This window comes from Benincasa hispida, chromosome 5 (assembly GCF_009727055.1).
Source record: "Benincasa hispida cultivar B227 chromosome 5, ASM972705v1, whole genome shotgun sequence".
Taxonomy (NCBI): domain Eukaryota; kingdom Viridiplantae; phylum Streptophyta; class Magnoliopsida; order Cucurbitales; family Cucurbitaceae; genus Benincasa; species Benincasa hispida.
In genome coordinates, this window is record NC_052353.1 from 25351619 (window position 1) to 25423707 (window position 72089).

A 72089-nucleotide genomic window follows, 5' to 3' on the forward strand; every position below is an offset into this window, starting at 1 on the left:
CCAAAATGGTAGGTTTGAATCGGCGACCTGGCCACTCGCACCCATACGAATCAAAGGACTGTCCTCAATGGCAGGAGTTCCCAACTCACTCAGGATTAAGGTCATGTTACCTATGGTTATCCTAGTGAATTGAAGTCTCTATCATGAACAGTGTTATATAACGAGACGTTAACACTTCGTGATCAGGTCTTATACAAACTCTTTATATAGGACACCCCCGCTAGCATATTCCCTACATGAATTATCAGGATCAGACCATCTATGACAAGTCACAACACTTGTGACCATTCCACAAAGCGAGCCGCACCCGTAGCGTTACTAGGATAAGGTCTCCCTCCTATATCCATATACTACAGACCATTTTAGTTATCACTCAAGACATGATCCACTTGTATGTCACCACATACATGCTTGAGTTACATACAGATAACCAGTGATTTTATGTTTATTGGTTTGTGGTAAAGCAAATAAAATATACAATTGAGCAAAATAAAGATGTGAAATAAATATCATATATTATACAACACAAGCGTTTGTACAGACAGCTTCCTACTTGTTCCAAAAGCAAAGTGGGGTGTACATAAAACTAGTACAAAACAATAAACTAGGGCATAAAAGCCCAGTACAAGAAAATATCCCACTTGCCCTAATCTAGCCGCGGGCGATCCTATAGACCCATTCTCCGTAGATGAGCCTCAAACACTGTAACCGTGAGAGCCTTCGTAAACGAGTCAGAAACATTGTACTCTGAAGCGATCTTCATGACGATCATGTCTTCTCGATGCACAATCTCGCGGATCACATGATACTTTCGTTCTATGTGTTTGTCGTGCCTGTAACTCCTCGTCTACTTCGAATTTTCCACTGCACCACTATTATCACAATATAGGGTAATGGCCCTAGACATATCTGGAACAACTTCCAGTTCTGTCAAGAACTTCCTGATCCAGATGGCCTTCTTAGCAGGTTCGGAAGCTGCTACGTACTTCGCCTCCATAGTGGAGTCAACGATGTACCTCTACTTAGTGGTTCACCAAAATACAGCTCCTTCATTAAGCATAAAGACTGACCCTGATGTGGACTTGCGAGAGTCCTTATCAGTCTGAAAGTTAAAATTCGTGTATCCAGTAAGGATCAAATCCCTAGATCCATACAAGAGCATGTAGTCCCCCATCCTCCAAAGATACTTGAGGATGTTCTTTACTGCGGTCCAGTGACCCTGCTGGGTTAGACTGATACCTACTGACCATGCCCACAGCGTAATAGATGTCTAGACGAGTACAAAGCATCACATACATCAAACTTCCAACGGCAGACACCCGTCTCATCTCCTCAACCTCTTGAGGTGTCTTAGGACACATATCCTTAGACAAAGTGACTTCATGTCTGAACGGTAGTAGGCCTCTTTTGAAGTCCTACATCGAGTACTTGAGTAACATCTTGTCAATTTACGATGCTTGAGATAGTGCTAGCACTTTGTTCTTATGATCCAAAAAGATCTGTATACCTAGAACAAACTGAGCCTCTCCCAAATCTTTCATTTGGAATTGGGTCGCTAGCCAATTCTTAACTGCAGTCAGTAGACCTACATCATTCCCAATGAGTAGTATATCGTCTATGTATAACACTAAGAAGACTACTGAAGCATTGATGATCTTCTTGTAGACACAAGGTTCATCAACGTTTTGGTCAAAGCTATATGACTTGATCGCAGTATCAAACCATATGTTCCAAGATCTAGACGCTTATTTCAGCCCATAAATGACTTGATCAATTCAGCTTCCAAACCTTTTGCTCTTGACCTTGGGCTATGAATCCCTCGGGTTGCACCATGTAAATGGTCTCCTCAAGATTTCCATTCAGAAAGGCCGTCTTGACGTCCATTTACCAGATCTCATAATTATAAAAATCTATAATGGACAGAAAATGCAGATCGACTTTAACATGGCAATAGGCGAGAAAGTCTCCTCATAGTCTACTCCCTCTACCTGGCCACAAGTCGAGCCTTGAAGGTCTGTACCTTCCCATTAGCACCCCATTTGCACTTGTAGGTCCATTTACAACCTATAGGTCTTACCTCATCATGTTGATCTATAAGATCCCATACTGAGTTAAAGTACATCGACTCTATCTCAAGATCCATGGCCTTGACCCATTCATTCTGATCAACAACCTCCATTGCCTTCTGATAAGACAACGGATCCTCAATGTCACCATCTGCTACCATAGCAAGGATTTCCGTGAAACCCAGATTGCAAACAGGTGGGTTCATAACCCTCCCACTACATCGAGGTTCCCTGCACTCTTGAGGTGGAACCGACCTACTACATGAACTCCCATCAACAACTCTTGTTGATGTAGCAGGCTCTTCAACAACTCTTGTTGAAGTTTCAGTAGTTTCATTGGAAAGCTCACGTAACACGACTTTACTTCGTGAGCTGTGCTTCTTTATATGATCCTCCTCTAGGAAAGTAGTGTTCGTTGAAATGAACACTCTATTTTCCATCGGATCATAAAAATAACCCCCTTGTGTACCTTTGGGGTAGCCTACAAAGAAGCATAACCTCAACCGTGGTTCCAACTTCTTGGGATTAGCCTCAAGCACATGTGCAGGGCAACCCCAAACAAGCTTTACGCCCATTCCACAACTCCAGAGGTGTTCTCGCAACACTCTTGGAGGGAACACTTTGAGTAAATATACAGCAGTCTCCACTACGAAACCCTAAAACGAGTCCGATAAGGAAACCTAACTCATCATCGAACGAACAGAGTCCAACAAGGTCCTATTTCTCTTCTCTACTACACAATTTTGCTAAGGTGTACCCGACACTGAGAGTTAGGAAATGATTCCATGTTCTATCAAATAGACCCAAAATACCGAGTCCAAAAACTCTCCACCTAGATCCGATCGAATTGTTTTAATCTGTCTATCCAATACTTTTTCAACTTCAGCCTTTAACTCTTTGAACTTTTCAAAGGATTCAGACTTCTGTTGCATAAGATAAACATACCCGTACCTGGAGTAATCATCAGTAAAACTGATAAAATACTCATATCCATCTCGGGCTCGCACATTAATAGGACCACAAAGGTCAGAATGTACTAGGCTCCTTGGCACTATAACCTTTTCTAGTAAAAGGTCGTTTAGTCATCTTACCTTCAAGGCAAGACTCGCACACTGGTAAAGAATTTTCTTCTAACTCACTTAGAAGTCCATTCTTCACCAATCTCTCAATCCTATTGAGATTGACGTTCCCTAAACGAAGATGCCAAAAGAATGGCATTTTCTTTTGGAGAAATATGTCGACGTTTTGTTTGGGTTACGACAGTTTTAAATAATTTTGTGTAATGGAGAGAATTAATGGCTAACGGCCTTAGCACATATAAATTATATTCCATATTTGTTGTACAAATAATAAAACCATCTTTATGAATAAACGCTTTATCCACATTGAAAGAAATAGTGTATTTACATTACAATAAACAGTTTACAGAAATGAAGTTCTCCTTAAGTTCAAGAACAATATATACATCATTCAAAACTAGAAACCTATTCTATAAAACTAACTGGAGCCCTCCCACTACCACAGCTGAGACGACGTGCCCGATACCTACTCGCATCATCATCTCACTAGCCTTCAACTGTCGCTAGGATCTAATCCCCTGAAAATAAGAACAAACGTGGTTAGTCTCGCCCGAATCAATTATCCAAGCAGAATCATCATTATCCACTAAACAAGTTTCAAGTACAAATAAATCATATTTAACTTTATCTGCCTTGGCCTTAGCCTTGGTGGCCTTCCTCTCTTTCAGCCAGCGAGGAAAATTCCTCTTCCAATGTCCATCCTGATTGCAGTGGAAACACTTTCCCTTTTTAACCGGTGGACACCTCCTTAGGGTGACAGACGGTGGGTTAGCAGGTGCCTTCTCTTTTCCTTTACCACCCTTCTTCTTCTTCCCCTTTGCAGAGTTAGGAGTAGAAGGTGCAGACTTAGTCCCTAAGGTCGAACCTCTATGGAACGTCCTAGAGAATGAAGCAACATTTGCCTCACCCTTCTTCCTCTCCTTACTTTTCAATAAAGATTGGTAGGTCTGCAACTCGTTGAGGAGAGTTGTAAGGTTATATTTCACTTTATTAAGAATCACATTGCTAACAAAGTGCAGGAAGCTCTACGAAAATGAATGCAGAATTATGCTAACCTGGCTACCCTCATCGATTGTAGACCCATTCAACTCTTGCCACATTGATTGGACCATCATATTAAGCACATGTTCACGAATAGAGGTGTCTTCTTCCATTTTGGAGTTGAATATATATTTAAGAGCATCATGCATAAGCTGTACAAATGGTTGTCCAAACATCCCCCGCAGGGACACCATGATCTCATGTGTTGAGACCATAGGCTCAAGTTTCTTGGCCAAAACTTCAAAAAAACTTGTCAAGTTGTAGGCTCGGGCCTTCTCACTCACCCGTGTCTATCGCTCGTATGCCTCCCGAACATTTTGAGCGACATTTGGAGCTGGAATATGAGAAAAAACCTCTGTAAGAGTGAAATGAGATCCTCAATGATTAGGATCGTCGTGATCATGTGTTTTCATGTCGAAAAATTATCGCCAGTTAATTTTTCGGCGCCAAGCAAAGCTAACGTGGTTGTTCCCATTTTGAAAAAGTTGTTGCTGAAAATATGAACATAACATTATTAGATTTTGCTAAACCACATTCAACCAATTAGTTTTGCAAAACAGTTTCAAGTACCCTAAGTTAAAGACTTCTATTTTCCAATGATGCCCCACGAGGCAGGACATACGTCACCGTGGGGTGCCAATCCCGCCGTAATGAGCCCACCGTAGGGAAGAAGAATATTAGGACAAGATACTAAGTTACCTCATCCTCTTACAGGAGATCAAATAAAGAAACGCGCAAAACTGCCATCCTTTAGGGGGACACTCCCAGGGTGCCTCGAGGTGATACGCAGTAACTTTATTCAATCCAACGAGGCAGATCGAGGGATATGTTATCGCACTTCCCACTCCCACTTACTATGGACACTCTCTCCATCCACCTTGATATTGACCTACCCAAACACCATCCATTAGGGGGACACACCTGATAACTTGTAGAAATAAAAGTTATTTATGCTGCCTTATTCAGATATTGATGCCGAAAGAGAGAAAATATGTGTTGATTGTATGAAAATTTGCTCAAAAATACAATAAATATAAATTATCGCAATTACACCCACTAACATCATTAAGATGGTAGAAGAAGATATTTCTACTCTGTTTTGCAAGAAACCAAGTCATCGCCTGCGATCAAGGCTCAATGAGAGACTGAATAATGCATCTTTGTCACATTGCTCTCATAAAACCACAATGAAGAGACGACTAACGCAATGACGATGCAATGCGATAGTCGATCTCGAGTTGAATTTCAACTACATGCGGTAATAAAATCAACACCGCATACGAGCAATCGATCGAAAGATGAAAATGAGCAACACAAAGGCGAAGGATTGCGACACGTGTACAACTAACCGTTGTGCAGATTTGAAGGTCTAATTACATAACAAAAGGAATATTTATTCCTCCATCTTCCGAATTTCCATAACAAGAAGTGGGGTCCACCAGCCAAGAGTCAAAGCTTTTCACCTATAAATACCCCCATAGAATTCAGTGAAAAATATACTTGATATGGGAATAATTTATACGAGGGCTAATTGTTGCTGGATTATTGAGAGAGAGGCTGAGCTGAGTACTGATCAAAAGAAATCCCGGAAGAAAAGAGATAAGGCAGAGAGATGAGTCTCCGTGCGATTCTGCCAGATCCCAGCTTATTTCTGTTCCTCCGTTTATCGTTTTCTTCATAAAGTTTTCTTAATACCTTGGTGATTAATATGAATTAAACAAGTACTTAATTTGTGTTAAAGAAATAAAAACGTTTAGCTAAGGCATGCTAGACGACATCTTCACCTATGAGAGCAGAAGTAAAGATGTCATTCTGATCTGTCGAGAGAAGGTTAGAAGAATGCGTTAACTAAAGTAAGAAGTACTACCAGAGATGGAAGCAACCTTGCGTTCATTACGTTTGTCCCTGTTTCACCACAGAGATGTGGGAACGCGACCGATCACCGAGAGGTATACGCCAAGGGAAACGTGGAACCGTATTTATGCCTTTAATGCAATTAAGGAACTTACGATGTTTGTAATAATTATCTTCTCTTTCTATTTCACACATAAGACTTGCCACCGCATAACACGATCTTTGTATATTCTTCACAGTCAGCCTTGACCTCAGTATCTTGTATCATGAAACCTGTATCTTGTATCATCTTAGATTAGATTTACTTTATCACAATTTATTTTATTATCGCAACTTTACTGCTTTACTTTACTTTATTGCATGTTTATATTTTTGTACATAACAACTTTTTATAATTGAGAAACCCCTGGTCGCATGTAACACAAATATAACGCAATAACCTCAAACAGTCCCTGTGTTCGACCTTGGATCATACCGAGAAACTTGTGGTGGAATTATATTTGGTTCCAACGCAAGGAAACTTGTGACAAGGCATAGTATTCTACTAGATTCTCATAAATAATGCATATCTAGAAGTAGTATCATATATCATCGCATAAAATCTGTGTCAACAAGTTTATGGCATGAACTTGCATTATATGCATTCATGTGTTGTGTGACATAAGATCAATTTTTGCATTACAAGTTTATGGAACCGTTGCTGGGGAATTGGTTACGAGGACATGGACTTTTCTCATACATCATATATCGCTATGCATATGCCTAGGATAGAAACATTCATCAAATCTGCGTTACAAGTTTATGGCGCCATTACCGGGGATTGGTAAACGGTTTAATGCTTGAGTTTGTTTGTGGTATTTGCAGGACAGATCTCATTGTACTGGTTGTTCAACGCGGAGAGTAGCTTGACGGTTTATGGGTACTGGTGTTGAACCAGAATTCGAAGATAGCCCTGAGATCGAGCGTACCTTTCGCGCACGGGCACGTCAGAATCGAATAAGGCGAAAGAAACAGCGAGTATGGCAAATAATAATTACAATGCGGTTCCCGTAGTAAATCAAGAGGTTGTTAGGCCAGCGCAGGATCCTGTGTACCTAGCTGCTGATCGCAACATCCCCATGAGGAATTATGCGGCACCCAACCTGTATGATTTTTCGCCTGGGATTTCGAGGCCTATTGTTGAGGAGAATGCAAGGTTCGAAATAAAGTCGGTCATGCTGAATGATCCATAATGCAGTGTAATTTGAGGATCTGCAAGGTGAAGACCCGCATGCCCACTTGACCAGCTTTGTCGAAATGTGCGGTAACTTCTCATTACCTGGCGTAACCCTGGAGTGTATTAGACTGTATTTTTTCCCTTACACCTTGAGGGATGAAGCCAAGAAGTGGGCTCACTCACTAGAGCCGAATGAGATCACATCATGGGATCAACTGGTGGAGCGATTCATGAAGAAATTCTTCCCATCGGCCGTCAACGCAAGGCAACGAAAGGATGTACTAAATTTCAAGAAAATGGAGAATGAGACCCTGAGCATCGCCTGGGTGCAATTTAGAAGATTGGTGAAAAACTGCCCGTATATCGGGATCCCCGATTGCATGTTGAAGGAGACCTTTTATAACGGCCTGAATAGATCGATGCAGACTGTTGCTGACGCCTCCACGACAGGCGGTTTTATGGACAAAACGTATACTGAGGCTAAAGTCATCCTTGACCGCATATCGCGGAACATGGATGATTGGATTGATGATGGCTATGGAGGCCGAGGCCCCAAAAGAAGGAAGAATGAAACGGTCATTGTACTTGCGGAGACAATGACCACGTTGGCCGCTCAGATGGCTGCGGTGACCTCCATCCTTCAATCGATGGAAATCAATTAAGAAGCCATCCCTTAACAATCAGTGCAACCCGCTGCATCGACTCAAGTGGCCGCAATAAGTTGTGTTAATTGTGGAGGGGCTCACGTAGCGAAAATGTGCCCATCAAACATCTAGCAAGTATGTGCCATCCAGAACAACTCCTTCAGCAACACCTATAATACTAGCTAGAGAAGCCATCCTATCTTCGGTTGGGGAGGTAATCCTAACCAAGGGGGGCCAATCAACCATTAGAGTGGCAGTCGAGGAAATCCTCCTTTTCACCATAACTCAAACCAGGGGCAACCAAGGCAATCACATAAGCAGCAACCCTCATCATCAAACACCTCTGGAAGCTCATTGGAGGGCAGCTTAAACAATATGGACAAAAATGACACAGTAATACAAGCACAGGCATCTTTAATTGGAGATCCAAGTGGGCAAGCTGGCATCTGAGCTGAGAAGTAGAGCACCAGGAACGTTGCCCAGCAACTCAGAAGCCCCGGGATCTAATGGAAAGGAGCAATGTCCCTAGGACATTGGGCAGGTAAGCCAGACCGCCTGCAGAGATGTGAATTACGCTCATTCGAAGAAACACATCTTTCGGTCCATATCTCACAACTATGTTTAATGCTTTCTTTAATTTTTGTCTTATTGAATTCTTGAATTTTGCCTTTACTTCTGCCTTTAATTCGTTTCATGAATTTATGAATTGATTCTTCATTTATTTCCTTTGCATTTATTTTTGTTCCGTCTTTACTTCTTTGAACTTTTCTGTAATTAATGTGTTAGTCTTTAAATGGTGAATGAATGAGAAATAAAGGGAAATTTACTACCGCAAGTCATAGCAACTTGCGTTGATGAAAAAAATAACAATAATAACAATAATTATAAAATCATATAATTAACAACAACTATGCAAGGCGATAATGGACGCATCTTAAATAAATGAGATGTGCTTTGCGTTCACCCAACTCAAATGTGTTGAAACTGAAGGGGTGTATTGCGTGCTATATGTCCTTTGCCTGTCCTTAGCTAAATGCACTATGTTGAGGTATCCTCTAGAAATGTGTTAGTTAAGGGGTGTGTTACGGGGGTGTATGCGTTGTTGCTCGTCCTCTGCAAAGATGCATTTGCGTTGGTGAACACAGTGCATTAATCTTTATATTGCGTCCATTCAAATAAAATATTAAAGAAAATTCTTTTGCATTTGAGAAGTTCAATCGTTTCGTATCCCAAAGACATGATGGTTTTGTAGATGAAAGGACGTTTTTCTAAAATTTCATAAATGAGGGAAGTTCAAACGATGGGCATTTTGAGCTTCTCGAGGCCTGTCGCCGCAAAAATCACGTTGGGCCCACTGCAGCCCAACCTATAAATAGGAACCCTTCCCCATCTGGGAGATTTTTACCTCATTTCTACTCTGAAAAAACCCTAGCGCCAGCATACGAAGCCTTCTTCTTCCCAAAACCCTAGCGAATTTTTCAGTCTTCCCTAGCTTACCAAGCTTCCCAACACTCTGCTTTACCTTCAACCTCTTCCTTTGACAAAATCACCATGCGAGAGGCAGCATTCTTTGCTGCCAGTCGCAGGCTTTCTGCCCAACCCCATATCGTCCCAAGAATCGCCAGTAGAACCCGGAGAAACCCACTATCCGTCTGGCCTCCCCGGTTCAAGAGGGGACACAGCACTGAAAATACCCTAGTTCCAACTTCTACCGTCTCAACTGAGAGTGAGAAGAAGAGGCGTGATGACAAGGAAGTGTTTGGCAACATTCTGAGTCATTTGGAGAAAGGAGAAGGATTACCCGAGGTAGGGGTTGTAAACCAACCACTGTCCACAGGGGAGGTGGCGGCGGTCGTGGCTGAAGAGGTGGCGATGGCTGAAGAAATGGTAGTGGCAGAGGCAGTGGTGATTGAAGAAGAGACAAGAAGAGGCACTTTGACCTTTAAGACTCTTGAGGTGACTGCCAACGCAGAAACCTATGGCAGAACCTCCAAAGTTGCGGTGGAGGAGGTTGTAGTGGCTGAAGTTGCGATGGATGAGGTTGCAGTGGAGACGCAACCGGAGGTAGTTGAAGAGGAAAAGAAGAAGAAGAAAAGCAAAGGGAGAAAGGCTGGAGAAGCTGAGTCATCTCATCATCGCAAGGAGAAAAAGAATAAAGAGAAGAAGAATGATGATGAAGATGAGGTAGCAAAGAAGGAAAGGAAGAAGAAAGAGAAAGAAGAAAGAAGAATGCGTCGGCATGAAGAAAGGCGCCTAAAAAAGGAAGAAGAAAAAAAGCAGAGCGCTCGAGCCCTGAAAAAAATGGAGAATCAACCTCTGTGAGGGAGAATAGGGGGGAAATGGCCCAATTGATGGAACTGACGCAACCTGAAACAATGCAAATGGTTACAATGGAGGAAGCCAAAGAAGGAGAAGATACTCCCCTGAGCGGCGTCGCAGGGAGAATGCGCCGCAAGGGTCTACTGTTGACCCTCAAAGATTAATCATCGCATTAGAAGAAAAACAAAGAAGAAGAAAAGAATACAAGGAGAAGCAGGAGAAAATGGAGCGTGCAAAGCTCATCATGGCAGAAGGAAATCACAAAAGAAGACTGCAAGATGAGGAAATGCGTAGTAATAATGAACTCGCAAGGCTTGAAGCAATAAGGCAGAGCGAAGAGGAACAACGTCTGTTGTTGGCCTCCGAGTAGTTTGTAGAAGAGTTCGAGAGAGAAGAAAGAGAGGAAGAAGAGGAAGAGAAAAAGAAGGAGGAAGAAGAGGAGAGATGATTAGAAGAAGAGAAGAAGAAGAAGCGCGAAGCTAATAGGAAGCGCTTAAAGAAGAAGAAGGGCAAGGAACTTACCGAGCGAGAGAAGAAGGAACAATGCAAGGAACGGGAAAGAAAACAAAGGCAACAAACCCGCCTTGTGTTGGCCAAAGGAAAGGACAAAGCGGTCACAAAAAGCAGCAAGCCTGCATTGGCAAAGGCACGTCCATCCAGAAAGAAAGAAAATGACAACTTGTTGATGGAGATGGGCTTTTACCCTGTGTCAATGCCACTACCTGATCTCATCACGAGTGTGATCGTGGAGCATAGCTGGGACACATTTTTTGCCCAGCCATTGTTGTTTCAAAGGTAGTGCGTGACTTTTACCATGGACGGCTACATGGCACAAGGAATGTGGTGACCATAAAAGGGCAAGTGGTGTCTTTCAGTGCAAAGGACATCAATGAACTATACCAAATGAAGGATAACTCGGATGCACCGGGTAACAAAATCATTGATGATCCCACGGAACAGTTGGAAGATGTGCTGCGAGTATTAACACAACCGGGCACGAAGTGGTCGGGTTCTTTAAAAGGCGTCAAGACTCTTGCATCCAAGACTCTGCTTCTAGAGGCAAGGCTTTGGGTTTATCTGGTTAAGAAGCAGCTGATCCCAACTTCCCATGACAAGACTATTTCAAAGGATTGAGTTATGGCTGCATACTGCATTTCACGCGGCATTCCAATCGATGTGAGTCGGTTGATCACAAGTCAAATTCGAGGCTTTGTGGGGCACATTAGAGGACAATACTTCTTTCCATGGACTATCTCAAGTCTGTGCCTGTCAGTGGGGGTAGGCATTGAGGAGGAACCCATGCAAGAAGTCCATGGCCTCATCAATATAAAAATCCTGAGGCTATTCCTCAAAGACTCCTCAAATTACCCAGAGTTAACTTTAAAGAGGCCTCCAATCGATCTTAATGTGCCGCAAGAACCCAGGCCAAAGAGACAGCGCAGAGATGATAAGGGAAAAGGGAAAATCCAAGAAGAAACAATGCAAGATCCAGAACTATTGGACCTTTTACCCTTAGTAATCCGCCCTCCAAGCCCTTCGAGCCCACCCGCACAACCTTCTTCTCCACTCTATGAGAACTTCACCAACCTTCTCCTCACTCCAAATTCTCCAACCCATACCCACTAGTCTACTCACCTGCAGCATCATCACCACATCATTCCATTCCACTGCTGCATATTGATGACCCACACGTTTTGGGTGAAGGCACCTCTGCCCAACACCAAAACGGTGCTAGCGAGACATCACAGGCGCAACCTTCCATCCCTTCCTTGGCTGCTGAGTTAGCTGAAATGCGGTCTCTTTTTTCCCAACAACAGCAACTCTTTGCTCAAGAGCAAGACTTCTTCAACCAAAGATTTGAGGTGGTAATGGAGCAAATTGATGATATACAGCGCAGTGCTGCCACATCAAGGGAGGCTTGATCAATATTCAGAGCAATATTTTTAAAGTCATCGCCATCAAAGATAGATTGCAGAGCGTAACCATGAATACCTCAATTTTCTCACAGCATATCTTTATGGTCCTATGGTGCCTCCGCATCTTAGGCAGCAACTGAATTTTGAAGAAGCTCCCTAAGTACCCCCTCAAAACCCTCCTCCAGATCCTTCTGCTTCTCAACAGAGATCTTTACATTTTTGCGGCCATTCATTATTTTGTTATTCAATTCATTATTTTTTTTTTTCTAAGTTAACAAAATACTTTGATTCTTTGTGTAGGCAACAATTTTGTATTGCGTCAATTTTTAATTCTTTGTATACTTTAATAATATTCAATACAAATGAGTACATATTCACTCCTTTTTGTCTGTGCCTTTTTCTTTATCATCCTTTGTCAATATTTGCAATGTTCTGAATCTTTTACTTTTGTGTTATTCATTGCGCTGCCATTATGTAATATATGTTTATACCTAGAAACATTTCTCATACTTTGTAAATTCTGACTAACAGTTAGTTAATTGTTAGCTTAGCAATATTTTACCTTTTATCTTTCGAAGTACTGCTCAAACCTTCTTTTTGAAATTTTATTCTAAGTGTTTGTCTAGTCTATCCAAACAACGCAATGAAAATCTTGTTCATCTTTAAATTTGGGGGTGGGGAAGGTCTAAGCAGATGAGATCAATAATATGCAGTATTTAAGAATATGCGTTCATTTTTTTCATAAAAAAAAATTTAAAAAAAAGTTCCATACAAAGCTCCAATGTCAGAGCAAGGGAAAACCTCAAAAGCATTCCTAACCTGATAAGAGTTAAGTTGTGAAAGAAGCCTACTCATAGTTGGATGTTCGCATGACACTCATGGGAGCAAGCCAAAACGAAGGTGAGTTCCTAAGAACAATGTAATATGAAAAAAAAATAAGAAAAATAAGAAAAATAAATGCAAGAGACAACTCCTCTGATTATCATGAGTTAAGTTGACATTGGCACACAATTATAGTTGGATGTTTGCATGACACCCATGGGAATAAACCAAAACGAAGAGTGTAACCATGGCCAACAGTCTCTAAATAAATGATGCAAAGTTTGACCACCACATATAGATACATCGAGTTGTTTGACAAAGAAGAGATAAATATTCTTTTTTTAAAAAAACTAGAAAAGCATTTTTGCGCAGAAATTTGTTATGTAGAAGAATAAAGTAGGGCTTTGTTAAGAATTAGCAAGGATAGGAAGAAATTGTGTTGACAAGAAATGTGCTTAAGTGTAACATTTGGAGCAACCAATCGACGCAAAAATATAGGATAGGAATTAAGCTTTATTACATTAGTAAAAGATATACTTGAGGACAAGCATATATCTAAATTTGGGGGTGTGATAACTTGTAGAAATACAAGTTATTTATTCTGCCTTACTCAGATATTGCGGCCGAAAGAGAGAAAATATGCATTGATTGTATAAAAATTAGCTCAGAAATACAATAAATATAAATTATCGCAATTACACCCACTAACTTCATTAAGATGGTAGAAGAAGATATTTCTACTCTGTTTTGCAGGAAACCAAGTCACTGCTTGCGATCAAGGCTCAACAAGAGACTGAACAACGCATATCTGTCACATTGTGCCCGTCAAACCACAATGAAGAGACGATTAACGCAATGATGGTGCAATGCGACAGTCGATCCCGAGCTGAATTTCAACCGCATGCGGTAATAAAATCAACACCGCATGCAAGCAACCGATCGAAAGATAAAAATGAGCAACACAAAGGCGAAGAATTATGACACGTGTACAACTAACCGTTGTGCAGATTTGACGGTCTAATTGCATAACAGAAGAAATATTTATTCCTCCATCTTCGGAATTTCCATAACAAGAAGTGGGGTCCACCAGCCAAGAGTCAAAGCTTTTCACCTATAAATACCCCCATAGAATTCAGTGAAAAATATACTTGATACGGGAATAATTGATACGAGGGCTAATTGCTACTGGATTATTGAGAGAGAGGCTGAGCTGAGTACTGATCAGAAGAAATCCAGGAAGAAAAGAGACAAGGCCGAGAGGTGAGTCTTAGTGTGATTCTACCAAATTCCCGTCGTGAAGCTCTATGCTTCGATCTTTGCTACCGGTTGAGCAAGCCTGAGAGGGAAGCTCATCCTTCTACATGATCCATCCACATTGGCAAGCAAATCTCCATCCAAATCAGCCCCAAGATGTTGGCGTTGATTTATATTTTCTTTTAACTCTATTCATCACTGTATTTCATCTTCTTAATCTCTTCATTCACAAATCATGTATCAGACGCTGAATAGAAATATTGAATGTCTCGATCGTTTTCATATCCCCTTCTCTGTCTATTTCCATTCCTCCATTTATCGAATTCTTCATAAAGTTTTCTTAATACCTTAGTGATTAATATGAATTCAACAAGTAACTTAATATGTGTTAAAGAAATAAAAATGTTTAGCTAAGGTATGCTAGACGGCATCTTCACCTGTGAGAGAAGAAGTGAAGATGCCATTTTGATCTGTCGAGAGAAGGTTAGAAGAATACGTTAACATAAGCAAGAAGTACTTCCATAGATGGAAGCAACCTTTCGTTCATTACGTTTGTCCCTGTTTCACCACAGAGATGTGAGAACACGGTCGATCACCAAGAGGTGTACACCAAGGAAAAAGCGGAACTGTATTTATGCCTTTAACGCAATTAAGGAACTTACGATGTTTGTAATAATTAACTTTTCTCTTTCTGTTTCACACATAAGACTTTCTACCGCATAACACGATCTTTGTATATTCTTCATAGTCAGCCTTGACCTCAGTATCTTGTATCATGAAACCTGTATCTTATATCATCTTAGATTAGATTTACTTTATTGCAATTTACTTTAATGCAATTTATTTTATTATCGCAACTTTACCACTTTACTTTACTTTATCGCATGTTTATATTCTTGTACACAACAACATTTTATAAATTGAAAAACCCCTGGTCGCATGTATCAATAACATAACGCAATAACCTCAAACAATCCTTGTGTTCGACCTCGGATCACACCAAGAAACTTGCGGTGGAATTATACTTGGTTCCAACGCAAGGAAACTGTGTCGGGGAACATAGTATACTACTAGATTCTCATAAATAACGCATATCTAGAAGTAGTATCACATATCATCGCATAAAATCTGTGTCAACAAGTTTAGGGCATGAACTGGCATTATATGCATCCATGTGTTGTGTGACATAAGATCAATTTTTGCATTACAAGTTTATGGCACCGTTGTCGGGGAACTGGTTCCAGGGACATGGACTTGTCTCATACATCATATATTGCTATGTGTATGCCTAGGATAGAAACATTCATCAAATCTGCATCACAATGCCAACAGTGCCTCGAGGCCGAGGGTAGATCCCACGGTGTAGAATTTTTAGGAGAAACATGAAAAGTTTAAGTGAAGCATCTTATGCCCCAAGCACCTCCCACTGAATGTTCTACCTAGGGATTCATTAACCTAGACAATCTGACTACTGATTTTAGTCTAAGTCATCTTTTTAATTCTCGCTCATAAACAATGTTTGTCTATGAAATATGAACAAGTTCACGTAGTCATATTTAAACACTTTAATGGACTATCCTTAACTTGCATGCATGCGTCAAATCTATCTAATTCATCTTTCCAGGTAAGTTCCCAAGTAGGGGTGTTACGTTTCCGTCAACTTAAATACCCTAGCCTAGACAAAACCCGCCTTAGACAAAAGGTCCCTTATAGATAGATTTGCTACACTTTAACCTTTTATTAGTCAATTTAATTCTATTAAACTGAGTAAAAGATTAAAGCTTTAGGGTTGCTAATCATATTAGAACCGTGATCTTAGGTCTCTGTGATCCAAGTTTTAAACATTTTAAAACAAGATTTAAACCTAAGTGAGCATACATGTCTTTCTTATTTCTTTTAATTCTAATTTCTTTTTAATTTTTAAAAAGAAACAACTAAAAAACCATTGCGCACAACAAGGTGTTTATAACATTTATAAAGTAACCTATATGTCATGCTTCATGCAATATCCGATCATTACTATACATAACTTTTATATATACGCGTAATAACCAAGCAAAACATGCTTACCATTCACCCTTATACTATAACAATTATAATATAAAGATGATGCATGTCAATGCTTCTTATGCATGCATAAATATAATTCTTATATTATATAATGCATGAGCATGCACTTACATAATTAAATCATGCTTCTCTAAATTATAACATTTACAATAAATAGATGATACCAATGCATAACCTAAGATGGGATTTACTATATGTATATACCATATGACATATAAAACCATACATCGCATGTATTAAACTAAGGATTAATGGACCGGGATGAGCCTTTACAAAAAACAGGAATGAAATAACCCTATCTATTACATTTTTCATCGAGCAAACTGATTCACAGGCTAACCAGGTCTTGAACCGCCAAGAGGACTCCATCGTATAGTAAACGCTGAAGGTAGAAGATCCCCCAGCACGCACTAGACGATAGGCGCAAAAGCTAAACAATTGCTTAGACAACAACGAGGTTATGAAGCCTGATCGTCTAGGCGATCGCTTAACGCAGCGAAAGGTAAATCATTTATCGTGCATTGCTAAGCGATCATTTAGTCAATTACTAAGCGATGAAGCTTGCTGAGCTAAACGATCGTCTAGTGTGCGTGCACGTTAAATGATACGTGAGCATCCCATCATCTACACAACTCGATATTTAATGATCACTTACCCCATCGTCTACACGACCCGATCAACCCTTGATCATCTCCTTCCACGAAGAACTGCAACTCTTGCTCCAAGCTTCGTCACAAATGACTCAAGACTCAAACTGACTTTGAATTACAAACTCGATAGCGATTATGAATGCCCAAAGATGCAGGGGCCTTTACAATCAACCAAAAATGTAAAAGAATTAAATCAAACTGAGGCTAACATCCATTCATCCGCACATCCACAGCAATTTAACGATTAAACAAAGTAGATATGCACCCACCAAGAACGTATATGTAATTCGTTGCAACAATGAAATTAGAATATCCTAACCTGGCTCTGATACCAATTGAAGGAACTCTTAATGAAGAGCATCTATGACCGCGTTTAGATCTTTCCGATTTCATTGTGACCGAAATATAACACATACATTCTAACAGACGTTACGTAAATTAACACTAATTAACGGCATGCTTCGAACAATAAAATACAAGGGAAAGAGTTCTCATACCAGTTGAAGACTCTCTTCAAACGTCGAACTCAAAGCAGCGGAAGAACCTCTCCTCGAACTCTATCGCCCAGCAAAACAGTCAGCTACGATAGAATGATCGTCTACACAAACAGAAGCAACACGAACAGTCACGAATAAGAAAGCAGCAGGGATGACACCACCAGTTGGAGCCCTTGGTATTCTTAGAGTGAGAATCCAAAGTCTGGTCTTTGGTGAATTTGGTAGAGATCGGAGAAAAGACAGATCGTGTAAACGATAAGCAAGTGGGAGAGAAAGACCTATCGTATAGCAGGGATGCTCATCGTTTAGATGAAGCTACACAATCGTGTAGGTTTTACTAAGCGATCGTTTAATAAAAGGTAAACAATCGTTTAGAAAATGTGGCACACTATGCGATCGTTTAGGGATAGGTGTGCGATCGTATAGGCACTAGTGTGCGATCGTTTAAACGATGAGCTACTATCGTATAGGCTCTCAAGCTAGGCGATCGTTACGTTTTCACACCGATTGCGAAATTTCAAACTTTTTGCCAAATGAAACAAATTTTAATTTTATTCATCAGTTACCATAACTGAATGCGGCTGCTCCTACTAACGCAAATTGAGGAGAATAATACGGCCAATTAACTTATAATTAACCAATTTAATAATAAATGAATATAATTATATAATATTCTTACCCTATAGTTTGATATCATATATCTACAATAATTATTTCTCCTCCATTTGATATAAATCATATTTTATATCTAATTTCCTCTAAAATGATGTATCTTATACATTTAGCCAATTATATCATATATAATTAACTTGTTCAATTATATCATATATAATCGAACTCCCTCTTGTCATTTGAACATTTCAAACTAACTCAAACACTGATTCTCGACTTTATCCAAGCTACCCAAGGGACCTAATGGACCTGTGGCTCGAAGCTTTAACGGTACGAGAATAGCTGACTAAACTCTTTAGCCACGAGATCCAATATCCGTTAACTGTCAGACATTTCACTAAAGACCAACAGCTGAACTCTTCTTACCACAAATATATTTCTATGTCCATCAGATATAACTAATCATCAGTACGATGACCCTTCACAGATGCTCGTAAGTACAGCTTGGCCAATTTACGGTTTTTCCCCTGTATTACATCTCACTCCTTATGTATCATTGATTCCTCTAATGAATAATACAACATAGTCCAACTATGTGTGAACATCTCTCAGGCCAAGAGAAGGTGTGTGGCGCCACATCGTTCAAGCCCTAGAATCAGCTCTTAAGGGAGTTATCTATCTACTTACCTTTGTCTCGGGGAAGGAGTGAATTCCATCTTGTGTAGCTGAGTTCCCAGCTCCCAAATCAGACGAATCCCCAAAATAGTAGGTTTGAATCGGCGACCTGGCCACTCGCACTCATACAAATCAAAGGACCGCCCTAAATGGTAAGAGTTCCCAACTCACTAAGGATTGATACAATAAAATACAATAGGTCAGCAATGGAGTATCCATATACCTATTACAATAAAATAGAGTATCCATATACAATAGGTCAGCAATCAAAGAATCCAAAAAGCAAGATCATTGTAAATAAATACAATAAAATAGAGTATCCATATACATATTACACATCTTCCACTTTCCCTAGATTATATATTATACACGTCTCGTAGATCTAGACTCTCTAGATTACCCTCAAACACTTTAGCCGAGAGAGAGCCTTTGTAAATAGGTCAGCAATGGTTACTACCCCACTGTTTTTCACAGTATAAGGTGACGAGCAGGTCCATATTTAGAACCACGTCCAAATCACTTAGGAACTTCCTGAGCCAAACTGCTTTCTTGCTACTTCACAAGCAGTTACATACTTAACTTCCATAGTGCAATTTGTAATACATCCTTGCTTGATACTATGCCACGTTACAACTCCCTGTTCAAAGTAAACACTGGTCCTAACATAGATTTCCTAGAATCCTTATCAGTTTGGAAATCAAAGTCGGTGTATCCTATAATGATCAAATCCTTTGCTCCATATACCAGCTTATAGTCCCTCGTTCTCCTAAGATACTTAAGGATGTTCTTACCTGTAGTTCAATGGTCTAACCCTAGATTGGACTAGTACTTGCTGACTATTAATGTCAGTAAGGTACCCTACATCATTCCCAATGAGTAGGATATCGTCTGCATAAAGTACTAGAAAAGCTACCTTATCATTTATGACTTTCTTGTAGATACAAAGTTCATCAACATTTGATCAAAACTAAAAGATTTGACCGTTGTATCAAATCTAATGTTACAAGATCTAGATGCCTGTTTCAACCCATAAATGGACCAATTCAGCTTGCAAACTTTTTACTCTTGACCTCGGGCTGAGACATAAAGATATTCCCTTCAAAATTGTCATTCAGAAAAGTAGTCTCGACATCTATTTGCCATATTCATGGCCATAATATGTGGCTATGGACAAGAGAATACTTATAGACTTAAGCATAGAAACAGGGAAAAAAGTTTCATGAGCGTGCATATACTACAATATTTATACTATATGATGCATGAGTATGCTATAAAAATAAAATCATGCAACTATATATTATAACATTTATAATATAAATGATGCATGAATTATGCATAACCTATGGTCAGATTTTTACTATATGGCATAGACTATGACATATAATAATAAATAAGAATCATACATCAAATGGCACAATTAAAAATAATAATTATTGACTAGGATTGAAAACCTAAATAATTAATTAAATTAATATAACACTAACGACTACATTAAATTAATATAACAATTATATTAATTTAGTTAATTAAAACAGCTAACTATTACAAATTAATATCCAAATCGGTTCGAAACAAGTGAACTAGGTCTCGAACCGCACGAACTGGATTGCCCAGCACCAGAATCGGCCACGAATTGGTCGAACTAACCGAACCAGATGCAAATCAAGTGAGCTACAAACCGAACCGGGCATGATCCATAAAAAATTTCCATCTTAGAGAGTTGCAACAATACGAAAATTTTCGTCCGCCCACCTATTCGCAACGCTACAACGCTACAGTACAGTAAACACTTTACAATTGCAAAATCCTTCAATTCTCCTCCGATTTTGGCCTTGTTTTCTCCAGAAATTCACCAAAACGATAAAAAATGACTCAAGACTAATGAATACAAACTCGACTACAAAAAATATGCCCAAAGCATTGGGCCATTACAAACCAATTTGTAAACTTAAAGTGATAATCTAAAATCTCTATCCCGAAAACATCCAATAATCGAAAGCATTCACCAAACATTCATCATATGAATAGAATTTTAATAGAATGCAAAATCCCATTAATTCTGTAAAATTAATTTTGGAAAAATAAAATTTGGGACTAAAAAGCTGGCTCTAATACCAATTGTAGAAAACTGTGAAGGCCCTAAGCGGAATCGTGGAGATCGTCCCAATTTTATTTTTACATAATACAATAAGATTGTGCATAACACAGAATTTGAGGCATGCAATTCTAAGAAAGGAAAAGGAAGAATAAGGTTTAGGAACCCTTACCTTTGACGAACCTTTCTTCACATATTCTCTTCTCCAAAATGTCACAAACAAAAAGAATCAAATGGCCACCATCACAAAAAAAAACCTCCTATATTCTCTATTGGGATGAGAATTAATAAGGAGTTTTGTGGGCTCTTAGAATTTTTGGAGAGGGAGAGATTGAGGGGAAAAGAGAGAGTGAGAATCTGTGTGAAATTTTCCCGAGAGATTTTTCAGCAGCGCTTCATCTCAAAAACTTAATGTTTCATGTAAAAGAACAAAAAATCATTCTGGAAAGAAAACCAATCACTCACCACGATTATTCAGGGAGAATTAAGAGGAGGGGGTGGAGGAGGAGTTAGAAATAACTCCCTCCTCCATTTTAAATTAAAAATAAATTAATTAAAAATAACTTTAATTTATTTAAAAAATATAATTATACATTAACTAACTTAACATATAATATATACTTACTATATATTATATCCAATATAACATATAACATATAGTTAATATTATATCAAATACAACATAACCTATAATTTTTAATTCTCTCTTCAATGCATGATATTTAATTAAATCTCATTTATACTAAACTTAATTATATGAATCCAATTCACATAATTAATATTTGAATCATATTCAAATATTTATTTCCTCTCAAATAATATATCAAATACATTATGTAATTATATCATATATAGATTAAATTAATTATATCATATAATTAATTTCCCTAATTAATTTGAACAATTCAAATTAATCCAAAATTGATTCTCATTAGATTCTTGTTGAGCTATAAAGAAGACCTCGTGGACCTGTAGATTGAAACTGCAATGGTATTTGAATAATTAATTAAACTCGTTTAATTAAATTACTCAACATCCATTAACTGTCGGGCACTCCATTAAAGACCAACAGTTTCATTCTTCCCACTACAAATATATTTCTATGTCCATTGGATATAACCAGACAGCAGCGCGATGACTCTTCACAAATTGCTCATAAGTACAACTAGGCCAAAATTACTGTTTTGCCCATGTAGTTACATCTAACTTCTTAAGTACCACTGATCCCTCTAATGAATAACAAGTTATAGTCCAACTATGACCAAACCCCTCTCTGACCAGGAAAAGGTGTGGTGCCACATTGTTCAAGCCTTGGAATCAGCCCTTAAGAGAACAATTTATCTACTTACCCCGATATTGGAGAAGGAATGAATTTTATCATGTGTGGTTGTGTTCCCAACTCCCCAATCAGACAAATCCTCAAAATAGTAGACTTATTGAGTCGGTGATCTAGACACTCTCACTCATACAAATCAAAGGACTGCCTTCATAAGCAGGAGGAGTTCATAACTCACTCAGGATTCAAGATGTCACTTATGGTCATCCTAGTGAAATGTAAGTCTCAATTATGAACAGCATTATATAATGAGACTAGTCATTTTGTGCTCTGATCTTATACAAACTCCTTTGTATAGAATACCCCGCTCACATGTCTCCACATGAATGATCAGGATCAGACCCTTTATAGCACTTTACAACAATTGCAACATCTACAAAGCGATTCGTATTTGTAGTGTCACTAGAACAAGGTATTTAGCCTTATCTATCTACTACAGACCAATTAGGTTATCAATTAAAGATGATCCACATATATGTCTCTACATACATGTTTAAGCTATAGATAATAACCTTGGATGTTAGTTTATTGGTTTGTGGGTTTAGTGCTACTAAATGTCAAATAAAACATCTCATATTTTATGAAATAAATAAAATGTTTGTACAATATAATTAAAAACTACAGAACCCTACGAGATTTAGGGCATCAACCCCAACACTCTCCACCCAGATCAAATTGAAGTGTTTTAATTGTTTAACCTAATAGGTTTTGAACTTCAGCCTTATACTCTTTGAACTTTTTAAAGGCTTCAAACTTATGTTCCATTAAGTATAAGTAACCATACCTTGAATAATAATCTATGAAAGAGATGAAGTATTTGTACCCTCCTCTAGCCTTTATATTCATTGGACCACAAAGATCCGAATGTATGAGCTTTAAGGGTTCTTTGGCTCTATAACCTTTTCCACTAAAAGGTCTATTAGTCATTTTACCTTCGAGACAAGATTCACATGGAGGTAATGAATCATCTTCTAACTTGCTTAAAAGTCCATTCTTTACCAATCTCCCAATCGTATCGAGATTTATGTGGCATAATCTCAACTGCCAAAGATACTATCATTGTTACATGGAGAAATTATTCGCCTTTTTGTTTAAGTATTAGCAGTTTTAAACATCTCATGATTTAAAAGTGCTTTTGATTCAGTTAGACTTAATACATATAAATTGTTTTCTAGTTTAGCTGAACAATTAGTCACACCATTTTTCATAATGAATGATTCATTTGAATTAAAAGAAATAGAGTGTGATTGTTCAATTAAACAGGAAATAAAAACAAGGTTTCTCCTCATTTTGGGAACAATGTACAGGTTTTCTAAGAACAGAAATCTACTTTCAAAAAAGTACTTGGCAGCTCCCACTGAACGAGCTAAAATGGCCTCTTCTGTTTCAACCTTGAGCGTCATTTCAACCTCTTCAAGCTGCTATTAGGAACTAATTCCCTGTAAAAAAGAATAAACGTGATTAGTGGCTTCTGAATCAAATATCCTGAAATCATGGTCATTTTCCACTAAACAGGTTTCCAGGACTAGTAAATCATATTTACCTTTCTTCTCTTTTTTCTTCTCAGCAGTGTACTTGGGGCAATTGCATTTCCAATGACCATCCACATTACAGTATAAGCATTTTTCCTTATAAACCTTAGCTTTGCCCTAGGCTTTTCAATAACAGAAGCCTTCCCCTTCCCTTCTTTCTTTCTTTTTTTTTTTTTTTGTTTAATCTTTTTAGAACCAGAGGTTGAAGGAACAGACTTAGTTCCAGAAGATGAAACGTTATGGAACTTTTGAAATTGGCAAAATTTTTCTCTTCTTCTACTAGTCTCTTATCTTTTATAAGTGACTCAAAAGTTTGTAACTTGTTTAGAAGGGTAGTCAGATTATACTGTATTTTGTTCATAACTGCATTGCTGTGGAATTGAAGAAAACTCTTTGGAAGAGATTCTAAAATAAAGGGCACCTGACTCTGCTTGTCAATGACCACATTGTTCATTTCGGTGACATTAAACTTGACCATCAGATCGCGAACATGTTCTCTCACTGATTGGATTTTTTTCATATGCACATTATAAATGTACTTGAGGGCCTTATGCCGGATCTGAATGGACAGTTGTTTAAACATCTCTTAGAGGGGTCCACGATCTAAGTGCAGACATCATGGTCTCATGCTTCTTGGTAAGAACGTCAAACAAACTTTTCAAGATGTAGACTCGAGCCATATCATTGACCTTTATCCAACAATCATAAACATCCTTCAACGCTTCGGATGCATTTCGAGTGGGGACTGGTCCATCAAGACAAATCGCAGATCATCAATAACCAAAATCGTAGTCATATTAGATTTCCATGTTGCGTAGTTTTTACTAGTTAAGTTTTCATTTTTAATCAAATATATGATTGTGGAAGACATGCTAAAATATATAACTATCAATTGACCATTTCAATTATATTTGTCATAACCCATTACTTAATAATCCAATCAATTTAGTAAAAACATATATAATCATGGAACCCTAATTAAACTATTAATTTTTATTTTTGCAACGATACTTCAAAGGTTTAGAGCAACAGCCACCTAAGGGTGATCAGATACTCTTCCCCTGAATTGAGACAATCTTAACCAATCAGTAATATCAAAATAAATCTTATTCCTATAATTTTTAGCTAACGAAGGGAAAACAACTGTTGTAAATTAATCTAAGAAACTTTATCTATTGTTGGAGTTTGCGTTATTCCAACCCCTATGATAAGGCCCTCCGGAGAGATGTTCGCTCTAAGACAACACACAGGCGGACCATAGAAATCTCACGGTGCAACCTAGTAGAGGAGACCATAGGATAGTTGGCACGTGTCCCTCTCCCACTTATTATAATCACTTTCCTTATTCACCTTGTTATTGACCCATGCAAACACTTTCCGAAGGAAGGCCGCACCCAGGGCGATGATGTGTTGTGAATGTGATGTAATAATGCTATGAAATTGCGGTGATTTGTTATGCATTGCATATACAAGTTTTCCTAATAAGATCCAAGTATAAATCTCACTAGGTTTCCTGGTAAGTCCAGGGTCGAACACAGAGACTACTGAGTTACTATGTGACAGTAAATTTAATTCCTTTGCGGTGGCAAGAACAAATAAGTTGGATGGTATTTTGTTTGAGTATATTTCCTATGCGATGGTTTCCAGTAAAGAGTTGATGAAATCGAGAATTACAATGAGTATGTGATAAACGGGTTGATAAGGGATTTAGCTAACACTTCCTAAGATTGCGTTCAAGTTATGCGATCATGCTACTCACATACAACAGCATGTCATCTCCCAATGCAAATGTCATAATTCCTATTTCTAGGACGCATGTGATGTATACGATAATGTCGATAGGACTTATGTCTAAGCCTCTGTTCTTGTCTATGTGATGATGAATGATGCACACATACACAAGGTGACCACATACTATCATATCCTATCTCTAGGATGCATGTGATGTGTTAATAGCAACAGAACTTATTTCAATGTTTCTATCTCTTGCTTATGCGGTTCTAATCTGACTCTCCCAAGCCTAGTTTCTATCTTTAGACCACTCTCCTGAGCATCTCTAAAGGGTGACTGACGCATACATAAGACAAGATGATCGCATAAAGTGAAGATCTTAGGTCATGCTAGCTAAGTACTTCTCAAACCATTCAGAAATTTAACTACTTATGTGAAGTAAGGAGAGATTGAACACAAGTTGAAATGAGATTTCCATTGTCTATAGATCAAATGCAGAATATAGAATAACAATAGAATGTAGAGATAAGAAGCCCAGTAGCAATGTCTTGCTTCCCGTGGCCTTTTACAATGTCTTTTCACTCCAACTCTACTTAGATGAATATCCTTGCTTCCGCAAGTGTTGGCCCTCTCTCCTTTTGTAGTGCTTCCCGATAGTCTTTCGAGCTCTTCAAGAATGATCTCTCGACGTCTTCTTCTCTTCACTCGTCTCCATCTTCTAAGTACTATGAACAGGCTAACAGCTAACTATCTTGTATATGATCTCTATTCTATCTATGGCAAACTTCTTTAACGATGGTGGTCTTCGGTATTTATAGAGCTCAAGGTGCAGAAGCTTTTCTCTCTAATGATTACAAGGATGGGCGGTCATTAAATCTCTTACTCTGATGCGCCGATTATCGGTCACTAAAAGTTGAGTGTACTTTCTACAGTGTGTCGTTAATGGCTTGTCAACTAAATTCGGATTCGACCGTCGTCAGCTTTCCGTCCCATCATGATTTATTATGCTTTCACCTTAATGCGTCGTCTTTATGTGGCCACCTTCTTGAACGACTTTTCGTGAATGCATACGATCACATGACTTTGCAATCGCAATCTTTCATTGCACGCGGACGCCTAATCCCTTGGATTGCAATTTAACTTGCGCCAACGTATTTTTCCTGCACAAAATAAGTAAATTAGCTACTTTTATGTGATGGGCGCATGCGATCGCAATTTTCTCAGTTTAACACTTTTGGAAATGATTTTGTATATTTTTACCATCATATTCCCTCATTGTTTTACTTATTTGCGTTGTAATAACGTGCATTTCTACACGTTATCAGGCGACATAAAGCTTAGCATGAATATAACGGTTTGAACTTTTAGGGACGTGAGAGCTTCCTTAGACAAAGGTTTCTTATGTGCAATTATCTTATAAATTTAATCTTTTAATTAAATTCATTTTATTCTTATTAAAACAAATTAACATATTCCTAATCTCATTAGAAAAAACATAGCTTGATTAATTTAAACTATTTAAAATTAATTTGGGCCTATGTTTGCATAACTCTTGGTTATAGATTTTAAACTATCTCATTGAAACTATAACTTTTTATATTTTAATGCTTTATTAAAACCTATAAAATTGCATCTAATGACATCGATTAAATAAAAATTATATTTATCTAAGTAATGTCATGCTCAATACAAATTCCATTTATATTTGTTAAATATAACACTTATATAAATCATTCATGAAAAACAAACATTCATATACATCCTTCCACTATTTATAACAATTTTAATATATAGTATGATGTATGGACATGTTTAGGTTAATCATACATCACTAACATAACACTTATATCATGATGCATGAGCATGCTAATTTAATCATACATAATTATGGTGCATATACATGTTTATCCTAAGGTGGGTATTTTTTAATCTATATGACATACAATATGTAATATGAATTCAAAGATTAATTTAAACATCCATCTGATGCATAATTAAATTAACTTAAACAACAAAAATTGGACTTATTTTGACACCCTAATGCAAAATTAATGATTAAATTAATATAACTATTAAATTAGTTTAATTAATGAATATTAATTAAATAATACAAAGAGAATTAGGTCAAAACAGCTTCAGCCGAACCGTCCTCGTGTGCGTCGTTAGCACTCTGTCAAAACTTGGAGCATTGCAACTTTGAGGGCAACGTTGCAACGCTACGACTGCTTTGTATTGCGTCTATCTTCCAGTGTTGCAACGCTACATAGCAGCGTCGCGACGCTGAATGGTAGAATGTTGTTGTTCTCATTGTTTTTGGCTCCGAACTTGCCACAAATACTTCCTTTCTTCTCGATCTCTTCAACAACCGTTGCTCTTTCGATCGACTCGGACTTATAGACTCAAAGCAAGAATTAAATTGTCCAACAAATACAATAGGCCCTTACAATTAATCAAATTAAAAGTAATCTAGTACCAAAATTGAAAACTTACAATCTTGCAAAGAGACATTCAAACATTTCAAATGCAATATTAAACCCACCTCTAAACTAATTTTCTTTCAAACGTTACGAAGAACAAAGATGCAAGAAATTGTCTCTGATACCAATTGAAGGGATCGAATCCCATAGTGGAAGCATTTATGTGAGAACGCCTTGCATCCCGCAATTTCATTTTTTACATAAAAAATTCATTATACTAAAACAAAATATAAACATGTAGATTAGCATGCTTTAGGAAAAAAGATTAGAACCATTCTTACATTTGTAGATTGACAAGTTGCACGAATAATCCTCTTTAAGTTCCAACGATTTCTTGAACAATCTCGAACACTACCACGAGAGTAACCTCATTATTCTCTAGGATTCCAATAGAGGGATAGGTATCCAACTATTGGGAGAGGGATAGGAGAAAAGAGTTTTGGAGAGTAGAGAGGATCCTTTTTGTGGCTTAGGAAAAATTTTGCACAATAACACTTGTGTGTTGTGTATTGTCAGTGTATGTATCTCTTAAAGGGGCCATATGGAGATCTTTATATAGAGAAGGGTCAAACTCTTTTCCTAATCTTTTTCCTATTTTCCTTTTCCTTAATTCATTAATTATGTAATACTTATTAATTAATTAGTCCAATTAATTAAATAACACTTATTTAATTAATTTAGCATAATTAAATAATACTTATTTGATTTAATTTGCACATTTATTAAATAACTATTGATACATTAAATCCAATTCAATGTATATATATTTAATTATCATAAACATCGTATGCATATGTGCACCTCTCTATTAATTAATTATTTGTGAATCTAATTCATTTGAATTAATTAATTGAATTTTATTCAAATATTACTTTCTAATTTAATTTGAATTATAGATCATATTCATAATCAATTTTATATTAATCACATTAATATATGGTTTCCTCAAATTAATTTGAACAATTCAAATCATTCCTCTTATATATCCTCTACTGAGCTAACAAGGGGATCTAAGGGACCTATAGATTAGAAGCACCAATGATATGAGATTAATTGGCTATGAAATCAATATTTGTTAATTGTGGATATACTCCACTAACGACCCACAGCTGAACTCTTCTCACTACAGATATATTTCTATGTCCACAGATATAGACCAATAACAGCAAGTGTTTGTAACTCCAACCGGGTCAAATTACCATTTTACCCTTGGATTACCTCTAACTTCTTAAGTACCAGTGCTCCTCTAATGAACACCTGTTTATGGTCCAACCAATAAACAGAAACCGCTCTTGGGCCAATGAGAGTGTAGGACCCCTTTACTCAAGTCCCGGAGACGCCACTTAAAGGAACACTCATCTATTTACCTTAAGACGGGATTGCGTGAATTCCATCTTGTATTATTATGTTCCAGCTTCCCACTCGGTCTTATCCCCAAAATAGTAAGCATATTGGGTCGTGAACTAGCCACCCTCACCCGTATAAATCAAAGGACAATTCCTCGTGAATAGGAATTCATAATAGACTCAGGATTAAGATTAAGTTGCCTAGGTCATCTTATTGAAATAGAAACCTAACTAGTTAACGGTATTACATATAGTAGTTAATATTTCGCGCTTCGGTCGTATGCAAACTCATTGCATAGGAAATCCCCACTTGTATATCAACTACACGAACGCGTTGGATCATTGCATTTGTATCAAATACAAAGTGGGTCGTATCTATAGTGTTACTAGGATAAAATACCCAGCCTTATCCCTATAGTATAGACCTTTCAGATTGTATCTTGAATATTGATTCCTATATATCTCCACATACAGTTCAAGACTCATAAAGCAGCCTTGAATGTTAATTTATTGGATTTAGGGTTATTAAGATAAAATAGACAAACAATAACATCTATTGAATTAACATTTATAATTCTTTATTGATGATGGTCAATTAATAACATTTACTATTTACGAGTTTTAGGGCATAAAACCCAACACCCTTCTACTTCATGAAACATTCCATTTGTTTTATCTGACTCATTTTGCTCATTTGATTCTTTTATAATTTCTTAAAAAATTGTCCCATGCAAATCATGAAACATTTCTAGCATTTCATCATCTACAATATCTTTAACTCTAATGTTTGCTCTAAGATTTCCACCATCTTCTCTATTTTCAATTGAATCTAAAAATATTAAACCTAGAAACCTTGAATTAGATCTTAAAAATGGAGAAAAATCAACATTATCTCCATAGAATATTCATCAGCTATAAATTGGAGACATGTCATATTTACATAAATTGCGTTCCACGATATCTAATTTATTCCAACTAAAATTCTCACCGTTTGAACAAAGACATCTTGTTTTTCCTTCTTCTGCTAAATAATTTTTCGCGACTTCGATAAAACAATCAATACCGTTAGAATATTGACTAGATATTCGATCTCTTAGATTTATCCAACTTTGATCCATAATAAATACAAAATAAAGTACCTAAGTTAGAAATCAAAGTGTTAGAATTTAAGTCATATATAAATTGCAAAATAGGCGATCAAAATAGTAAATTACTAGATAGTTCCAATACCACGTTAAATTACGAATAACATTCAATTTTAAATTGATAAGTTGAGATATATAGTAACTTTTCTAGTCAAAGCTAAAATCACTTGCTACAAATCATTAAAACCACCCTATACTATATTCAGAGTGAAGAAAAGAGATCTAAATTGAGTTGTTCTTGCACTACCAGTAAAAAAAATTACTTTACTAAATTTTTTATTTTCCATGAAACTAATATAAGAAAATACTGAAAATTATCCCTAAATTCTTAAACTTAACTTCAATTTTAGGGATTTTGTACAAAAGTTTTCAATTCTTTATCATTTTATCTTCAATATACAAGAAGCATGTAACACCCCGCACATTTTTTTAGTAATAATGTAATTTCAATAACTTTATTATTTGGAATTTCAGTAATTGTTATTAGTTGGAGGGCATTTTTGAAATTTTGAAATTCAAGTGTAAGTGCGGGAATTTAATTGTTGGCGTGAAATTATTCAATTTGAAATTCAAATTGAAAATTAATGGCAGGAATTAATTTTTTTTGAAACGAGAAGGAATTTAATAGTATAAAACGGAAAGGAATTAAATGTAATTATATTTACTTCCTTTTTTGTTTTATTATTATTGTTGTTGTTTTTTTTAAAAAGTCAAACCCCACCCCCCTTTTCTTCCTCACGTTTGTGACCTCGTCCGACGCCGCCCAAAGCCACCGCGTCAGTTCTTCTTTATGACCTCCGTCCACCACTGTTCAAGCGTCGTTCGCTTTTTCCGTCACTGGATCTATCGATTTGGGTAAGATTTTTGCTGTTTGGGTTGTTTTCGATTGATTCTTGCATACTCATTTACTTTTGGCATCAATTGGTTGATACCCATTGTGTTTCAACTTTGGATTCAAGCTTATGAAGGTATTGAGGTGTTGTTCAGTGAAGTTGGAGTTTGTTTTAGTGAGTTTTGGTAAGTTTTATGCTTTGATGACCCTCTTGTGGATTAATTTTGGTTGTTGAGAAATTTTGGTAAAGTCATTTGGAAATGATTTTTGACGAAGCTACATATGGATAATTTATTTGAGACATTAGTAGTGAAGTATGTATTTGATTCAAGCTTTAATATCATGTAAGCCTAATTTCAAATATGATTAGGGGGTTGATTCAAGAATTTCATTCAAGATGAAGAAGAGTTTGGTTTGCTAATTATTTGAACTTAAAATTAGAGGTTTGGAAGGTGAATTCGAATTGGAACACACCTTAGGTAAAGTTATCTGGAAATATTTTGTAATATTTGGGTGTTTGGAATTTGGCCTTAACTATTAATTTTAAAGCTTGGTTTATATTTAGGCTTGATTAAGGATTCAAGAATTTCACAAAGATTCAATTACTTTTTGGTTCGACCTAATATCAAGGTAAGTAATCTTACTACTGGAACTGCCCACGGGCTAGGCATTAGATGTATGCTAGCATGTTAAATGAAGGTTATGGCAGAATGACAGCATGAAAGATCGATAGTATAACATGATTAAAGTATGTTCTATTACGAGATCCGAATTATTTATTTATGAACATAGGCACTTGAATGCTAGCATGAGATGGTATGTGATTCTATATGGTTGTATTTAATCTGTTGATGTTGAGGATTGTAAGACTGGTTATAAGGATAATTTTGGCTATTTTGAGATTTAATAGACCGTTTAGATAAGATATATGAACATGCGATAATATGACTGAAGCATGTTAATGTATGAGCATGATTTAGAATTTTATGAAACATATTAAAAGGACGATTGGGCATGACCCTAAATTATGAGTTAAGCGGCACTACTACGGAAATGTCTTAAAGTTAGGTGAAAGTTGGAGCATTTTGTTGATGTGCTTATTGATGTGATTTATTATGAAGGTGTGCATGTTATATGATGTATTATGAAATTTTAAATGTTTGATTGTTACATGAGTTAGTGCATGAAAGTGATGTACTAGAGTGGATCCATTAATACTAGATTAATTAAGTATGTTGAGGTTAACTAGCCTAACCTTGATCAGGAGATTTTTTTAGAAGATTCATGATTAGGTGAATGTTATATGTAATATGAAGTTAGATGCAATCTCTTTTCCTTTCCAGACTATGTGACTGCATGAAAATGATGCACGTTCAAAAGCGCTAGTACATGAAAGAGATGTACTGCGGCTGGTGTGTATGAAAGTGTTACATACCTAGAGGGTACGTACTGAGGTGTACGAAAGAGGTACACACTCAGTAGATTATATGTATACGAAAGAGGTGTATGCCTAACCATGTGTATGAAAGAGGTACACATCCCTACATTTATAGAGAGGATCTGGGATGTACGAAAGAGGTACATACTCAGTGGGTTATGTGTATACGAAAGAGGTGTATACATAACTAGATGTAGGAAAGAAGTACATACTCAGTAGGTTAGGTGTATACAAAAGAGGCGTATACTTAACCAGGTGTACGAAAGAGGTACACATTCAGTGGGTTATGTATATACGAAAGAGATGTATACATAACTAGATGTACGAAAGAGGTACATACTCAGTAGGTTAGGTTTATAAGAAAGAGGTGTATACTTAACCATGTGTACGAAAGAGGTACACATTAAGTGGGTTATGTGTATACGAAAGAGGTGTATGCATAACCATGCGTATGTAACAGATTGTGTTTCCTTCTTGATTCACCAGAGGTTGTGGATCCTATGGGACTTACTAGAGATAGTGGACATACTTAACTACAGTATAATAGAACTCAGTTTTTCATATATGTATGTGTCCCATAGGGACTAGAGCAATTTATATGTTTCACCAGAGGTGGGTACCTAGAGGACATAGATGCCCAGCCTGACCCCAGTAGTGGGGTTACTTACTGAGTATTTTATACTCATTCTTCTCATGTTGTTGTTTCAGGTAATGGTAGAGATGCACCGGTGATGGACAAGCGGAATTCGTGATCGAGCCACTGGGACTAGTTTTTATGCTTCCGCTCATAAGATTTAAAGTCCTTTTCATGTTCCTCTTAACTTTTAGTTTTGATGCTTAAAACTTACTTTTAAGAATTGGTTTTCAGACTTATTTATTGTCCTTTATAATTTATGGGTACTCTATTATTGTTTTAGTATTTGAATTTAATGAAAGACTTTTGAACTTACCTTATTTAATTAGTATTTATTTCCCCATAACCGAGTATCGTTTTGAGTTCCATTCATGCATGTATTTAGTAACGGTCTAACTTAAGTCCTAGGGGGTCGGGTCGTTATAAAGTATTTCTCATCAAATAAAGAAACTAACAGGTATTAATCTAAATAACCAAACCCATATGTTCTTGAAATTAGAAATTAAAACTTGTTGAGTTCCTAAATTAAGTTCTTGATGGAAAATTGATTGGCTAAATATATTAACAAAATACGTACTAATTGATGGAAATTGCACACAAAAATAACCTAGAAATAAGTGGGTTATCTGAAAATAAGTCATTTCTTGTTTGTCGAAAAGTAGAAACCTATCGAAAAGATGCTTCTAGTGTACTAATTGATGGAAATTTCACATAATAGTACATGAAAATGAGTAACTAATTGGGAACTGAGATCATATCTATTGAAATAGTAAAAAGTCGTTGTTGGCCTTTCTTAATCATAGGGGACATGAAATGTTGAAAATTGTTGAATGATAAACTTCTTTTGATAGTATCGGAGAAAAATATTCTACATTTGAAATCTTATCAAAAGGTTACAAAGGTGGTAACGACAAGATAATATGTATTAGATGAAAAAATTAATTTGTCTAACTTAAGTTTTTTGATCGATTAGTGATTTAAGATGGTATCAAAGCAGGTTGCTTCAAGTGTCCTAGGTTCAAGCTCCTCCAATGTTGTTTCCACTCCATTTAATATTTATGAGATTTTTACATGCAAAATCCTCTTTAGGCCCTATATTTCATAAATTTGTTAAATTTGAACATTTTTAAAGAATACTTTATAGGCAATTTTACCCTTTGATCACCAAATTAGCATTTATTACTATTTATTAGATAAAAAAAATTCCATAATCTCCAAGCATTCTTAATGATGGAGAGAGAAATATATAAATTTTATATTAATTAATGTGTTGCAAAGAGAATATGCATTTATTATATAATATTAATTAGTTGAGATTTTTTCCCTATTTGCAATTAATATGCTTTTCAATTCTTTTTTTAATTAATATGATTTTCAATCTATTTTCACATAAGAAGCATTTTTTGCTTTTTTGTTTATATATATATATATATATATACGAGACTTATTTCAAATATATATGAGGTTATTTCAAATATATTTAGAAAAAGTACAAATTTCAATCAAAAGTAAGGCTTATTTAACCGATGTTAATTATTTCAAAAGATTCAGCTAGAACTTGATTTGTTGAGGTAGATTTTAGCTCATTTCTTTTACAGGCTTCAACCAAAAGGTCTCATATCATTGGACATATTTTTCCATCCTTATTTAACCATGGTGGGACTTTGATCTTATTCTCATCCAACATAGTCTTTCCTTTGTCTCTCCATCTCCATGTGACATACATCCAAGCTAGATAGTTACATGATAAGAGAGAGTTTTATGCTATAATAATAGAAACTTCAAAAAAGAAAAGGAGAGGGGAAAAAAACCCATAGAAAGAGAGAGAAATGGAGAGAGGAAAGAAACCTCATGTATTAGTAATTCCATACCCAACTCAAGGCCATTTAAACCCTTTAATCCAATTCTCCAAGTTCTTATCCTACAAAGGACTGCACATTACGGTGGCCATCACCAAGTTCATCTTCAAAACCTTCAAACCATCAACCGATACCTTATTCGATTGGGACACCATCTCCGATGGCTTCGACGACGGCGGGTTCGCTGCAGCAAGCAGCATCGACGAATATCTCATTCGAATCCAAACGATCGGGACAAAAACCTTGACAGACCTAATCCGCCGCCACGAAAGCTCGAGCCATCCAATCGACGGAGTCGTGTACGATGCCTTCATGCCTTGGGCTCTCGATGTCGCCAAGGGCTTCGGGCTTATGGTGGCACCATTTTTCACTCAGCCTTGCTCCGTCAACTTCATTTATTATTGTTTTCATAAGGGGTTTCTAGGTCTGCCCCGTTCGAAGGTGGCCTCGTTGCCGGAGCTTGAGCTGCAGGACATGCCGTCGTTCTTCTCTGCTCCAGAGTGTTACCCAAATTACTTCAAGTTGGTGTTGAATCAGTGGTCCAACACAGAGGGAGCTGATTGGATTCTTGTCAATTCTATCTATGAATTTGAGCCAAAGGTTCTTTTTCTCTCTCTCTCTATTTTTCTTCACCTAACCACATATGTCATTTTCTCTTTTGCATCATCCACTAAGCTGCCACCCATTGTTCATCGGGTTTGCATAAATTATCACATAAGTAACTAATTATGATGATTAAAAAATGTATTTGTTTTTTTTTTCTTTTGACAATACGTGGGATAGATTAGATTGATAGTAAAATATTATATCGGTGAGTTATGTCCTCTCGTACTAGCTTAATTTAACTAATATTAATTAACTAATCAAACATATTTAAGATATTATTGAGTTGTAAAATTGGATCAAATATAAATTTTTTAATGTAATATTATTGAGTTATTCTGGTTAAATAACTAATAAAATTATTTTGGTAAATTTAATATCAAATAGATGTAATTAATTAAACAATTATATTCAAAATAAAATGTAAATGGATGAGAAGGAAATGAGAAAGCTTGGCCCTACCTTCTTGTAAAGCTATGAAATACCCTTTATCCAATAGAATTTAAAAGTTGTGGAAGAGTATTAAAAAGTCTTTTAATGTATAACACGAGATAAATAACTGCAATCTCTTTTGAACCAACAATGTTACCTTTTAATTATGGGGTTGAATGAATAATGTTTATTAGTGTATTCACATGAAAATATTACAGGAAGGAGATGAACTATCAAAAATTGGTCCAACACTAACAATAGGACCAACTATTCCATCTTTCTACATAGACAACCATAATGAAAATGACAAGAAATATGAGTTGGATCTCTTCAAAATTGAGCCAGAGGAGGCATCTTTAGCAAGAATATGGCTTGATACCAAATCAAAAGGCTCAGTCGTTTACGTATCATTCGGCAGCATGAGCAACATTAGCATAACTCAAATGGGAGAATTCGCTAGTGGGTTAGTTGAAAGTAACTACTACTTCATCTGGGTGATTAGGGAATCGGAAAAAGCAAAACTTCCTACCGGCTTTGCACCAGAAAAGGGGCTAATATTGGAATGGAGCTCCCAACTAGAAGTGCTTTCGAACAAAGCCGTTGGGTGCTTCTTCACACATTGTGGGTGGAACTCGACGCTTGAAGCTCTGTGCTTGGGCGTGTCGATGGTGGGCATGCCACAATGGACAGATCAGCCTACCATCGCCAAGTATGTGGAGGATGTTTGGAAGGTGGGTGTGAGAGTGAAGGTGGGTGAAGATGGGATTGTGGGGAAGGAAGAGATCAAAGGTTGTATAAGAAAAGTGATGGAGGGAGATAAGGCCACAGAGTTCAAAGAAAATGCTTTGAAATGGAAGCAACTTGGGTTGAAAGCACTTCGAGAAGGTGGTAGTTCCATGAAGCACATTGATCAACTCATTTCAAGCATGAGGGAGAAGATATCAGCAGATTAACAATTTTATATATATATATATGTCTCTCGGTGTGCTTTAGAATCTTTCAATGTTATACTACATGTGATTTTGAATTATGTTTATCAATCATCTTTGTCATTGAACATTGGTGGTGTTAATAATGAACTTGTAAGCTTTATATCTTAAACGTATATATACAATTTTAAGGTTTAAATATTAATCTTAGAGTTCATTTGGTATAAGATTTTATAGATGCTTGAAAATAAAGGATGTCTGAAAATAAGATGTATCTGAAAATTAAAGATGATTATGTTTTGTTAATGCATGGGAATGTGTTATACTTTTTTATGTAATTATAAAGTATAAAATTAATCATAATTAATTTCAATAATTATTTTTTGTTTGTTGTTTTATTTTTATTACATTAAATTATTAGATCAATTTTAAGCCATTAAAATTTAATTAAATTTATACACTCAGTTTAATATATTTATTATCAATTAAATTTTTTATATTGCACATTTATATTATCAATTTTTATTAAAAAAAATATTGATAATTAATTTAAATATCAGTTTTCTTTATTTTTTCTATAGTTTTGTTAATTGAAGATCAGTTAATTAGTTAATTGTTTAATGTCAATAAGTTTTATATCTATACAAAAGAAGTTGATATAAACTAATTGATTTAAAATTATCAAACAATATTTTTAATTTAAAAAAATAACTATAATTTTAGATTAAAACTAGAAGCACAACTGTATGAGATTATTTAGTTAAAAAATTATCTTATTTTATTATTATTTATTTATTTAATAATCTTTGAAAATTAATTAATAATTTTAATAAATAATTTATGATGTTAATATATATTACCAATAAAAAGATATTTAAGCAAATATAGTTATGGTAATTATTCATATTTTTTCTTAAAAGATTATGATTTTTCATATTAATTCATAATAATAGAATAAATTATTATATTAGTATTATTATTAATAAAATTAATTATATATGTTAATTATAATTCAATTTAAACATATCTATCAAAATTAAATAAATTAACCAAAATCAACAAAGAAGAAAAACAAATAAAATGAAGAGAGAGAAAGTAAGAGAGAAAAAAAACCATTAGGAATAGAGAAAACCCACTTATTTGGTTGGTTATGAAAAACCTCCATGGATGAAAAAATGAAATGCTTAGAATAAGATATTCTCATTCCAAGGTTGAAAACTTATACAAACATGTGATAAAATATCATTTTTCATTTCCACCTCGTGAACCAAACGGGCCATTAAGGAAATTGATTATGTTAAATAATGTTTTCCTTTTTTTTAGTTTATGATTTTGTAAGAAATAGATTCATTTGATAATCATTTGCATTTCTTGATTTAAAAATTTAACTACTATTTGAAATAATTAAAAATATTACAAAAATTAAGCTAGTATCTCCAACTTTTCAAATTTGCAAAAATGGCAACAAAAATAAGCCCAGCCCAATTAGTAGATTTAGAAGAGTCTAAAAAGTCCTCAGGGCGTGGTTAAAATATGTACTTACCATTTTTGCAACTTTGATTGATATTCACTGTCAATACAATAGAAAATTATTTGATATCTGATATATTATTGATATACTTGAAACTTTATTGATATTTGATCTACTGTTGATATACTTCAATAATTGATATTTGATATATTATTTATTATAGCATATATACTTGAAATTCAATATTAGGTGTGTGAAACACAATTGATATATTGAAGCGTATGTTGGATACACTACTCATATATATTGAAAGTTGCTTTTGATAACGAACATATGATTGTATACTTGGTCTTTGTTTGAAATCAAGTTTAGATATACTCTTGATAGAATTTAGATATATTTGAAACTTGATTGATATCTGATGTGAAATACAATGGTAGATGTCAGATGTACTATATTAGGTTTATCAACCAATACAATATCTCTAAACAATATATATGATTTTTTTTTCATTACAAAACTAGTTTCGCTATAATTATTAACAAGGTTTGTTGCATAAATAAAAATTGGGCTCAAAATAATAAAGGTTGTAGCACAAGAATAAACATAATAGAGATATGGTACAAAATTGAGGCCAGATATCAATGATATCAACTATCAGTGATAGTCATATTGGTAAAAGACTAAAAATGTAACATCCCAAGTTTGTGGGTAATTTAAATTCAGTATTTTGTAAGATTTAAGAATATTTTGAATTTTGGAAGTTAAATTGAATTACTGTAAAAGGATAATTAAATTTTATTATTTGTTCAAAAGGAAATTTTGAAATTTATATTTGATTAAAGGAAAATTTGGGATTTATGTCACATTATCTCAATTTTATTTTAGTTCAGAGAAATTGAAATTAAAATTTAGAGAAGATATTTGGAATCAAGTTGGAATTAAAATTTGGAGAATATATTTGGAATCAAATTGATTCAAGTAATTGAGATAATTGGTTTAAATTACTTTCCCAAAAAGATTTGAATTTTTTTTTTAATCCAAAAGGATTAGGATTTTGAAGAGGAAAAGGAAAGGAAATACACATTTAAATACACATTTAATGACCCAACCTTTCGAGTACTCTGACAAAGGCTGTTACAACTATACACATTTAAAACCCAGATACTTTGACCAAAAAAAATCACTAAAACAATAAGGATAGTTTTTCCAAAATAAATTAGAAAACAAATAAATAATAAATAAATAAAACTTTTATTCGGGGTCCCCTAAAAATAATATTCATAAAAAAATATTGAAAACATTAAAATTTGTTGTCTCACATTAAATTCTAGTTTCAACATTCAAATGACAAAATCATAGATTGGGCGGAAGCAATTTCTCTTGTCCCCATATGGCTCTGTCATGAGTTCCATCGGTCACTCACCAACCTGTTCCTGTCATTCCCTAAAAAACATAAAGGAAGAAAGAATAAGTATAACAATATCCAGTAAGTGACCCGCTACTGGGTCCTCTAGGTTACTTATTAGCTAGTTTATCATATCAGTCATAGTGTGTACACCCATCATATCAGTCGTAGTGATCCCGAAGGAGCACGCATCAGTCTTAGTATGTAACCCGAAGGTCCACCAATCAGTCATAGACATGAATCCAAAGGAACATAAATCAGTCATAGACATGAACTCGAAGGAACTGAATCAGTCGTAATGTGTAACCCGAAGGTCTACAAATTAGTCGTAGTGTATAACTTGAAGGTCCACAAATCAGTCATAGACATGAACCTGAAGGTACATGAATCAGTCATAGACATGAACTCAAAGGAACATGAATCAGTCATAGTATTTAACCCGAAGGTCCACAAATCAATCATAGACATGAATCCGAAGGAACATGAATCAGTCATAGTGTCTACACCTGCCCAGATAAGAAAAACAATCAGGAACCCTATAACTTAGCATCCATCAATTTTCATATAACTCCTATGTTAAATTTTCCAGTCGTTTAACTTAGGGGTAAACTTTCATATAAATCCTCAGTCAATGGTACAATCATCATAGACAAAACAGTCCAATCCAGTCAGTCAATGTCATTGAGTCATATAGTTCAATCAATCATAAATTATCAGTCCCAATAGTCTAAAATAATCAGTCAAATCCATCTTAACAGTCTCAAGAAATAGTCCATGTAATCTTAAGTATCCAGTCCATGTATTCTTAAGTAAATAGTTCAAGTAATCTTAAATATGCAGTCCAAGTGGTAAGGATGACTGGTTTGAAGGCGAACCAGTAAAGGACACTTACCTCAACTTTTAGTTAATACAAGCTCAAACAATCTTAACTTTTATTTGCCCAAAAGATCACGAACCAAGTCCTAAATGATACACCAAAAATTAGGATCTCCAAAATAAGGCCAAAATTCTCAATCAACCAATTTACATCATCCATTAAGGCCAAATATTTACAGTCCCAAGGTCCAATTACTTACCCAAATTGTCTCAAAATTGATCTCAAATTTTGTGAACAACACTTCAAAATCCTTCAATTCTTAAGTCAAACCCTATACCAACAATCAAAATTAATTCCATCATTTAGGACATAATTCCAATCACAACTTTACCTGAATGTCTTCATACAACTTACCCAACACGTAGTTTGATTCCAAAACCACTTCGAAGCTCCAAAATCAACATAATCCAACAACTATATCACCAAAATCATCCTTTAACTTTAATGGACAGCAACTTTAGACCTTTTAATCCAACCTCCAAAAATCACAATTAAAACAAAAGTTAAGACGACACTTAGTGGTTATCTAAAAATTCTCAACAAAAACCCCAAACCTTACAAAAAAAAAAAGGATGCCTAACAATTTTAATCTTACCGAAAAGCACCTTGAGTGTCTGTAAAATCCAATTTCAATAACAAAACAATATGGGTAAGCCAAAACTTAAACTAAAATTTGATGGTATTCAAGATCTTCCAAGAAACCCCATAAAACACCAAATAACTTACCCAAGATATCAATTCTAGTGACAATGGCGCCAGCGACGATGGCAAACATAGATAGACGGTGGGTATTGCTGTCGGACGACATAAATTGTTTAGGCTAACAACTGGTAGTGAGGATCTTGCATTAGGAGGGTTTGCGAGAGTGAGAGAGAATGCGAATTTCTAGTTTTACAGGTTTTGTTCAGCAGCGATTACGAACAAACCAGAGACTCTATATGTCCTGAACAGACTGACCAAATTTGAGCATGATCCAACGGTTCAAACACCGGCAATCGACAATTTTGTAGAGGCTGTCGCTGAAAAACCGAATTGCTTTCTCCCCGATTTTCATCTTTTCACTCTCCTTTAATTTCGAAAATCTCAATTCTTTCATTTTTTTTCAAATTTTAAAAAAATAAATAAAATATTTTATCACAATATCTCCAAAATTCGAAAGATTCTATTAAATTAATAAATCAATTAACTTCTCAAATTACTTTAATTTAGAATTCAAAAACCAAAATTAAAGCATAAAATCCATCAATTTGATACAAATTAAATTCTTTCAAATATTTAAAACAATTTAAAACCACATAAAATTAATTATCTTCTTAATTGTTTTAAGTTGGCTCCAAAATCCAAAATCAAAGGGAGGCAACATTCAATATTTTCAAGATAATTAGTTCAAATAACTAATTAATTAAATTCAATTTAACCAAGAAAATATTTTCAATTATTTCAATTTAATTCCAATTTCAAAAAATGAAAGGGAAATTAAACTAAATAATTTTAGATAACTAACTTAAATTTTCCTGAAATTCGGGATTGTGTGTGTGAAGGAAAGGAAAAAATATAATAAAACTTTATTATCTCTCTCCCCCTCTTATTTTTGCATGCGACCCCCCCCCCCCTGTTTTCGATCTCTCTAGCACCTACACAAAGATCTAAAAGCCATTTGTGACCCATGTCGTCGCACCCCGTCTGTTCATCTGTCGTTAGGGTTTTTGACCGTCGTCAACTGCAAGCTGAATCACTCAGTCGTTGGCGATTCGTCGGAGCTGCGACGGATCGGAAGACTCCTGTCGTCGTAGATTTGATCTCGCCTTATCTCGCGCCATCAAAGAACGCCGCGCCCCAACCGCTCACGCCGTCTCCTTCGATCTTCGTTCGTCGCAACCGTCAGTTTGGGTCGAGCCTAGATGCACTACAAGAAATCGGACCTCTCCCGTCGCCACAATTTGCTGGGAAAGGGTGGAAAATGCATCGGGAGATCTTCTACCAGCGAAAGATGGATCGTGAGGAGTTTGGTCGAGAAAAATTTGTTAGAAGAGGAACTCCCGACGCATAAAACAAGGCGTCGGGAGTTGGTCGAAGAACTCCCGACGCATGTATAGGGGTCGAGAGTTCCTCAAACTCTGTCTCTTATACACATCTAGATGTGTATAAGAGACAGATATAGAACGTGAGGAGTTTGGTCGAGAAAAATTTGTTAGAAGAGGAACTCCCGACGCATAAAACAAGGCGTCGGGAGTTGGTCGAAGAACTCCCGACGCATGTATAGGGCGTCGGGAGTTCCTCAAACTGTCGACGCATCATATACCTGTCTCTTATACACATCTAGATGTGTATAAGAGACAGCCCACAACACATTCGAACTTCATAAACATATTAGAACTTCATAAACATTCATAAACACACAAAAACTCCAAGTTCAACAACAAAACGAGTATAATCAAACTCTACCCACCTCCCACGACAAACATGATACCTCCCAAATATCAAAAAACACACAAAAACCTAAAAATTAACAATAACATCCACAATCCACAATAACATCTAAAGTGTTTTTAGGGGTATAGAGTTTAGAGGTACAAACATCATAGTAAATTAACAATAACATCCATAATATTAATTACATGTAACATCCATATTCCACAATTCACAATAATATCCACAATTCATCAGATTACAGAAATTTAACATAAAAACAACAAATGAGATAGATGCTAAATGACAATAATCCACTAAATTGCATAAACTGTAACATCCATAATCCACAATTCACAATAATCCACCAAATTGCAGAATTTGTAACATCTATCATAGTAAATTAAGTAATCCCTAGCCTTAAGAATTAAAGGAGAAAAAAAAGACTCAATCCACAATAACATCCACAATCCATAATCCATTATCCACATTAGATTACCAACATGCAAGAAATGAGATTGATGCTAAATGACAATAAATGAGATAGATTCTAGAAATTGTAACGTAAAAACAACAAATGAGATAGATATTAAATGACAATAAATGAGATAAATGCTAGAAACATTACCAACATGCTAGAAATTAAACATTACAAACATTACCAACATTACCAACATTACCAACATGTTAGAAATTAAACAGTACCAATATTAATTACCAACATTACCAACATGCTAAAAATTAAACATTACCAACATTACTAACATTACCTGAAGGAAATCGGAATCGCGATTTCAGTGAGCAGCGGAACCAAGACTATTCCAAATTACAATCATGAATGAACATACCATTTACAGTCGACTTCAAAACAAGCGGTTATACAATGTACAGAAAAATTACAGCATGAACATCAAATGTACAGAAGGAAAAACTATACTATCAATGATAGAAGCGTCTCCATGCTCCAATGCACACTCTGATCGAACAACAGCAATCACGAGCGCTAGACAAGATGTATCTTTACAAAACAACGAGACTCCGGGAGAATTAGGACACCAATCCCAACAATCTCCCATTTGTCCTTATGATCGGGAGACTAATGTACAATACAATATAAAAAAGTACAATATACAATAAACTAGGTCATACCCCAGTATCATCTCTCACATGCCTTAGACAAGATGCCGCATGTCTCGCAGACCCAGACTCTCCAGGTGACCCTCGAACACTTTAGCCGTGAGGGCCTTTGTAAAGGGATCAGCAACGTTGTGCTCCGATGCGATCTGCTCGATTATCACATCATCGTGACGCACAATCTCCCTAATCAGATGATATTTTCGTTCTATGTGCTTACCTCGACGATGACTCCGAGGCTCCTTTGAATTTGCCACAGCCCCACTGTTATCACAATAAAGAGTGATAGAAAAATCCACATTTGGAACAACTTCCAAATCTGTAAGGAACTTCCTCAACCAAACAACCTCTTTAGCTGCTTCATAAGCCGCAACGTATTCGGCTTCCATAGTGGAGTCTGCAATGCATCCTTGCTTGATGCTTTGCCAAACTATAGGCCCTCTATTCAGAGTAAACACTAACCTCGATGTCGATTTGAGAGAATTTTGATCGGTCTGAAAGCTAGAGTCCGTGTATCCTGTAAGGAACATATCCTTATCTCCATACACAAGTATGTAGTCCCTCATTCTCTGAAGATACTTGAGGATCGTCTTGATCGCCGTCCAGTCATCAAATCCTGGATTGGACTGATATTGACTGATAATCTCTACTGCATAGTAAATGTGGGGTCTAGTACACAACATTGCATACATCAAGCTTCCTACAGCAGAAGCATAGGGAATCTGTCTCATCTCCTCAACCTCTGGAGGTGTCTTAAGACATTGATCCTTAGACAGAACGATTCCATGCCTAAAAGGTAACAAACCCCTCTTAGAATCCTGTATCCTGTACCTGATCAACATTTGATCAATGTACGATGTCTGAGACAGGGCTAACCGTTTGTTCTTGACATCCCGAATGATCTGGATCCCGAGAACATACAGTGCATCACCCAAATCTTTCATTTGGAACTAGGCAGCTAGCCAACTCTTAATGTTAGTCAGATATCCTACATCATTCCCAATGAGTAAGATATCATCCACATATAGTACCAGGAAAGCTACTGAGCTATTGACGATCTTCTTATAAACACAAGGCTCATCGACGTTCTGGTCAAAGCCAAACAACTTGACAGCAGTGTCAAATCTGATGTTTCAAATTTGAGATGCTTGTTTCAGTTCATAAATGGATCTATTAAGCTTGCAAACTTTTTTCTCTTGATCTGGAACTACGAACCTCTCTGGTTGAGTCATATAGATGGTCTTTTCAAGATTACCATTCAGAAAGGCAGTCTTGACATCCATTTTCCATATTTCATAATCATAAAATGTGGCTATGAACAGGAGAATCCTGATAGACTTTAGCATGACAACAGGTGAGAAAGTTTCCTCATAGTCAACTCCCTCAACCTGGGTATAACCCTTTGCCATGAGCCTAGCCTTAAAGGTTTGCACCTTTCCATCTACACCTCTCTTTCGCTTATAGATCCACATACACCCAATAGGTCCTACCCCATCAGGTGGATCAACGACCCTATCATTCATAATGACGTTTTGGGCTTCAGTCAAACCTATGTAGTGATCCGGTGGGTTCATAACCTTCCCACTAGGTTGAGGCAGTCTCAACTCTTGAGCTGGTTGACTAGACGTCCCGACCTCAACAACTCTTGTTGATATGTCGTCCTGTTCAACAACTCTTGTTGAACTCTCAGCAGTCTCAGTCTCACTTGAGATCTCATGTAAAACGAGCTTACTTCGTGGCTTATGATCCCTCATGTGATCTTCTTCTAAGAAGATAGCATTAGTGGAAACAAACACTTTGTTCTCACTTGGATCATAGAAGTATTCTCCTCTCGTTTCCTTAGGATAGCCCACAAAGAGGCAAACCTTAGAATACGGTTCCAACTTCTTTGGGTTAGTCACTAGCACATGTGCCGGACAGTCCCAAATCCTAAAGTGGCGTAAACTACCTTTACGGTCTCTCCATAACTCAATAGGTGTTTTAGAAACATTTTTCAAGGGAACGTTGTTCAGGATATAACATGCAGTCTGCACTGCATAACCCCAAAACGAGTCTGGAAGATGAGCATAACTCATCATAGACCGAATCATGTCCAACAAGGTCCTGTTTCTCCTTTCTGATACACCATTCTGCTGAGGTGTACCAGAGGCCGAGAGTTGGGACGCAATCCCATATTCTATCATATAGTTCTGGAATTGGAGGTCCATATACTCTCCACTACGATCAAATCGTAGTGCTGTTATCTTCTTACCTAACAAGTTTTCAACTTCAGCCTTATACTTCTTGAACTTGTCAAGAGTTTCAGACTTACGTTGCATTAGGAAGAGATACCCAAACCTTGAATAATCATCTATGAAAGAGATGAAATATTCATACCCACCTCGAGTTCTAACATTCATCGGACCACAGAGGTCTGAATGTACAAGCTCCAAGGCTTCTTTGGCTCTGTAACCTTTTCTAGTAAAAGGTCGTTTGGTCATCTTGCCTTCGAGGCATGATTCACATACCGGCAAGGAGTTTTCTTCTAAACTCTTTAGAAGTCCACTTTTCACCAACTTCTCAATCCTATTGAGGTTGATGTAACCTAACCTTGGATGCCAAAGATGAGCATTTTCCTTTGGAGAAACCTTTACTCATTTAGCTGTTGTTTCCGTACTGAACATTTCAGTGTTAAACAAGGCTTTTATGACTAATGGCCTTAGTACATATAAGTTATTTTCTATTGAACCATAACCAATCTCCATTCCATTCCTGAAAATAAACACTTTATTAAGGAGACGATATAGCCTTGTTCAATGAGACAAGAAACCGAGATTAAGTTCCTCTTAATATGAGGAACTACAAAAACATTATCCAGTAACAGAAAAAGTTTCTTGTCAACAAATAACTTCAGCCTGCCTACAGCAACAACTGAAACAACCTCATTATTACCGACTCAAAGAGTCATCTCTCCCTGTGGCAACGTTTGCCAGAAACTAAATCCTTGCTAAGAGGAACTGACATGATTGGTAGCACCTGAATCTAGGATCCAGCCAGAATCATCATTCTCTACCAGACAAGTCTCCAAGACCAATAAATCATATTTACTGTCTTGTCTCCTCTTTTGGAGAGTAGTGGGATGGAGGCCGTTTTCCACGAAATTCGTTTCACACGATTCTTTCCACCGTAATAAATCGGTCATTTTTAAAAGCTTTAAACATAAATACTAACGAGATGCTAAAAAGAAAAACACATTGACCTATGTTAGGTTTTAAGCAAATACCCGTTGTAAAACAAAACAACATCCAATAAGGTTTTAGCAAAACCAACATAAACCCCGTCTGACATCTAGTTTCGCAATGATACTTCAAAGGTTTAGGAAAAAACCTGTCGAAGGGAGGTCAGTTATCCCTCCTCTGAATTGAGAAGTTCTCAACCATTCATTAATACCAGAATAACTCTTACTCCTATAACGACTAGCCATCATTGATTTAGCCAAGAGATCATTAACTTACTTAACAATCTCCCGTAAGTGTGACTCACCATTTTAAGCCCTAGAGGTCCATCCCAAAAGGCCAATCCGAAGGGAAAAAATCCGATTGGGGCAAAACCTAAAGTGACTCTATCCATTTCTAGAGTTCACCTTGATATTGACTAATTGCACAAAACCCATCCGAAAGGAGCCGCATCGAAGGCGACACGAGGGCGTACCTGTCTCTTATACACATCTAGATGTGTATAAGAGACAGGATTTGGCCAAGAGAACATTAACTTACTTAACAATCTCCCGTAAGTGTGACTCACCATTTTAAGCCCTAGAGGTCCATCCCAAAAGGCCAATCCGAAGGGAAAAAATCCGATTGGGGCAAAACCTAAAGTGACTCTATCCATTTCTAGAGTTCACCTTGATATTGACTAATTGCACAAAACCCATCCGAAAGGAGCCGCATCGAAGGCGACACGAGGGCGTACAGAATGATCTCACGGTGTGAACCAATGACAGCTGTCTCTTATACACATCTAGATGTGTATAAGAGACAGGCTAACACATGCAAGGCATTCATAACGCTTATAAACAGCCTAAGTGTCATGCTCAATGCATTGTCTATTCATTGCTACTTCTTTTATATAACACTTATACAAAACCGTAATGAAACAAGCAAAACATGCTTCTATTCACCCTTAGACTATAACATTTATAATAAAAGGATGATGCATGATCATGCTCAATGCATGCAAAATATAACTCTTATATTTCATGATGCAGGCACATGCTTTCAAGTAATTTCTTCATGCTTGATTATAACATTTATAATACATGATGCATGAGTAATTGCACAACCTAAGGTGGGTTTTAAACTATATGATAGACACTTTGACATATATGAACCATACATCACATGTATAAGAAATAAAATTTGATGAATCGGGTAAAATTGCCTTAAAACATAAAAGGGAAAGCTAACTATTACAAAGACAAGGAGTCTTCAGTTCAATCAGACGAACCGGGTCTTGAACCCTCAGCAAAGCATCGCTTCTCCAACCATCCATCGTGTACTAAGCTCACCGTGATCGTCTAGACGATAAAACAAACTCTTTCTCTATCGCTTACCAACACTCCAGAGTTAAACGATCGTTTAGCATTACTATACGATCGTCTAGAAAAATCCAAACGATTGTGTAAAATAAACCGAGCTAGACGATAGAGCTAAACGCTCGTATAGTTTTTGCTAGACGATTGCATAGTTTTATCTAAACGATTAGGCATCAACCTATACGATAGGTTTCGACTTCTCCCACTTGCCCAGTCATGAACACGATCATTATTTCCTCCGTTCGTCTACCTCACACCAAGTCCGAACAGAGCCCACCCTCTAGATTCTCACTACCAAGGTTGCCTTCATGGTGGTGTCATACTCAACTCGACATTGTCAAGGTTTTTCGGAGGCAGTTCATGGTGCTGCAGAGGCAGTTCGTTGTTGAAAGGAGTTCGTGACCGAGGAGATCATTGAGGACGAGCGCGAAGTGTTCGTGCGGTGTTGCAATCATGTAGAACGAGCACTTGTGATTGCTATTGTTCGATCAAAGTGTGCATCGGAGCGTGGAGACGTTTCTGCCATTGATAGTATAGTTTTTCCTTTTGTACTTTTGATGTTCATGTTGTAATTTCTTTGTACATTGTATAACCGCTTGTTTTGAAGTCGACTGTAAATGTTATGTTTATTCATGATTGTAATTTGGAATATTCTTACTTCCGCTGCTCATGGAAATTGCGATTCCGATTCACAGAAATCTAATTTCTTTCATTCAACGGCCTCCGAAAAATCTCGAAGATGTCGAGTTAAGTCTGACACCACCAAGAAGGCGACCTTGGTATTCTCGGTGTAAGAATCCAGAGGGTGGGCTCTATTCAGACTTGGTGTGAGGCAGACGAACGAAGGAAACAATAATCGCGTACACAACTAGGCAAGTGGGAGAAGTCGGAGACCTATCGTATAGGTCGATGCCCAATCGTTTAGATAAAACTATGAGATCGTCTAGCAAAAGCTATGCGATCGTTTAGCTCTATTCGTCCTAGCTCGGTCGATCTACACGTCGTTTACCTTGGGCCACGCGATCGTCTAGCAAAACTATGTCGATCGTTTAGTAAACACTGCACGATCGTTTAGCTAGCACCATGCAACGATGTTTACCTAGCCTCCACCGTCGTTTAGTAAATCTATATATTACTTGACGACTTCTGTGAGTTTTCTTTTCGCTAGAGAAAAAAACTTAAAACTTTTTATACTCTTGTGAAAAACCCTTTTTTTAAAAATAGGAAACTGATTTCCTTTTAAACTCATGGTTACCATGATCAAATAACCACCCACTAGTTTTGGTTATTTAAAAAAATAGTAATTATCTAATAATTAATGATTATTATAAATATAAATGATAACCAACTTATCAATACTATAATTATAACTATAGTTTTAATATTTCATCTCATGAAACATATAAACCATAGTTCTTTTTTCTATTCCATGGTACTTAACTGTATAAATCTCATTTACATCACTCCTCCACTACATGTATCTCATACATCATACTGATTATAGATCATATATAATCAAAATACCTCTTGTCAATTTGAACATTTCAAATCAACACCAAGAACTTGATCCTTCAACATGAATCCAAGCTACCAAGGGGGACCTCATGGACCTGTTGATCCGAAACTCCAACGATACGTGAATTTGACTAACTCTTAGTCACGGGATTCACATCCGTTTAACTGCCAGACAGTACTACTAAAAAGACCCGACAGCTGAACTCTCCTCACGACAGATATGATTATGTGTCCATCTTAACCAATCAGTAGTGCAACAGACTCCTTCACAGATTGCTCGTAAGTACACTGGGCCTACAATAACCGTTTTGCCCGTAGTTGCATCATATCCTTAAGCTACCACTAATGCCCTCTAATGAACATAATCAATAGTCTTAACTATGACTGAGTCTTTCCTCCAAAGAGAAGTCTGGCACTTTTTTATGTTGCAGCCCTAGAATCAGCCCTTAAGGGAGCAATCGTCTCTACTTATCCCTGTTCGGGAAATGAGTGAATTCCATAGTTGTGGATTGAGTTTCCAGCTCTCAGATACAGACAACTCCCCAAAAAGGTAGGCATGTTGAGTTGGCAAATCTGGCCACTCTCACTCATACTAATAAAGGGTCACCCTCTAAAGACATGGAAGTTCACAAAAGCATCAGGAATTGAGGTCGTGTCAACCTATGGTCGTTTAGGTGAGATGCAAGTCTCTTATAATCAACGGCATTATATACAGAGTCTAGTCATCTCGTGGTCCAGGTCTTATACAAACTCTTTGTATAGGACACCCCCGCTCCACGTCTCCACACGAATGGTCAGGATATACCATCTATAGTAGTTTACAACCCTTGCATACCTCTACAAAGTGAGTCGTATCTGTAGTGTCACAAAGATCAGGTATCTCACCTTAATCCTTATACTACAGACCGATATAGGTTATCACTTAAGGCATGATCCACTTGTATATCACATATACATGCTTAAGTTCACATAACTTAACCAAGGAGTTTTGTTTATTGGATATGAGTAAATGCCAGAATTAAATAACATTTATTTTATTCATTGAACAACGTATATCTTTACAAAACAACGAGACTCCGAAAGAATTAGGATACCAACAACAATACCAACATGCTAGAAATTAAAATTACCAACATTACTAACATTACCAACATGCTAGAAATTAAAAAAAAATGGCTTAAATTAATTCACAAAATAAGAGAAATGAAATGAAAGGGATGTGAGCGAACCTTGTTGAAAGCTTGAAAAGAACAAAAAAATCGCAAGAAATGAAAGGGGAAGGTGGCGGGAAACAGTACGAAGGGGGAAGGGGCAAGCGATAAGCGATAGATGCAAGGGGAAGGGAAGGGGGAGCAGTAGTGGACAGGCACAAAGGGAAGGGAAGAGAGAGCGGCGGCGGGCGCAAGAGGAAGAGTAAAAGGAGGGCGGCTATGGTTGATAATGAGAAAAAGGGGAAAATGAAGAAGAAAGGATCTGATTTTTACCAAATCCAATCTCCCTGCGTCATCCAACAGGCGTCGGAAATCCCTCGGGAGTTCCTTAGGAACTTCCAATGCAGTTCTTTATGTGTCGAGAGTTCAAGGAACTTCTGACAGGCCTTTACGTTGTTGGGAGTTCATAAAGAACTCCCAATGGTCCATTATGGCATCGGGAGAGACCCTGTATCTCGACAACCGATTTAGGCGTTGAGGGAGCTTATTTTTCTTGTAGTGATGTCAACTTCAAAGCCTGCCACCATTCACTTTTGGGTGTCGTCGTTCACCGTCACCAACACAGAGGGTTGTCGAAATATTTGTAATTTTGGAGAGTTTTCTTAAGTAATTCAAGATTTGGGGTTGTTAAATTCATATTCTATCTAGTGGGGGTTGTAATATTCATATTCTATCTAGTGAGGGTTGTAATCTTGTTTTTTGGGATGTTAGATTGAAGTAATTTTGGAGTTTTGGAAGGTGCAAGGTGTTGTCCATTAAGTGTTGTGGTCATATGGCAATTTATTGGTAAATTTTGGTGAATTTTAACCCTTTGGGACCTTTTGGATTAAGGGAGATTGTTGAAATTTTAGTTATTAAACTTGGTTTTGATTTATGATCAAATTGGATAAATAAATTGAACTTTGGGACTAACTTCAAACCAAACCACGAGTTTGATATGTTAAATTGGAGACTTTTTTATTTAATTGGTTAATTGGATTTAGACCCCAAATGATAAGTTTTGAATGCATGATTTTAGGTCATGATTGTTAAATTAAATTTGGCAATTTACGTTTTAGGATTGATTCAAGTTTTTCAAATATTTTAAAGGAGAATAATTTTGTAGACTAATATTTGTGGTCAAATTTGAGGTAAGTAATCTAACTACTGGAACTGCCTATGTGTCAGACGATAAAATTTACAACTTCGAAGATTATGAGATTGTTTGCATCGAGATGCTTGAGGATTAAAAAGTTGATCTTGATTATATTTTGAAACATGTTATGAATGCTATCATGGACTAAATTATTCTTTGCTTATATGATTGGCTAAGATGAACAATGAGTAGGATGATATGTATTTGTATGTTTGTAGGACTATGTTTTATGTTGCTTGTTAGGTTTATGATAGTGATAGTTATCCTTACCTGTAATTAGAAACCCACTAAATGTGGTGATCTCCTTCAGGATTTCACCAAAGGTTTGTGTTTCCTTCGAGATTCACAAGAAGATTTTTATTCCTTCAGGATTCACCAGAGGTTTTTATATCCTTGGGGGTTCACCAGAGGTTTTTGTTTCCTTCGAGATTCACCAGGGGTTTGTGATTCCTTCAGGATTCACCAGAAGTGGTGACCTCCTTCAGGAAAATCACCAAAGGTTTGTGTTTCCTTCAGGATTCACCAGAGGTTTGTGGGTACACATAATCTTTGGTAGAGTGGGTTCAATTATTCACTAATTAGTCGTCTCATGGAAACTAGAGGGTTATGCACGCCCCACTAGAGAGTAGCATCTAGAGGACATAGATGTTTAGTCTGACCTTGGTAGTTGGGGTTACTTCTTGAGTATTTTATACTTATACTTTCTCATGTTTATTTTTCAAGTAAGGGTAAGAATACACCGGCGAATGACAAGCTGACTTCGTGATCGATCCACTGGGACCAGTCATATGCTTCCGTTCATGTTTTCATAATTTTATATTTTAGAACTTTAGTCTTGATGTTTGAACTTGAAGTTTCGAGTGTTTTTCTTTTTAAAATTTTTTTTTCTTTTTGAAAATTCTCTAGTTTTTTTATTTATGAATTTAAGGGTATTCTACTAAATGGGTTTCAATTAATTGGTTTTAATAAAGATAATTATTTTTATATTGTTTATTTGGTTTTATTAAATCATGAAAAGATGTCAATTTAATTCGTATGCATACATATCTATAGTAACTGCCTAGTTGAAGTCCTAGGGAGTCAGGTCATTACAAAAAAAATCCATGCGCAACCTATCATTAATTGTTATTTTCTTCTTCTGATTTTCTCAAATTGAAAGTTATCACTGATAACAGCTATCAGTGATAGCCATTGATAGTTACTATTAGTTGTTATCTTTGATAACTACAATCAATGATAGCTTTTAGTTTGAGAAATATTAATACAACTTATTAACACTTGAAATATTAGCTTTCAATTTGCTATCGTTTATCAGCAGCTAGCATTGATACACTTTCATGAATTGGATTCAACCTTGAAATGTTAACACTTAAGGCTATCATTGGATATCAATGATAAACTTTTATATGTAGTTATCAACTTTGAAAGGAAACTATCAACTTTAAAATATTAACATTTAAAGCTATAAGTGATAGAAGTCTATCAATGCGAAGTCTATAAGTGATAGAAGTCTATCAATGAGAGGTCTATAAGTGACTATCACTAATATCTACTTAAGTCATATCATCAATATTAATATTATTAATATCATTCATTTAATTGATATATACCTAAGTCATATTGTTGATATACATATATCACTGATAACTTCTATCAGTGGTTATCATTGATAGACTTTCATCAAATGGAATTGGCTTTGAAAGATTAACATTTAAAGCTATCAATGGCTATCACCGACAAACTTTTATCAATAGTAATCAACTTTAAAAAGATTGACATTTTAAGCTATCTGTGATATAAAATTATTAGTGGCTATCACTAATAGTTTTTAAAAGCTATTTAAAAAAAACTATTAAAAATTATTAGTACAATAGTTGAATTCTTAGCCAAATTTCAAAAACAAAAACAAGTTTTTAAAAGCTACTTTTTAGTTTTCAAAATTAGGCTTTGTTTTTTAAATCGTTAGTAAAAGTAGATAACAAAGAAAGAAATTTAGAGGTGGAACTAGTGTCTATAGGCTTAATTTTTAAAAACTAGAAACGAAATAGTTACCAAATGGGGCCTAATATTTTTAGTTTTTAAAACTTGAGTTGCTTTTTGAAAATATCAATAAAATGTAGATGACAAAACAAGAAATTTAGAGGTGAAAATGGTTTTTATAGGCTTAATTAGTTTTCAAAAACTAAAAATTAAAATCAAATGATTATCAAACGGTTACTTAGGTATTGTTTGATGTTTGAATTTTAAACTTTTGGATTTTATTTTTGTTTTTCCTCTTAATTAAATATTATGGTTTTTACCTATCTTGAAGAAACATTTGATTTGATTACTTAGTCAAATTCTAAAAAAATAAAAACTAAGGTCTTATTTAGTAACAATTTTGTTTTTACTATTTAATTTTATATTTATGCTTGTTTCCTCCCTATTTTTCAATTCTAGTTTTCACCTTTGTTAAAGAAACAATTGAATTATTCATACTCAAATTTTAAAAATAAAAACGTTTTTTTTTTCAAGTTTTGGTTTGGTTGTTTTAAAAATATAATTAGTTAAAAAAAGACCTGAACTTTAGCTAAACTATATAAAAAATACTCCTGGAACTTTGTACTTTATTTCAAAAAATATTCCTGAACATTCAAAAGTTACAATAATACCCTTAAATTTTAAAAAAAATGTTCAAAAATACAACTACTGTTAGTTTTAGATGGAAACCAATACTTTATTTCAAAAATACACTTGAACTTTCAAAACTTTCAATAATACCCTTACTCTTGATATACTTGAGCTGTTATTACCATCTTTTTTTAATACTCCTGAACTTTCAATAGTTTCATTATTACACTTTAGATTTAAAAAAAAAAAAAAAAAAATCAAAAAAAAAATCAAAAAATACTCAAACTATTACTGTAGCCAATTCTTTTGAGGTTATCTTATGTTGAGAAAGAAGCCATTTGAAAATAACTCATATAGACTCTCACTTTTTATATGGATACTCTCGTTTTTTTTTTTTTTTCTCCATTATCTATTATTACACCAATTTTCTCAACAACCAAAAAAATTCAAAACTTTAGATTAAAGCATAAAATCCCTTAAAATATCACAAAATTCCAAAATCAAAATCTCCACTTAAACAACTAATTAAACAATGAATCACGAAATACAAAAAGGCAAGCAAAGAAACATGCATCAATCATGGGTAATCTTCTTAATTGATCAACAAATAAACAAATTTGAACTGCAAAAATGATCAACAAAGTCTTTATCATTACAAAGAAAAGAGTGAAAATAGAGGAGTGTTAGGTCATTGATTGAGAGGAGAGAGAGGAAATAGAAGGGATGTGAAATGGGGCGTAGATAAACGTTTTTTTTTATTATTATATACTAACGCTAAGGGCATTTTTTAAACTTTTTTTTCAAAGATTAAGGGGATTAGTGCAACTTTTGAAAGTATACCTGTATTTTTTAAACAATGTGCTATCGGTTTTCATATATATAATGGGAAGGGAATTTTTGAAAATTTTTTAAAGATTAAGGGAATTAATATTGAAACTTTAAAAGTTCATGGGTATTTTTTAAATTTAAGAAAAAAAATGATGTTTTTGATTCTCGTTAGAAACTAATGATACGGGCATTTTTTAAATTTTTATTAAAGTTAAGGATGTTAATGAAACTTTTGAAAGTTCAGATGTAATTTCTATAATTTAGTCTTAGTAGGAAGTGGATAACAAAACATAAAAATTTAGGATTATTTGCAGATTTAACAAAAAAAACTGGTTTGAAAATTGCAAGTATGTCTATATTTTTCCTTCTCTGCAAACATAACAAAAAAAAATTGGCCCAAAACCAAACAGAAGTTTAAAAGTATCCAAAATATCCTTAAACTCAATAAAACAACCGGACAAATTAAGGAAAATGAAATCACGTACGCTTTTTGAAGTATCTTTAATACACTTCATTAATACAAAGAATATATTGAGAACGTATATTAGTTTATTGATACACCTTATTTAAAAGTTAGTTTATTGATACACCTTATTTAAAAGTTATCATTGATATACTATGATATTAGGTAGTTAGATAATAGTCTTAACATATACTACAGATACATTATGAGTATATTTAAAATTGTCTTTTGAATGAGTATCGATGTATTGTTGATATGCCCATATTGATATTCGAAATGAATTTCTAATGAATGTGGATATAACTCTCGGTACATCTTCAACGTTGATATATCATTAATATACTTTTTTTTTAAATAACATCATTAATATATTTTATAGTATTGACGACTTACCTAATATTAGGTACATTAGTAAAACAATATTCTACCTACATCCATAATATACATAATATACCTATATCATTATATAGACAATAAGTCAACTAAAACAAGAAATGCAAAAAGTAGATATTATCCTTGAAGATACAACATACAAAAATGAGCCGTAAAACAAACAATAAAACCCTCAAATTGATACATTGATGACACAAAGTGTGATATTACATTAAAGTGTATTATATTCTATATTACTCATACACTACTATGATATAAAATTGCATTTTTAATAAGTTCTAATAAGATCAAAAAGCTTTTATTATGGCCTTTATTCGCTGGGTATGTCTAACATCAAAAGGCTCAAAACCCACAAAACCATGTGGATTCTTCATTTATTGAAAAAAAGAAACACTAATAAGAATAAAATCTAGAGTCATTACGACACTGTAATGTGGTTGTGGTTGTCGGAAATTGGAGCAATACAGCCTCTACCCTTTAAAATTTTTAATTGATGTCTGTGAAGATAAATTACATACAATGGAAATGCAGCAACAGAATTGTCTCATAATAACTGGTGGATGTTAATTAAAAAAAATTCACCTCCTAATAATCACATGATATAAATTAAAGTACTCTCATATATACGTTTAATTGTGAAAATTTATAAGCCACGTTATTGTTGTGATTTCATTGAATAATTTTTCTTCTAATGGAGAGTATGTATCTAAAAAAATATCGATGAGATTGACACATTTGTATTCATATAATATATATAGGGAGAGGACAATAATCTGTATACCTAAGGAACCAATAATTGGCACAAAATTCAACCAATAAATTAGAGCATTAGTTCAAATTCAAAATCATGTGATTGTTTACACACTCATCAACAAAATAGCTTGTTAAACAAAATACCAAAATTCAATTGGGAAAAAGTACAAACTCCCTAGTCATAAATCTAAAAAGAATTGGAAAAAAAAATCAAAGACATTAAATGTATTATACTTATTTATTTAGGTTGATCCAACTTAAATTGAATTTAGGCAGTGTTTATTTTCCAATAAATGTAATCAATCAATCGCAATATGAAAAGTTTGATCATTTAATTATGTTTTTAGAAAATTAGTTTAAAATATTTTGTGAATTATATATAATAAGAAAATTCATTATGATTACGGAGTAATAAACATGACTTAAATAAAACTAGCATGATCTTCATAAATTAGAAGAGGTCAATGATGTGAGATGGTACGGACAATAAAAGACAGAATATAGATATTGGAGAAGCAATAGAAAAGAATAAAAATTAAATTTCAAAAATGAGTTATGAACTTGTGATTAAGGAATGAAATATCCATAGACATTCAAACATATATAGATATCTAAATTAGATGGTTGAATAACGATTTTTTTTTTTTTTTTGAAAGAATTGAATATTGATATTAATCAATATCTCTTATATATATTTTATAAATACATATAAAACAAGAAAAAATTCATCAATAAATCTCAATATGAATATGAATATAAATAAAAAAAAAAACGATAAAATTTAATTTGGAAGTAAAAATAACCATAAACTATATATGGATATATATATTAGTATAGTTGAAAAATATCAATAACGATATTTTAATCTTTTCTGAAAAGATGCAACCTAACATTTAGATACACTAATCCCAAATTAATTACCTAATAATTATCCTATATCTCTTTGTGAATGAAACAATTTCATGTCAATTCGGCTACGTTAATATTTAATGATTGGTTAACAATTTATGATATGGGAATGCAAATAAACGATAGGAACATCGAAATTGAATCTAGTTATCATCATCATCATACTCATACATAAATTTTACTAAAATAACATCATCTTGTTTTGTTTCTATTTCAATGTCTTCATCCAACACATCATGAAATCAAGGACGGTTTTTTTTTCTTTTTCTAGTTTATGAACACCATTTTTCTTATGCTCTTGTGGATGGAAAAAATTGCGTACCGGTGTTGAATGTGTTGATTGAGATGGGATATAGTGAAGACTCCATAGATAATGGGGCAGATGATGATTGGCTAACTCTTCCACCGTCGTTGGATGCTCCAATCAGCAGATCGAGCGCTTGACCATCGTCTTCTCCGTCGTGACAGTACGAGCTCTCACCGCCGGTGCTCGTATTCTGACTGGTTTCGAGACCATGGTCATAAAGAATGCCTTTGAACATATGCCCACCAACGTTGATAGATGTTTGATATGCTAATTGTTCTTCAACATTGTCAATGGCACTGACTTTGACACACCGAAAAACAGCTACGGAATTGAATTCAGTTGGAAAATGTGCAACTTCTAACCCTAATTTTCAAACCACATTGATTAGAACAAACACACATAAAGCAATCATCTCCACCGATCTAAGTCAATACAACATTGAGTTTGAGTTTCAAATCATCCTCACCCCATCCCCACCCCAACATTTGTTCGAATTTTTAAAAACAAAAATTAATTTACCATAATCCATTGACTTAAGCGCATGAGTTCACCTGAAGTGACAATAGGAGTTACAAGAGGTGGTTGATTTTCTCCATGTCTCTTGGGAGTGGTCTGATCTGATTGATCTGCTTGAAATTGTTGTCGATGGTGATGTTGGACAATTTGATGACGTTGTTGTTGTCGTTCCCGACGCTTGGCAGCCGGAACCCAGGTACTTTTGACATGGGTTTGGCAATGAAACCCTCGACTTTTACAACAAGTCCTACACCTCAAATGAGAACAATCTTTCTTAGCTTGATTACCACAATCTTGACAATTCATCCCTCCTCCTCCTCCTCTCATCACAGGAAACCCTAATCTCGAAACGAACTCATGATCGGAGGCGTTGATGACAAAGTTCTTCCTAGTAGGCCCCATAACTCCAAAGGAAATGTAATTCTCCACATTTTGTTGAGGCCAAATCTCCAATCCTTTGGAGTAGATCTCTTCGTTATTGTTTGTACTATACAAAAACAACTGTTGTTCTCTTCCTCTTATCATTTCTTCTTCATCCACCTCTTGTTTCCCACCTAAATACAACAACTTCCTCATAATTTCTACGACCTAGTTTTTCTTTATACCATCCCTGATTTGGCTATATATATATATATATATATCAACACCCTGCAAAACTTTTGTAGGTTAAATATTTGAAAGCTTTATTTTCTAGGGAAAAAGTGAAAGAGAAAGAAAGAAAGAAAGAAAGAGGGTTACCAGTGGAATTTGGAAGAGTTGGCCTGCAAACGCCGTCGGCTTTACTACTGGGATTTGCTCTGATCATTTAACACAACTAAACCAACACACTCTCTCACTCATTCATAGGTTTTTTTTTTGCAAAAAAAAAAAATGTTGTCGGGGTTTAGAGAGAGGAGAGAGGAATCTAATTCATTGCTTTGCTATACTACTTCACTACAGGAGACCTAGCTTTTTATATCTCTATTTTACACATTTATCGAGAAACATCATCTTACAATATTGCATTTTAAATACAACATATTACTAACTCCAAATTTCATAACTCAACTTAACACCACAAACACTTCTAAATTACCAAAGATCTCTTCCAGATGGAGATGGACTGTAAGGACATAACTGTCATTTAACTTTTACTTTCCAGAAAAATGAAATTGAACAGTTTTGCCAAGGGTAAAAAAATTATTAAAAAATAAGCAGATAAAAAAATCAGATGAAATTTTGGAGGAAAAATTTAGATGTACCTTGAATTTCACCTCTTTTTACAGCTCGTCTAATTATAAAATAGAAAAAAAGTCAAGAATTATTTGAAAAAGAATAAAGAAATTTGTCATGTGATAATCATTCGGTTTATATATATATATATATATATGATAAGTGAGGTCAAATCAGGAAAGAAAAATTATTTTTGTGCTATATTTTTGCATATTGAAAAGTTTGGAAAATATATTTTGAAATGGTACAGATGTATTGAAGTGGAAAGAGAAGGAACCATTAATTTATTAAGGAAAATGAAATAATGGTTTAAAAGAAAAGGTAATAAAGCAACATATAATTGGAAAATGAGGGACAAACAGTACATTATTATTTGTTGTAGGTAGATAAAAGAAGAGACATCTAGTTGAATCCATTAAGTAGAGTTTATGTTTATTTCTAATTTCTTGATAAAAAAAAAAGAATAATTCATAATTTATGATATGGTTATAGAATAGTAATAATCATGTGTTGATTTATTTTACTAACTTTTTTATTCATTATATAATTTCAAAAAATAAAACTACAATCATATATGATTTTAAAGAAATTGTCAGTAATTTTTATGATTTTAAATGGAAATGTCATTTTAAAAATATTTGAAATTTTTTATATGGAAGATAGTCGTTGATTTTGGACTCGTTTTTGCATGCATGCATGACTATATTTGGTTCTATATATTTTGAGATTACTTAATACATGATATTACTAGATCAAATTGTTTCATTGTGCATATTGAAATTAGTTTGCACGACTGCACCGATATTACTAGAGATTTAGGTGCAATGTTAGGGAATTGATTTAGTGTTGGTTATATTTTTTAAGGATGTTGTTGGTGTTTCCTATGACATTTGTTTTCTCTTTGGTTTGTCTTTCAGAATGTCTTTGCAATTTTTGTTCGAGATAATCATTCTCGGATTGCTAATTCTACAAAATATTTTTTCCCTTTGAAAAACTCTGGTTGTTTATTCTTCTTATTTTGTTTCATTTTATGGGCCATGCAAAATTTTCTTTAGGGTTATTTATTCTTTTTCATTGTGCATATTTAAGAGAGATGGTTTTCATATTAAAGTTGATTATTCAAAAGAATATTAGAGCCATTATTTTTGTGGTTGCATTGGAAATCAAAAGCGTGTCAATCTTGCGATTGTGAAGGTTGTGCTTCTATCGATCTAAGGGATTCTCAAACTTAAGAGGAGCCTAAGTTCATCAAGTGGAATGGTTTTCATTTGAAGGTGAAAAGATAAAAGGTTTGGTGAGAGAGTCTCACATTTAGGAAGGAGTCTAAATGAACATTCACTAATATTCATGCACTTAAGGGAAGCTAGGGAGTCTAAGTGATCATTCAATAAATTAACCTATTTGTGTGTCACTATAATTATCGTTTCCTTATAGATAAGTACAACGTTTGTAATCCCTTAGCATTACATTAGTAAATTTATTTTTCCTTGATACACTACCCCTTAGACGTAAGTGGTTTTGCACCAAACTGAATTACCAAATTTTGTGCTCTATTCATATTTTATTTTTATGTATTGATCTCTAATGTTCTTTGAATTTTCGTAACATCGTGAGTAACAAATTTCGTTATGTTCAAGATAATCTTATTTTTACATAGGTTCGTGATAATTTTTAATTTTTTTAAATTATCTTGAATTTTTAACTTGTTTCTGATTTAGAACGTTTTGCAACAATTTGAGTTTTGTTTAGTATGAGAATAAATTTCTTGAAAATTGTTTTTCTATTAAACTTATCATTCACTGAGCTTTTCAACTCATTCTCCTATCCTCATAATCAAACTACTCTTAAATTTCAACAAAAATTAGCTAATCAGATTTTGTCACCTGTCTCATTAGTTACTACATATGATCTATTGTATGTTCATATAATATAACTTAACATTTATGCCATTGTCAAGGGGTTTTTTTTTTTTTTGTGTTTATATATATGTCATGCTTTATAATTTTTTTTTTTTCTTACAAAGGTATTAAATTAATATATGGGATGAGAAATTGAATCTCTGATCTTAAAATTGATAGTACATTTATTATACCAGTTGGGCTATATTTGCATCATCTTTTATAAATGAAGTTGCTGCAGAGAATCACAAATATCTTTCCGTTCAATAATTGACATCGTCTTTTTAACCAACTCTCAATATCTTTAATCTTTGGTTAATTTGTAGTCCATGTCAGCAATGATCATCAACGTTGATTTTAATGTAATTGTAGATCAACAAAACCTAGTTAACCGTAAAAATGAGGTCGTCTATAGTCTATTGGGAAAATCCATGTGTTTGAACTTTTTAGAAGAACCCAAAAAGAAAATTGCAAAATTTGATCCCCACACTTCTTAAACTTTTGATTTGACTAGTTTAAAATGTATAAATATTGCAATAATTGATTTTTAAAAAGGGAAAAAAATCAATTTATACCCATAAACTTTAAGATTGTATCGACTTAAACCCCGAAAATTTACAACTGTATTAATTTACACCCTCAATTCCGTTCTATTTGGGTAAATATCATGTAAAACTTATAATTGTATCAATTAAACTCCTACATTTTCATAAATGAAAATCAGTTTAGATTCTTGTTCAAAATTTCCTTTGATATTTGTTCATGCATTTACTTTACTCATCCATTTTGCAAATTAAACTTACATTTGGAGAAGTCTATACATGTTGAGAATCAATACATTGATGATTTTCAAAGATAATCGTAATAAAAAGTTTAAATTGATTGGCTTACGAAAATTTAGGTATTTACTTGATTCAAATCATAAGTTTCACACGATATTGGTCGAATGAAATCTAAAAGAACACGTAAAATTGATACATGTATGAAAGTTCAGGTTTTACATTAATATAATTATCAATTATTAGAGTTTTAATTGATACAATTTCAAAGTTTAGATATTCTTGATTTTAGTAACTACTATTTGATCAAGAGGCATAATTATTATAACATAGGATCATTGTGATAGTTTTAAATTGGTACACAAAATATTACAATGGAAAGAAATTGAATGTAATTAATTTTATTTTGGTTACTTCAATTATATGTAAGATGGAGAATTCGAATATCGAAAGTACATATTATATACTAGTTAAATTATGATTGTATTAGAAAGTAATTTATAAATTAAAGAGTATGATTATAAAAAGCATGTGTATAATTAATTAAAGAAATTTAGTTGGATGATTAATTAATTAATGATTGAGCGGCGCTAGTTGGACATGTGACATCGAAAGGAAGGTATTATATAAATTTATAATATGATATGGATGGACATTAGTTGGTCAAATTAATAGTGTTTGCAGAATTTGCGGGTAATAAACGCGTTCTTTCCTTTGATTTTATCTCTTTATTTATTTAATTAATTAATTGCTTTATCTTCCTCTAATCATTTTCTCTTTCTCCTTTCGGCTGCCACCTTTCCAAATTTTAGTCCAATTTTGACCAAATATACCAAATACTAAGTACCCCACCTTTACCGGATCTCCCAACGTATTATATTTTCATCGACATTTCTATCGATATTTCTATATTTTTATAGATTTGATATTTACTTGAAGAATAAATAGATAGATTCATTATATTGTTTTTTAAAAAACTACGAAATATAAAAAAAAATAATAAACAACAGAAAATCACTTATATAAATACAATATAAATAATGATCGTATTAACATGTTTAAAAAAAAACATAAGATGTTATGTATCTTCCTAAAAGAAATGTTTATTTATCGATGTAAATATTTTTTTAAGATTTGTGTTTCATAAATTATTTTAGAAATATTTATTCATAACGATACTTTATTGATATTGACACTTTGTTATCGAGCATCTGAGGACAACTCAATTAGCTTAATGGTTTGTTTGGTTTAACTTTTCAAGTGCTTACTTTTGAAAATGAGTCATTTTGGAAAAAAAAAATGTAGTATTATGCAATTAACCGCTCAAAATAGATTTTGAAACACTTTCAAAGTGTGTTTTAAACAGATTTTATCAAAAGGGTTTAAATAAAAATGATTTTTAAAAAAAAAAAAAAAAAAAATCTTTAGTCAATCTAAACAAACCCTAAGTTTTGTACTCTTGATCAGAACTTAGAGATTTTAATTTCTCCCAATCCAAATGTCGTGGGTTTTTTCTAAAAAGAAATCACCATCTAAAATACTATTTTCTAGTATATCATTCAATGTGTAGAAGTCAAAGTGAGCATAGTGATATAGGCAAGCGCACATATCGAATAACAATATAGTTAAAACGGCCTTGATTGAGTATCATCCTTATGGAATAGGTTTTGAAATCTTTTAGCTACTAAGAGATCGTTCTAATTTTATTTTGGGGACCAACTCGTGATAAAAATCTAATCTAGTCTAAACCTAGGAAAACAAAAATGGTATCAACGGTAGAAACTAGACACAAACACGTCATAGGCCGGTAATGATTTCGTTAATAGATTAACTGAACTAATTGTTTAATTCTTAGATTGATTCAATGCCAACTATAGATCTAGAAATCTAATATCCAAGTATCCTCTTTCGAGCCTAACCCTTTCTAACATCTAACCATCAATTCATGATCATGCAGTCAATTAATTAGATGCAGCATTAAGTCCCTTCATTATTGATCTCTATTATTCTCCTATCACTTTCGTGCATGATTGAATAATAGTCTAACATGCTTGAGCTAGCCTAATGCTCTCTCTCTCAAACAAGACATTAAGTAATTAACATTCAAACATAGGTCTATTATTCGCAGGCATTAAGAACGAACATGCTAAAATAATTGATGTATTAAACAATCAGATAGTTTTCAACAATCTAAAAATTTCATCAAAACCCTAAGAACTACACCATCAGCAACTCATGCTACAATACAAATATGAACAGCTCATAACGTATCTAAAATATAAAAAAAAAAAAAAAAAAAAAAAAAAAAAAAAACCACAAAAGAAGAAAAGGAAAGAAAAACAAGTTGGGCTTCTTGACTTTCGTCCTCAAGCTTGGGATTGCCTATCAACGATCTCTTTGATCTTCTTAACTCCCTAAAGCTCTTAATTGCCGCCTCTATCTAGAAATCACTCCCAGACGTCCCCATGGAGGCTCTAATCAAACTTCTAATCAACCTCCTCTTCATATGGCAAAATGAAACTTAAATAGGAAAAAAAATTTCGCAATGTCGGGCACTATAAGTGAGAGTCACAGTGTCACTTGAAACATGATCGCCTCAGTATCCGTAGGGTCATGGTACCACAAGACAATATAGCGACACTACACTATTTTTCCCTCTCCGGTTGTAGCACCGAGCATGTTGCTGCAATGCGTCATACACCACTTTTTCAACCTTTTTTCATCTCTAGACAAATCTTAGGTCAAACTTTAACATCTTTAGAAGTACTTTCGTCATTTTACATTCTGATTAGCTTATTTCAATCTATAATATCAATTCCTACAAATTAGATAAATAAAGCATCAAGGAACATAGTTTTGCAATAAAATTAACCCAATCACATAGTCGAATTAGTCAAAGACATGTTTTTTAATGAATTTCTTTTTCAAATTTTCAAGAACCAGACAAGAATAAGTAAAGTGTTTTATAATAAATCATGTAATTATTTTTTTTCTTTCAAAAAAGGTTACAAAAAATATGTTTAATTTAAAATTGCTTTTCAGAAAAGCGACTCAGACTCTCCTCTTACGGTATCTAAAGTATTATTTATACACAATATGTAGATCCCTTCATTTGCAATTGAAATATTAAAAGAAAATAAAAAGTGATATTTTTCTTTTTGCTAAACATAAAAAATGATAATTGAAAATATAAATCATGTTTGAATTTGTCGGAAGACTAAAGACAAAAGATAAATAACATTGATAAGAAATGATGAATTAAAGATGTCTTTTTTCCATCTCTCTCTTTTTTTTTCTTTTTTTTCTTTTTTTTTGAAAAGCCTTTTTCCCATCTCACATCCCATCTTATAGTTTCCTTTTTCTAAATAATAAAAGATTAAACATTACTGAACTTTTTTTCTTTTTGCCATATTTTGGTGTTTGACCAATAATTCTCGCCGGCTTAACTAAAAAATTTAGGTAATAAAAATATATTAAAAAAGAGAAATTATTTCAAATTATAAAAGTGTTGAAAATATTTATAAAAATAGCAAAATTTTAGAAGTATCATTGATAGACACCGATAAACTTCTATAAGTGATATTGATAGACACAAATAGAAGTCTATCAGTGTCTATCAGCGCCTATCATTATAGTTTTAAAATTTTGCTATATTTTATAAATATTTTGGTTTATTTTTCTATACAAAATAGATTTATAGAAAGAACAAATTAAAATTAAGCTTTAAAGAATCAAATCAATGGTATTACTTAAAATATGTTGTTTTATTGCCAAACTTAGATCAATGATAATTGTCATTAGGGGTGTACATGGGTTGGGTTGGGTTGAAGGTATTTTTTGAACCAATTCGAAAATTCGGATTGGTTTGATTGGCAACGTAAATGACCCAAATAAAGTTTCCATCCTAACCCAACTCAACCCTTAAAATTCGGGTTGGCTTGGGTTGTCTAGTTATAACTTATTTTTTTATTTTTAATGAAAAATATGTAAATTTATATACAATACATGATTAATAACTAAAATCTCATAAAATTAAGATGTTAAATGCCAAATATCTATGATATCTATTGTAAACTTTAAACAAAGATAAATATCATGATAAATTTAAAAGAAAAATATTTAAAATTAAAAAATTAATCAATACAAAGAAATCAAACTTTAAACAAAGAGAAATATATATATATATAATTTGGGTTGGGTCAATCTAAATTTTTTTTAGCCAACCCACAACCCAACCCAACCCAATAAAAATTGAAAAATTCAACCCAACTCAACTCTTATATTTTGGGTTGGGTAGTCCGGGTTGTCAGATTATTTGAACACCCTTAATTGTCATGGTCTTTCTCTCTAAAGTTAATCTTTTATTCGTACAATTGTTGAGAGAGAGGAGTAAATGAGAATTAATTAGTAAGGATTGTTTTCAAATGTATTTGTTTTCAAATGTAAGAAAATGAGCTACATTCTTTATAAAATATAATAAAATTTCATTGTCTATCAAGAATAGAAGTGATAGACACTGATAGATGTCTATCATTATCTATTCCTAATAAACAGTGATATTTTGCTATGTTTGAAAATATTTTCAGTAGTTTTGTTATTAAAAATAATTGACTAATTAGTAATTATATTAATTTTTTTTTCTTTTACTCTCTTTTAAGATCAATAATGGTATTATCTTTAAAAAAATAAAATAAAATAAAAGGAGATCTTTTAATAGTGATAATATTTTTTATTATCTAAATTAGATAAACTAAATTTTGAAGGCTCAGTTATTAGTTTCTAGTGAAGAGATGGGTGATTCACGTAATAACTTTCATGATCCATAATACAAATATATTATCAAATATATTATTATTATTATTCTCGTTTATTATTTTAAATCCAACGACATATCTTTTTACTTTTTTTTTACTCTCTAATACATACATACATAATATATATATTCTTTACGTATACATTTAAATGATACTTTTTTTACTTTTAAGAAAATGAACTTTAAATTTAAATATATGAAGTTCAAAGCTTTTCTTTAATTTAGTATCTATTTGAGGTTAAGTTATTTGTATAATAAAAAATTTTTAAAAAATTAAATTAAAGAAAAAGTTACTTTATGGTGCTGTTTTTTCTTAAATTTTATGAATTTTATGATGGTAAAAAAGTTTTAACGTCTATATCCATGTTTCTAATTTGATTTTTTATATTTAAAGATTTAAGTTTAAGTCCTCAAGTTTAATATCTTTAAACTTGAGGACTAATTAAAAATAATAATAATAATTTCTTAAAAATTAAATAAAAGTCATGACTCCTAATTAATTAATATATATTTTCTTTTTTCAACATTTTCAATCAAAAGTTATTTTAATTGACGAAAATATTGAAAATATTTATAAATAATAGTAAAATGTCACCATTTATCTGCACTAGATCAAGATAAACTACTATTTATATCTATCATGACACAGATAGACACAGTAGTTTATTGTGGTCTATCGCAGATAAACAGTAAAATTTTACTATATTTATAAATATTTTAGTTCATTTTTCTATATTTAAAAATAATTCTTTTCAAATTTTATTATTCTAGATTTTCTAACAACATTTAACCTTTCTTTCTTTTTCGACTATTGATTTAGGCTTTAACCCCTTGTAAATTTTTTTCAATTTTGGCATGCAAGTGAATAGACTATCTACATTCCATTGTTTTCAATTACATATTATCTTCATTTAATTATGATAATTCTAGAGATAGGTATAATTACACAATTATCTAAACTTTTTTATTTTTTATATGAATAGCTGATGTGCTATTATTTTACATTAATTTCTGGCTCAATACCTTTTCAACACTCTTATCATTCAGTTTTTTGAAAATATATAATAATATTAATATCAAAAAAAGCGGGTAAGGAAATTTATTTTGGTTATGAACTTTCCAAAATAGTTTCAACCTTTTCAAAACCTAAACCAAAGAAAGTTTCTCTAAAAATCTGTAAACACATAAAAAATAAGTCATGGTATATGCGATATAAATTTAAATTTTTCAATATATTGCTAGTATATTTGACATATACTTGAGATTTCAATGTAGATGTAATCGTTTATATGGAAGAAAATAAATAAAATCTCCTAAAATGAAGGAAACATTAATTTGATCGTGCATTTATGATCAATATCAAGCAAAATTAATAAATAACAAAAATAAAGTCAAATTTCGAAAATGATGTTAATAAAAAAAATAATTAAATATTTCAAAATTTTATTGATGAGGGAGAATTAATTGTTCATATTTCAAAAAATAAAATCAATATAAAATCTAGAAATGATATATTTTTATTTTAAAATATTATGAAATTAAAAGATGAGAGAGAATCTATCAAAATATTAAAAATGTCCCGAAATGTTGTTCAAATCTAGTTATGAAATTACTAAATTTTAAGGCATTCGTGAAATATTAGTTAAAGAAATTATTTTAAATGACAAACTGCTAAAATATTTACAATTAATAGCAAAATATCTTAGTCTATTTGTGATAAAGCGCGATAAACTATTATCTTGTCTATCATGACGTAGATAGACACAAATAGTAATATATCGCGATCCATGGCAGATAGAAAGTGAAATTTTACTATATTTGTAAATATTTTGCTTTATTTTTTTATATTTTAAAACAGCCCTATTCGTTATGTAGTAGGTTAATTCCCTAAACTCTTTTTTATGTTTTTGTATATTTCTATCTCTGAACTTTTAAAAATGTCTAATAGGCCCATGATTTTCTAAAAGGGGTCGTTGTAGCATTTTTGAAGTTAATAATCAAGTATATAGCAACATTTTTAAATAATTGAAAATATAATAAAATATATTCTTGATAGACTCTATTGCTGATAGATTCCTATTAATAATAAACTATATCCCTAATACAGAAACCTATCAGTGATATAGTCTATCATTGATAGACTCTAAAATCTAGATTCATATTTTGATAAATTCTTTTGCACTGTGCTATATCTACTAATACATTGGGTCTGATTGCTATATATTTGCAATTGACCGTTTTAAAAATGTCTAATTGATCTCTAAACTTTCAGTTTTGTATTGTCTAATAAGTCTTAGATATATTTGAAAATTCTTAAAAAGCAATTGATCTAGTAGCTAGAAATTTGAATTTTTGTTTAATTGACTACTAAACTTCCAAATTTGTGTCTAGTAGTTTCATTTTTAAAAAATATTAAATCCTCTCAGGGATTTACTAGACACTTTTGAAAGTTCAAAAACTAAATAGACACAAACTTTAAAGTTTATGGATTATACTTGTAATTTACGGTGTGTTTGGTTTAACTTTCCTAGTGTTTAGTTTTGAAGATAAGTTTGTTGAATGAGAAATTTTGGACCAATAACAAATTATCATGTCAATTCTTAAATTGATGATGAAATTAAGAATTATCAAATTTGGGACTAATTAAAAAGTGACATGTGTCCCAAATTAAAATTGAAGATATAAATTAACAAATTCCAATAACGCCATATGTTTTCATCGTGACTGTTAGATCGAATAAAAAAAATGTGGTCCAATTTGATATCAATGTTTGGGTTAAAGTTCAATTGAGTCCAAAAATATGTTTAATTTGGCCCAAATGTCAACTATAGCCTAAAACTAATTAGTTGGGCCTGAGGACCAGATCCATAACCAAGTCCAACTCCACGAGACCCACCAAATAACTCTATAAATAGAAGAGTTCTCCATTTGAAGGATTCAAAATTTTGTACTCTAGAGAATCTAGAGAGAGTTCACCCAACAACAATATAAAGATTCTTTTAAGACTTCAACTTGAAGAACATCCTCCACTTTTTCAAGTCAATCATACGCATTCAACGGAGAGAGAATCAAAGCATCAAGTACTAGAGATCGAACCATACCAGCATCAAGTCTACGTAAACACAAGTTCAATTCCACGAAATACATTTCTCCAAAAACTTCGTGTGAACAAAGTTATTTTGAAAAAATTTAAGTGTTTGACAACTACTCAAAATAACTTTTGAAACATTTTTGAAGTGTATTTTGAATATTTTTTTTCATCAAAAGGGTTTATAAACATGACTCTTTTGGGGGAAAAGAATCTCTAACCAATCTAAACAAATCTTTAATTGTGTTTAAATTATATTTTAAGAATTTATGATATTAAAAGTAATATATAGATTGTAGCTGTTCATTGTCGGTTCGACAATGAAGGTTCTATAAATTAAATCAACGACAGGACATCTTATATAACCTACAATAAAATGGTAAACTATGATGGGAGAACACAAGAGAGAAAAAAATAAATTTTTTAAAAATATATATATATATATATATATATGACAGTCCCATATTTTTATTAATTAGTTATTGGGGATGGAGGTAAAGCCATTATGCCTATGCCCACTGCGGCTGCCCTAGGCACTTTCTGCTTCATGATTTTCTCTTTGCATTATAATTCAGAACTTCTATAAATAATAAGAGAGTGAAATTTAACCTAACGATAATTAACCTATACACTCCTTTCTTTATGTTTGGAGATTCGTTCCCTTTTCTGCACAATTGCTATAC

General features: G+C 34.1%; 2 protein-coding genes across 2 annotated transcripts; one reads left to right on the top strand and one right to left on the bottom strand.

Annotated features, from left to right (window-relative positions):
• Positions 1-34923: 34923 nt before the first annotated feature.
• LOC120078106 (UDP-glycosyltransferase 74F2-like) lies at positions 34924-37309 on the top strand. The gene is made up of 2 exons (XM_039032322.1): positions 34924-35740; positions 36394-37309. The coding sequence occupies exons 1-2, from the start codon at positions 35111-35113 to the stop codon at positions 37126-37128; spliced, it is 1365 nt and encodes a 454-aa protein (XP_038888250.1). The 5' UTR covers positions 34924-35110; the 3' UTR covers positions 37129-37309.
• A 21774-nt stretch (positions 37310-59083) lies between these two features.
• LOC120077099 (protein EXPRESSION OF TERPENOIDS 1-like) lies at positions 59084-60192 on the bottom strand. Its single transcript, XM_039030968.1, has 2 exons — positions 59652-60192; positions 59084-59463 (listed from the first exon to the last, which is right to left on the bottom strand). Exons 1-2 carry the CDS (start codon positions 60190-60192, stop codon positions 59084-59086), a joined length of 921 nt encoding a protein of 306 aa, XP_038886896.1.
• Positions 60193-72089: the final 11897 nt, after the last annotated feature.

Excerpts from the sequence above, each read along its gene's own strand:
- LOC120078106 (XM_039032322.1), top strand. The coding sequence starts at position 35,111 with ATGGAGAGAGGAAAGAAACCTCATGTATTAGTAATTCCATACCCAACT. Across the intron at positions 35,741-36,393 it reads TCTATGAATTTGAGCCAAAG|GAAGGAGATGAACTATCAAA; the intron begins GTTCTTTTTCTC and ends AAAATATTACAG.
- LOC120077099 (XM_039030968.1), bottom strand. The coding sequence starts at position 60,192 with ATGAGGAAGTTGTTGTATTTAGGTGGGAAACAAGAGGTGGATGAAGAA. Across the intron at positions 59,464-59,651 it reads AACTCCTATTGTCACTTCAG|GGTTAGAAGTTGCACATTTT; the intron begins GTGAACTCATGC and ends TTTGAAAATTAG.